The sequence below is a fragment of the Falco biarmicus genome, chromosome 3 (assembly GCF_023638135.1).
Source record: "Falco biarmicus isolate bFalBia1 chromosome 3, bFalBia1.pri, whole genome shotgun sequence".
Classification (NCBI taxonomy): Eukaryota; Metazoa; Chordata; class Aves; order Falconiformes; family Falconidae; genus Falco; species Falco biarmicus.
This window is the reverse complement of record NC_079290.1, coordinates 48,535,521-48,607,165: the sequence shown is the minus strand read 5'-3', so window position 1 is coordinate 48,607,165 and position 71,645 is coordinate 48,535,521. Positions and strand designations below refer to the sequence as shown.

At 39.3% G+C, this 71,645-nt stretch overlaps 1 protein-coding gene across 1 annotated transcript; it reads right to left on the bottom strand.

Annotated features, from left to right (window-relative positions):
- Positions 1-50,831: 50,831 nt before the first annotated feature.
- Positions 50,832-69,631, bottom strand: OPRK1 (opioid receptor kappa 1). Its single transcript, XM_056332045.1, has 3 exons — positions 69,307-69,631; positions 56,368-56,720; positions 50,832-51,971 (listed from the first exon to the last, which is right to left on the bottom strand). Exons 1-3 carry the CDS (start codon positions 69,564-69,566, stop codon positions 51,439-51,441), a joined length of 1,146 nt encoding a protein of 381 aa, XP_056188020.1. The 5' UTR covers positions 69,567-69,631; the 3' UTR covers positions 50,832-51,438.
- Between the last annotated feature and the right edge of the window lie 2,014 nt (positions 69,632-71,645).

Below are 71,645 nucleotides of genomic sequence, written 5' to 3'. Positions count from 1 at the left end.
CCCACTGTTGCCCTTGACTGTGGTTCCTGACAGCAGAAGGTAGAAGATATGAAGTAGAACCAGAAATGAGTCAGTTTAAGCTTCCCTCCACCTCACCCACAAATTACTAAAATTCTTGAAGTTCATTAAACTAAGAATATTCACACCAATTTATAAATCAAAAATTATCATTTCATAACACCATCTGAGAGTAAATTGTTGTCATTTTTTCTGTTGCTAAGAGCTACCTATCATAATTATCTAATGGACCAAGACCTTAAAGAAGCACACACAGTGAAGCTAACTACCATTAGCATCTGGAAACAGTAGTGATAAGGACATCAGAAATCTTAGGACATATGTTACATAGTGAGAGAATGATAATTGTTTGTATCATCATTTATGGCAATTTCACTTGGGAAAAAAAAGAGACTGAACTGCTCAAGCAGTTTAACTGCTCACTTCTAAGGCAAAGAAAAGCATGCATGCCTTAAGTGAGGAAATGCAGAGAAGTTGCACTGATTTAATTCATTCTGAGTTTTTTTTTATATTCCCCCCATTATCCAGAGGTAAACTAGCCTTCCTTATGAATATTCAACATACAGGTTTGTCTCTCTTCCTCCATGCCTGATGCTGATGCTCAGCTTCCTGATTATGGTGAACACCTACTCTCAAGCACTGTTCTGAAATCAAATCCACCAAAGGCACTAACCAACATCAGACTTGAAGGGCAACAGTCGGGAAGGAGATAAGTGGAAAGGGTCAACAGTTTGAAATTTTCTTCTCCTGGTCCCGTGGCCAGTTGGCAAGTAGGTACTGTGACTTGGTCATGCCTCAGATGTGGAGGATATAAATAGAAGACAAGAGGGAAAGGCCTTGACAAGAGGTCTTTAAGGAGAAAGCAGGTGAAGTGCAACTATACATGTCCAATGGCCATGTGCTCCAGGATCCTCCTCTCATCACAAAAGTAACACAGGTCTGAGGACCTCATGAAACACACTACAAATGCAGTTGCACTCAGTGCTCCATGAAGGATTTTTCAGGTTATGCACCCAGAGTACAATGCGATTAGCTCAAGGTACAAGATGGACCACCATGTTTCATCATCCTCCTGTGACATTAAGATATCCTGCCAAGACATTAAAAAAAATTGGTAATGGAGCTACCAGAGCATGAGTATGTGCTAGAGGTGCTATTTGAGGGTTGTCCAAAAGACTGTCACACAGCCTACAAGAATGGTGTACAGGAGTGGAGCTGAGCACAGAGAGGCTCCGAAAGGCTTAGGCAGATCTGCCAGGCTGGTGTGTGGGTTGGACAGGGCCTACCCCTTGCGGATAGGGAATATTGTGTGGTTTCAAGGTGGACTTCACTTCTGGAGCCGAATGGAATAAGGCGGCTGGCTCATCCCATGCACCGGGCAAGCCGTGTGGGGTCTACCTTTTCTGCCACCTGTAGGAGTCTGCAATTTTGTCAGTGCTCATCAGCATCGCCCCCACTTCACCAGTGGATCTCCACCTATCTGTGGTAAGACAGGGAAGTTTTGCAACAGGGTCTCTGCTAGGACATCCACTCAGTCTGGGGCCAGAAGAGTCGTGGTTTCTCCTAAGAACACTGAGGTCTTGGCAAAAGACTGGAATCTAAGGGGTGCCTCTGGGGAGACCCTTCAAATCAAAGGATGTGCCAGTCATGTCACAGCCCACAGAAGTGGCAAAAGAAGGTGCTTTCCAGGATGTTCCATGTGAGACTGCTAGCTCAAGCCAAAGGGACAATCTGTCAGTTCAGTAAAGTGAGCAGTAACACCCTCAACTGCCAACACAAGAGGAAAAGGAAGGACTTAGTAGTTGTGAAATAAAGTTGGCCAGGCAAAGGATGGTCCTGGCACACACCTCATCAACAGGCCCGCACAGGACCCAGCTTCACCAAGTACCCTGCAGCAACACAGAGAACCTGGAAGAACCAGGTAAGTAGGAATGCAAACCAAGCACCTCTACAGTACCCATGAGATTATCTATGATCCAACTTGTCAGACCTCTTTCTTGATCAAGGGACAAAAAGACAAGCAGCAGACAGTCCTTATACATCCAGTGGAAGAAGCTACAGATCAAAAAAAAAAAGTTGTTAGAGGTGCTCCAGTGCCAAAATTCATAGGTCTGATCTGAGAAAATTATGTTCGCAGCACATATACATTCTTCAGCAAGATGGTCTTTCCTGCAATCTCATAATCTCCTCTGAGGATCAATATTGTGCCAGTTTCTGGGGTTGGTGAAGTTTCTCTCCTTTAGTAAGAGAATGATCTCCTGCACGAAAAGGGAAGAACTAGTTCAAACAGCAGGGACCACACATCTCAAAAGTCACAGTAAAACCCCATAGTCCGCTTGCCACTGCCCAAGGAGTCTTTAGTAGTCATTTGGATCTGGCAGCAAGGTTCAAAGAAAAGTAGGAGCTCCATTTTCCCAGTTCTTCATACTGACCATTGCAAATCTATGCCACGAGACCTACCAAGCACTACAACAAATGGAATATGAAAAGATGGGGTGCATATCCTCTCCAGATCTCTAGAAGGACTTCAGTCTTTTTGTAAAGACAGGTGATACATTCCTTTGCCTCTCTGTTCTTCTGCAAGGCATTGACATGCATTCCACAGTCCACAGATATATATCCCAAAGAACATGGGCACAAACTGGACAAAGGCATCCCAAGCCTGATGCACTCCCAGCATCTGGAGTTCATGCTACTTCTGACATCTGCTGCATGAGTTGTCAGGGAAAAATCAGAGAGTTACCTGTGAGAGAGATGTCCCAACACCACATCTCACCACTGGACAGTCCTGCACAAAGTCACTCCAAAGAAGTCTGCTGTTTGTGTTCCCCACATCCCACCACCTTTGTTCTAAGGTAAAGGCATACCGCTCCTCTACACGGGGGAAACGGGACTTCAAGAGAATCACTACAGAGCCTAAACCCTTGACACTGACCCTGCTGAAAAGCCAGTAGTTCAGCCTCACTGCAGAGAAGGGACAGCCACTTGCCACAGACAAGAGGTTGGAGAATTTTCAATTGATTCCTTTCACCTCTCCCCCTCATGAAAGATGGTTTTAGAACTGCTAGATATTATCAGTGCACGCCCCTTGTATGACTTGCAGATATATATAAATTCATGTTTATACATGAATACATGTGTCATTCAAAGACAAGTTTATCCTCAGACACCCATTTGCACAACTCTTTTCTGAAGGAGCAAGGAAAAGATGCACACATTGTCAAATTGAAATGGTTTCTAGCAAAATGCTTGTCCCTACAGTTCTTCACACATTTCCAAAGGCAAGAAACCCTCCAGCCTCCAAGAAGGCTGCATTTGTTCTCTGGTTTCTTCCAGGAATTCCACACACATCTAAACCACACTGCTGTGGAGGTAGATAACATCACACTAGCTCAAAAAACAAACAAAAAAAAAATCACAAAACCCTGGTGTTTCCTCAGCATAAGTTCTTGCTCTGCACAAGCTACTCACAAGAGTCTTCATGCAACAATTTCGACCACTTGTGGCCTGCACAGAGCTCCCTTCTGTCCTGGATATGCTGCATACAGGTTGGCATATTGCATCACAACTCATACAAGCTCCAAGTTCTCCAGCTGTGAGACAAGCGAGCAAAAGAGAAAAGATTTACAATGACCAGCGATGCCCAAACTATTCAGCTGAAAAGGAAACATAGTCCACCTTTAGTGGTGTAGATGGCCCACTCCTGAGCTACGTGTTCACAATCACTGTGCAGAAAATGGAGCACAGTCCAGCTGTGTGTTAAATTTACCCTTACAAAAGTGTCAGACTGGCAGTGCCACGTCTTCAGGGTGTGTGTCCTGTCAGTTTCATTCCCCATCTGCTAAACACCAAGGAAAACCATGAGGTTCACCTCAGACTGCCTGCTGGGGCAAACAGCAAGGATTGATGTACATAATGTGTAATGCACATACTACGAACCTGATGTGAGAATGACTAGGAAATTCCTTTTGCCATCACAGGAGTTCATCAGTCCTGTAGCAAGAAGATGGACCTTCAGGGTTCATCCAGGTGAGAGTCTTCTTCACAGACTACAGCTCCAACCAAGCACCCTGATGTGAAGTGTTGGAAAAATTTAATACTTTAAAGCCCCACATCTGAAATTTTTCTCTAGCACTTCAAACTATTTTGCTCTAATCCCAAAGGAAATCTCATTTAGTGTGTTGAAATCACTAAATATTATCACAGGACCAATTTTTCAGGGTTTACAGACAGCTGGCATTTCTACTCACTGATCTGTTTCCAAGTATGAACTACTAATAGACATTGGGAAGAAAAAAAAAAAGGAAAGAAAAAACTCCAGCAAATTTAACAGGGAAAAATGTGCAATTATGAAACCTTTTTCATACAGGCAATTTTGCCAGTAACATGAGACAGCAGAAGTATTAGCTTATTATGTGATGAACTGCTGTATTCCTTTGGAAAACCATCTCTGACATAACAAAAAAATCCCAAAATAAACAAAACAAAAACAACAAAAAACACAAAACCAACCCTGTATATACTGAAAGTTCAAAATAAAGGTACTTAAGTGCTTCTGTAAGTCATCTGTAGGGAAAACTCAGACTCAAAAGCCTCGCTGAGAAGGTTTTCTCACCTAGCCAGCTTTAAAGAAACTTTTCCACAGCTTCAGCAGTTTTTGTAAGGTCTTGGCAATGAACAACAAATTTTGTGTGACTAAAATAGCGAAGTTATCCATTACTGTGTATTCAGTTTATGTCATATCATAAAAACTTGACAGGTTTCAACACAGCCCACAGTAGTCAACAAATGAGTCTTTTGCCTGCAAATTCTAAGCAAAGTATTCATCCTTCCATGAGATTTCCCATTTTAGTTGGGGGCTTGCCCAAAGGACTACAAAATTTGGCCTGTGAAGGAACATTTAGCCTATGAAGTGTTTTGTCTCTGCTCACAAGTTTAATTAATGACTAATGAATAATTTTGTTCTCTTATTTTTGTTCCAAAACCACATATAATTTCAAACCTCTTAACGAGAGCAATTACAAGCCGAGTCCCCAAAATTTCATTCTACCTCAGTATGTTTAAAATACCATGGAGCTCTGTGTTTACAGCAATTAAGGACAAGTATACCACCCTGAAAGAATTCTTTTCTCTGCAGTTAGTGGTCAGAGACATCAAAAGCCCAGTGCCTTTGAGATATCTTTGTCATGTCATAAGGTGGAGCTCAGTGACTACAATTAAATACCTGCAGTCATGCAGGTTACATGAGAACTTTGCACCTGAAACAGTGACTAGCTGGAGCAAGCCTCTCAGTCTGGGGATCAAAGGTTGCTCCTGCCAACCATTTTGGCTTTGTTTTTATATATAGAAATAGGACTTACACATACAGCTCAGGAATGCTTCAAAGCAGTTTACATTTTTATCCCAATTACTTCAAGTGGTTCTTTTTCAACCAGGACATTTGTCTGCCCACTCCTTGCAAGAGAAAGATTGCTCCTTTTGCACAAAGAAGTATGAACAAGTTAATGAAGTACAAGTAGGATCTGGTCTTGTTATTTTTGCTTGCATATTTCTACTTTCTATGTAGCAATAGGGAAGTACATTCCAAATAAAGCAGATGCCATGCAAAAGTCTATTTCACCATGAATGACTGTGAAGACAGTTTGGTAGTGAAACTGACATCTACCAGCTGATGCAGTCTAAGAAAAGAGTTTTCATCAATTTGTGTCTAATCCTCAAAACTCAAAGTAAAGCGAAAAATATCCTAAGTTAAATCATTCTTCATCTGGCCAAACACAAACTTAATGCAATGATTAGCTAGAGTCAGAGGTAAAATAAAGTTTGCTAGGAAGAAAGACTTTTCATGGTTGCAGTGCAGGAAAGGAAGATGACGAAAGGAAGAATGGATAGTTTGTTTCCCTACCACCTGCATATTTCTACCGGATTAGTCCATATGGCTTTAAACATGCAAACTAATCCTAGACCAAAAGGAAATAGTTCGTGAAAAGAAAATATGTTTTCTAACAAGCCAAGCAATAGCATCAGCTGTCATATAACCCAGTGAGCATAGGAATCATGTCCCACAAGCATACTTCTTGCAATGGAAGAGCCCCAAGGTTCTTCCAAAAGCAACAGGAGCCAAAAATAAAGTATATAGTGTACATGTATTTAACATTTAGTTCAAATCAAGGTTTCAATTTTGAAGCTAATCTCCCAGTTGTGCCCACTTACCATTTTTATCTTCAGTTTGCAGTCTCAGCATGTGTGAGTTGCAGTCCCTTCAGATGAAACTAGAATGAGGGTGAGCTCAGGAGTGCACCTAGAAGTGGTAATGTGTGTTCAGTGCAGTTTATCATTCTAGAGCTAGACTGTGTACAGTGCATACAGTGTAGGCACTGGTTCCTCAGTGCCGTTTCACTTTATTATTTGCTTACTGGTTGCCAGTGCAGATATTGTGTTACCAACATTGCATTTAAACTTCATTTCAGGCTCTGCTGCTCAGAACTGCAGCCCTAAAACTTCTTGTAGGATTCAGCAGCAGGTAATTTCAGGAACACTGTGGTCAAAATCTAATGTCTCTACCTATGCCTAGAAATGCCTCTGTGCTCAGGACACTGCCCTTGACAGAAGGAAGGTGCTCTTCATCAGCTACAACAACCATTTAGCCCAAACCACACCAGGCTGGACAAAGGAGAAGATACATCCAGTTTGGTGGTTTTGAAACTAATAAGTTGTTTACAACAAATTCATCACCTTCACAAAACAAGCAGGCAAATCTTTTCTTCGATTTTCTGTAGCATCCAGATAGAACTGGAGCTAAACCTCATGTCTGCCAATGTGCTAGCAGGATATTTGATAAATTATTAAGTAAAGCATATTAGAAAAACCAAAGTATTAACAACCTCTAAGATTAGACACAAGACCAGGAGAAAAAATCCTTTCTCCCATTTGCTCTGTCTTAAATTAAGGTGGACTCTTGAAAGGTATAGTCTAATGTAATCTAATCTTTATATTTGAAGCAATGTAGTTACATTGACACAAGCACCAACCTTAACACTTGCTTCTTATTAGGAGTAATAATATTCAGATTAATGTAAATAAATATTGATACAATCTAAATCAAAGTGGAACGCAATTTTACCCATATTTTGATTACATTATTGCTTTACAATGTCATGATATAAAATAGCTCTACTAGAGCAGAGGGAAATACACTGAAAGGCTCTGGAGATTAAACGCTATTGAAATCAGTCTAACTCCCTGCAGAATAAAATTATCATTGATCTACATAAGGATACCATAATCTCTCCACTCAAAATTCAGCTATACTTTATCTCCTAGACGGATATTTGACAGTCATTAAAGTAAGCACTCATAGTTTATAATGAGTAGTCCTGAACTCATAGTATTTACTGGGTCAATGCTGACAGATTGCTAGATTTCCATATATATAACAGCACATCAGTGCTTTTCTAATTTTATTTATTTTCTCACTTAACTTTTCTAATCCCACTTCAGTGCAAAAATGTCCCAGAAACTCATCTTTTGGTACGATCTTTCACATATTCTGGCCTGTTGCTAAAGCATCTGTTGAAAGTGTTGGCCCACGGCAAGACACACATGTTTCCCTTTCATCTCTGCCATAGCTTTATTCCAACACTTTGTATTTTGGCAGAAAAGATACTATTCCCATTTCTTGGCCAAGAATGTTTCTCCTTTTCCCATGCCTAGAAGCTTCTGCTACCTGTGAAATCACTGCTTTGAAGCAATAGCTGGCTATGTCATGCAACAGCAGGGACTTGGGGAAACAGCACTGGTGGCTGAAGGAAGGCGTGATGACAATTTTATCCTTCTGTGCTCTCTTGCCTCTGCCGCACACTGTTTCCATTGAACCTTCTCAGTACTCCCACATGCTTACCTGCTGAGCTTTTCAAGGTGCTCCTCATCTTTTCCACTGGGGGCATAACTTGTGGGTTTAGGCCAGGATACACCACACTGCTGTATTTACATTGAGAATTTGGAATGCACTGAGCTAAACTCACATCTTGGGTTAACCTCATTGATTTCTTTATTTGACCCAACCTATCAGGCACACACACACAGAGAGCTGGTTTTAGGGCTTCCCACTTCCTTCCCCAGCTGAAAGGATCTATTTCAAATGAGCTTTACAGTGTTACTGAGGATATTTAACCCCTCTAGTAACAGAGAGTTTTAATTTTCTCTCAACATTCCATATAATAATATAGCTGAGAAAAAAATAAATTCACCAGTAATGTATATCCACCATGACTAGAAATTATAGTGAATTCACACTGCCTTAATCAAACCATTTCAGCTCATAAAAAAGGAGCAAAAAATATCTAAACCCCAAATAGTTTATGAAAAGTTTAGGGTTTTTCTCCTTTAAGATAATCTAAATATTTGTAAATCTTAAAAAAAAATAATGGCAGTGTCTATCCAAACAGAAAATTTATTACAGTGTTTAGTTTCAGTTAGGATAGCACATTTAACCCACTTATTTTTCTCATTTTCAGTAACAAAATACCACAAAATTTCACATTTCTGTATAGTTCCAATCAGAAAATACTTGGCAAGTGAAATAAAGAAGTAAACATCACTGGGATCATCATATAAATCAACTTGTTAACAATTAAAATACATTTCCCTTTCTGTCCATTTTCTAAAGTCGTTATTAAGATTGATTAGAAACACTAACTCAACTGAAGTTATTACAGCCAGAATTCACAGCTCATTGTGGACTGAATTCACTGTTTCACAATATTAATCTTGATTAACACTGTTGGCTGTCCCCTGGTTTAACGAAATAGTTGGGGTTTGTGATGTTGCCTTTTCCATCTCATTTTTATTTTGTAGCTGATTTGCTCTCCCAAACTCATGTGTTTAGAAGACAAAAGTTTAACAATTGTTTTAACCTATTAAGCTGACAGTAGCTCTCTCTTTTAACAAAATCCCAACTCCCTCCTCAGAAGAAGATGCTAATTTTACCTGACTGCAATAGAAAGGGTGCTTGGGGGTAGCAGCAGCAAGGCATGGCTGCTCCTGTTAACCGGCAGAGGAAGCTAAAGGACATAATTTTAGCTGTCCCCATCTCCACCACCACCACCCCCCGTAAATCTATCCTTGCTTTCTGTTTGTCTTTTGAGGCTGGAAACTGCTGGAGTCTATTAGCAAAACTGCTGGATTCATCTTTTGCTATTACTGAATAAGGCATGACTGCAAAATTGAGCCCTTGGGTCATTTTTGTCTTTCAAACTGCAGCCAGTTTGCTGCACAGCCAGGCAGCCCTGTACTGGGGTGGGCTTTCTGTTCTCTGACTTCTGCCATCATTATTATTCCCCTGCATAAATAAAGCCTGAATGTGTTGCTGCCCCATCTTCTCATTGTCTGTTGCTTGTTCAGAGAGCATAAGAGAAGGGAAAGGCTTGGGTCTTTTGGAAAGGGTCATGCATTCAGCAAAAAATAACAGTTTCTAATTGGAAGCAACTGATTCATCCATCTCTGCTGATGTTTCAAAGTCTGTCATCATAAATAGATGCACATAACAGTAATATAAATTGCATTAAAATTCCTTACTCCTTCCACCTTGGCGACACAAGCTGCAAACATCCTTTACAGTGTACTGTTACCTGGGTAATATTACCAGGGGGAAAAGCAAGACTAGCACACGAGATGCCATACCGACAGGTAGGATGGTAAGCCTCCCGACCCCACAGCCAGCAGCATAGTCACTACCAGTAGCTGAGACCCTCCACAAGCACAGAAACCCAAGGCAGGTGCTTGGTGATAGACTTCAGCTCAGTTACTGCATCAGCCAGTGTGCTGATCCCAGTCATGTATCATTGTGTCAGCTACTTATTTTGGGGTACTAGTTTAAGATTGGTTTAAGAGATATGTTTGTAAAGCCTAGCATCTGGATGTTTTCTTCTGTCAGCATTCCTTTTTTTCTCTCAGAAAAGACTCTTTCACGTAACTGTGGAAATTGCGCATTTTATGATTAGTCATAAGAAAAATGTGATTCTTGTTAAGTTTCTCTTAACACCTATCTGACATGATCCAGTTTAGTGTCCTGTCCTTTCTGTAAGCCCTATTTCTCCCCAGTTTTAAAATATTTCCTCAACAGGGCTTAAAGAGGAAAAGAGAGCACAATTTTTAGAAATCCCAGTCATTTAGGACTGCAATGTTTTGCACAGTGATAGCAGTCACTTGAAGTTAATGGAAGCAGTATTTCCACAGCTGGGATAATTTGTCATAGCCCCTAAAAGTCCCTTTTTACAATCTCTTCTTAAATACTTATTTTAATAATAACTGGTCCTTTTCTGGAGGACTAGGCTGTTTTCACAACAGGAAAAGAAAATCCACCATTTAGTTACCAAGATGGAAAAAAAATATGTTTTAAAAAAGAAAACACAATGAGCATCCCTCTCCAACAGAATTTCTATGAGAATTAGGTCCATAATAATCCCCATAGATCCAGGTGTAAGTTACTCCAACTCTGTATTACTGATGCTAGCCAATATCACCTATTTGAACTTCCAACAAACTGCAGCTGCTTTGCTGTGGCACTTTTAACCTTGAGTATTCCTTGTCACTTTCTGTGCACTGCCTTTTTTATTTTCCCTTCATTTTCTGACCAAAAAAATGCCATAACTATCTTTGTATTTGCTACTTAAACTTTTTCACCCCCTTTTTCTTTTTTAACAGTGTGTCTTTACACAGGTAGGACAAAACTTTTTACACTATCATGACCTAGTCATTCTTTTGCCTTAAAATAAGTATTCTGAGCAGAAAAGCTTATTTGTTTACTCTGTACTTACCTTGTGGGGAATACTTTGCTACAGACAGCCTGAAATTGATTGGGTATCAATGCTCCCAGCAGGCAATATATATCTCCTCAAACAGTCACCACCTGCCTGAAAACAATTACTGCCTCCAAAGGTGTTAAAAAGCTAATAGCTGTTTAACATATGCTGATAAAGTTTTTTATTTACTAATTGGTTTGAAACATTGCAGTCTTTTATTGTTCTTCCTGCCCACAAGGTGTTACTTCAGTCTTAACCTAAGGGGCCAGAACAGCTTGCTCTTCAGTGAACTCATTGAATATTAAAAGATGTGTATTAAAAAGATTTAATCTCTTTAATCATTACTTGCTTTTATTTTAAAAGGTTATAGAGAATGAAGCTTTGGTAAAATATGTGCATTATACTAAGGGTAAGGGGAAAGAGTAATGGCTTAAGGAAGGTAGTGTTATTAGGCAATAGCAGGAAAGGGAAAATAAGTAGGAGGAGGGAGGAAACTTTCAGAAAAATTAATTTTGAAAGTTGAACTAATATGGTCAACAAGGCTCCAAAGGTGATTCAAAGTATCTCAATCCAGAGCTCAAACCTACCCCTTCATTATGAACAACCTAGACTCCTAAGTGTCTAATTTAGAAGACTACATAGAAACTAAGGAAAATATTTATTTAAAAGTGTTTATTTTAAAACTGTGACAACTAACCTTTTTTTGCAGTTATGTTAAATATTGAACATTATAGCCAAATGTGTTTCAGATATGCTTCTATCGGTACAGCAAAATTACACTAAAGATGTGTGTGGTCTGATAATGTAGTTTTAAACAATTATTTCTCAACTCCTGGTAAGTGATATGATCATAAACAATTCCCCACAAAAAAACTACCTTCTCTCTGATAAGCAATGGCTTTCCAGACTTCAACAAATTATGGTTTCAAATTGCTTTATTTGAAATGAATAGCATATTGCACTGTATCATCTCAGCATGCTGAAAGCAAGCTTAATAAACTGTGATCCTGAAATTGCTGAATGGATTTTTATATCAGCAATATTACATAAAACTGCCACCTATATCACCTGTATTAGCTTCAGGCTATCTCGGCTGTCCTTCCAATAAAAATGTAGCAGAGAACATCTTAAGCTTTTAAATTCCAAATCAGAGTAATATATGCCTAAAAACAATTGTCCATTGCAAATGGGCATAGAGGTTCTCTCTGCATTTGAATAAAATGTAAAAGGATTTGCTTGTTAACAGATCTTGTGATATGCTTCACTCCCTACCCAGCAGTTTTTATTCACTTGTGGAAAGTTTTCATTGCAGCAAATGTCTTTCTGGATTAAGGATCTGGGATTACTACATGGGAAGGGATTAGTTAATGGCAATCTTTAATTACCCATAGCAGTAGCAACACTTCTTTTCCTGAAACACAGAAAGAAGTAGTTAGAAGACAAAGAATGCTCAAACACCCATAGGACTTGGACTTCCTGAAGGGAAGAAAGGAAGACTATGCTAAGGAGGAGATGTTCCTCTTGGAAGAGTAGGCCAAGTAAACCATCCACCTGATAAGAAAGAAACAAGTGGAAGTCAAAAAGGCTTGAGAAACAGATAGGAGAAGGAGAGCAAGGAAGTCAAACTCCTGAATGGATAACATGTAAGCAGGGTTTAAAACACAATAGGAGTTGAAGTTTTTTCTAAAAGAAGTGAGAAGTAGGACGGAAGGAGAATTAATGGAAGTGGATCTAAAGCATATAGTTCCTCTGCCTTTAGTAATGCCATTTGATCCTTGCAAGAACTCTTGAACTTCAGCAAAACATTTTGTTCTACAGCTGTAGAAGATGAACCTTTGACAGAACGTGCTGACCCCTCCCAGGCACAAGAAACTATTATATTTTGAGACGGAAACCATTTCAGTTTCATGTCACTTAATGCTATCCCAGTATTAGCAAATAAGGTGTTGCATTCACAAAAGAGCTGTTCTTAAATAACTTAATATTAAAGATGTTTCTACAAATGAGGTTTTTTCATTTGAAGTTACTTAGCTGTGCACAACACTTTTTACACTGGAATGCAAGAAAATTAAGCATTTCTATTTAATTAAAGAATACAAAGGAGGAAGAAACCCAAAACATTTTCAACTGATATAAAAATTGTTAGATTTTTCAAATAATTTTCCACTAATAACTTTATGACCCATTGAGTAGCCCCTTCACTATCAGTAGAATTCCTTTAATAATTTCCCATGCAAAGAATTAAGGATTCTCTTCTAAGTCTTTTCCTTCTGTGATTCACTTTGAAATATGTTTTCCTATTTCAGTAAAAGGGTATCTCAACATGTTGTGTTGTTTCAGTTGGTTTGAGGGTTTTTTGTTTCATTTTAGCAGCATTTAATTTTTTATTTGTACAAAATAACAATACATTCCTCTTATGCTCACCAAGATTACTTTTTTTTTTTTTCTGGCAATGCTACTTATGAGCTTTAGTTTTGATTTGTTGGGGTTTTTTCCCACAGCTTTTAGGGCAACCATCTCCTCTCTGTGCTTCTGTTTTGTTTCTCTTTTCTTCTCTGTAGTGTCTCTTCACCTTACGAGAACTTTACATTTTAGAAAAGCAGCATTTAAAATTCATTTAATTCATTTCTTTTTCTTGTCTCAAGAACCTTTTCTAAATCTCTGATCTCTTTTGAAAAGTACATAAATAATAAGGGGAAAATAAAATATTTCATTTTGCCAAAAGCCAAGGCAAATTTACTGGTTTGATTTTGGTACATTTGCAATACCTCAGATTCTAAAAACATTGGGTCTTTCCTATTTTGTGGATGAGATGAGCTTGTAAATGGAGATTTAATTAGAGAAAACAAAATCATGTTACCAGTATAGAAAACAATAACAGACTCTTCAAACTTTACTAATGTCACTAACTTAAAGGACAGCAAGAAAAATGACAAGACAGGCCATATCCATAGGTATCATTTTATTCATTACACATGTAAGCAATTTGTTCCCATTAAGTCCAGGTCTACTCAGTGACTTTTCTAGTTCAGCTACCTTTCAATCAGACTGCAACAACTTCTTCTGTGGTGTATGATCATCACACAAAAAAACCCAAAAACCGACCAAACCTAAAGCTGGCACAGTGTTTGTCCTCAAAGAGAATAATAACTTTTGTGGCTACCTCATACCTGGCTTTTGCAGGATTGTTCAGTCCTCTTATTCATACTTAGCATCACCATAGCTTTAACTTTGAAATGGGCTTGAATCTACAAATTGAGGTCTTTTAGCTCTTAGATTGCATAAACTTCAGGATAATTATAATACACAGAAAACATGTTTCTGAGAGCGCCTCTTTAAATCATTGGAAACAGAAGGTACGCAATGTTAAGACTTCTCACTGCAGAACTTCTTTGCCAGAAGAAAAACATAGAACATCTGTGGAAGATTCTTTTCTCATTTGAAGCATTTGGTAGAATACCATACTAACTCCCTCTCTTGAAATTGCTAAGGTAATTTGCTGTGCAAAATTTGTCCTTCCAATTCAATGGTATATAGTTTTTCATTACAGAAATTGACGGCACATGACCATTTTTATTAAATGTAATTTCTAAAAATCATTCAATTCCTTCCTAACTCTGGATATTTCAGGATTATTTTTTTATTCTTGCTATTGAATAAATAATAAACAGAAGGAAGTAGCTTCTTATCCTCCATGTCCTCTTGATGCAGATAAGTTTGCAGCAGGCAGGATTTCTTTTTGGCCATATTTTTCTGCTGCATGGTAAGATTCTTTTTCCAGTCTCATTCCAGAAACAAGGTCCAAGAGCTTGACACTTTTGAATCAGCTTTAAAAAGACTTGTCTGTGCTTCTGATTTAGATATGGGTTCACTTCCGACATAGTATATATAATATATATAATAACATAATAATAATAAAACATAGCAAATTTAGGGCTTTAGCCTAAACTATTTATTTATCTCACAGCAAAAGTTGTTTGGTTCCTTCGGAGTGTAAGAACCTCCTTCAGATATCTCACTCCAAAAACAGGGAGGTTATAGAAACAAATTCTATCAACTGCTTTTTTTGTTATATTCAATATGACTTATGAAATGAGGGATTTAAAATTTGTTTTCTTAAAGTGATTTCACCAAGATGGCATCAAATGAAAAGGTCATAATTGATTTTTCTTACCAGGCCTGGTTTCTTAAAATGACAAAATCCTGCAACTTCCAACCTACTGGACTGCATTTGGAGGCAAGCCTAAGCCTGAAAACTTGAGACAATCACGACTTTTATGAAACACATCAGAAATTAGTTTTTTCATTCCTCATCTGTGGCACCCTACATGTCAGGACCCAGCTTATCAGAGGTTTTAAGATGCACTGATATAAAATTAGCCCCCATCTTTATTGCTTTGTAAGAGACTTAATTTATTTACTTCAGACTACAGTATTACATGGCTTTTTGTGCCTCCAGTAACTCAGTCACTTGAAGCAAGTACACAAAATCTGTTTCTCACATAGTGTGCTAAATCCTGTTTGTCATGCTTGGTATATATATTTAATTGTAGCCGACAGTGTGTGGGTAGGCCTGAACCGCTCCGAGTAGGAGGACAGAAATGGCACTGACAAAACCTGTGAGATCGATACTGAGCTGCAAAGCTGCCTTGGGGCTTCCACTGCACTTCATCCTCTTCTTCTCTTTACAGCAATCTCGTGGAACTGTTGTGACCCTGATCATCTATCTGCTCCTCACACCTACCCCAAGAGAGATGGAAGGCCAGATGTGATTGCTTTCAGCATATCAAGAACACTCTAACATGAACAGTCTTTCATTCATGATGGTATTAAACTGTGAAGCAGACAAAAATAAAAATATGTCCATCAAGCAAGTTTTGTCTCTGAAAATTTAAGTGGCATATTTTAATACACAGAGATTTAACAAACCTGTTAATGCCTTTACTGCCCAAAGGAGCTGGGACATGCTTCTAGGGTACTGCCATGTTCATTCCCATCACCACATGCAGAACATGCCTATGTTGGTGCCCACATAATCCCATGTTCTTAGAGGAGCTACAGCCTCTGCAGCTCGCTCATCAACTTGTTTTGAGGAAAGGACAGACCTTGGAGCCGAACAGACTGCATAATAGAAGCCATAAAATGCAAGGGTATATGAAAATTTATGACAAACTGGAATGGGTATTCTTCAGTGTGTTTCTTGGACAATTCCTCTACCTCAAAGCATTTCTGTTAGGGATAGTCTAATCTTTAGGGAAGAATGTGTTAAGTACCAATCACAACACTGTATACCAACTGAAACCATCATTAAAATTATTTTAAATGAATTATGTGCAACAGAGTATTAATCTGTTTCAACATCCAATTATCAAAATAAATTTTTTCTAAATCCTCTTTACCATGGACTTCTCTACTGAGTTGTTGAAAAATTATAGTCTAATTTCTTAACAGCTTTGAAAAAGTTCTTGCTAATCTTGTTCTGTCTTTACTCTATGTAAATTGTTAAGTAGTTACAAATAACCCATTTCAACTGGAGTCCTCTATATAAAATTATAGTTGCTAAAGAATAATCATAGCAGAAATGCAACTGCTTTTTGAGTGAGGCCAGAGCCTGGAAACTTGCAAGGTGGTAATTTGTTATAAAATACATCAGAAATTGAATGTTATTGTTATTGAACTTTGACATTCTGCATTTCTATACCAAGTATGCCAGGATCCATTTATCTGATCCTACCAATTCTTAGCAGAGATGACCTTTCACAAAAACATAGTAATAAATCTAGAAATATATTTTTATATATATATATATACACACACACACGTATAGATCAGAGCTTGTGTAAGTCTATTATATCTGAATATACCACTTTAGAAAATGTCTTTCTCAGAAAAAGTAATTGCTCCAGCTGAAATGTGGCAGAAGATACTCAGAAGTCAGGGCACCTGTCTACTAAGGCAAGAAATCAGATTTCACATTTTGTTTCATTTCCTTTGCTTCTGCCATCATACTCTACAACTGCTGAGGGGCAGGTGCTGACTCCCAAGCCTGGTTCTCATGAAGGCAATGGCATCTCCAGCTAGTAACTCAGAGAACCTTCATCAACATTCAGAATTTTCAAATTTAAATGAAACACCACAAGACATATATCCCTCTGAGGGACAGCGCTTTGGCTGGGAGAATTCAATCCCACAGTGCCATCTACCAAGGACAGAAGTCAGATTTCATATTTTCCTTCCTTTCATTTCCAGCATCACATTCTGTAAAGCATTGGCTTCCCAAAAGTACTTATTTGAGGTCTAATCTGTTACCGTGAGGGAAATAATTTGTCTCATTTTACAAGCTAATCACAGAAATATACTGTATTTTCCTTACATGTATTTAAAATGTGGGATTTTTTTCTTTCTTTCTTTTCCTATTCACATCCCATCTTGCCAATACTCAAAATCCTATCAGGAATTCAACAGGCTAATATTTTTAGTTATTAACTGTAATTTTGTCTGTTCATTAATGTACAAGGAACTATTTTCTTCCTGCCTGGAACCTTTTTCATTACTATCACATCTATTCTTATATGAAGACATTTTCCAAACAAAAGATAAGATGCTAAGTTCAGAATGCAGCTGAAATAATTTCTGCCAGATCTGAAGTCACTCTTTTGTGTCTGTTTTAGGAGAGGAACATTACTCCTTTCATTACTGTCATGTGTTGCTCATTTCAGCCCTCCATTATTCCTAGACTGTAGACTCTTTTCTTACTGCCTTCACCCCTTCATTAGTTGCCAATCACCCTATTTTACGTGGAGCCCAGACGGTCTTAAATGCTGTAAATAACACAACCAGGCACTGAGCATGTAGCTGAAACCTCTTCCTTTGTAACAAAACCTCTGAATCTGAAGAAACCTGCATTTAATGGTCACCTAATTCTGCAAAGCACCTTCCATATTTACAAACGCTTCCTGTGCTAAGCTTTGCACTTGCTGTTGAAAGACTTTTGGTAACTTTGCAAAACTCAGTGGTGTGCCATGATTCATTTCTTACAAGAGAGACCAGTATGTGTCAGGAAAACGGATTAAATAATTGTCTATGTCCATGTACCTCTGAATGACATTTCTTCCTAATGGTTTTTAAACCTGGTAATCAAATATCAATCAAGTATGACAGAAGGACTGGCTTCTCAAAAGTATGAAGTTCCCACAAATTTCATGAGGTAAGGCAGCTGGTAAAGAAAAATCACCAAGATAAAATCTGTATCTTGAATTTATTAGTGTTTATATCGCTTTACCAGGATTTGCATAGTAGATGAGCTCTAAGGTTCGCAGAAAAATTCCAATAATTAATGTAGGTATCGTGTAGACACTAAAGGATGAACCAGCATGATCCTCCAAGCTTCTGACTCATAAGCACCTGTATTTTAACCAGGTAAGTCACTTAAGTATGTAAGCTCTGCTTGTGTACATAACCAGAAGGTTTCCAATTTTCACTGCTCAGCAGCTACTTCATGACTGTAATTGCACCATCTACTGTAAAGGGTCCAGTTTACCAAACAAGCTCAGAAGTTCCTCTAGAAACCAGGTTGTGACTGTTGTCTTCAAAGAGAGCAGAAATACTCATTTTCACACAGAACAGCACTCTTCCCACAATTTTTCTTCAATAGCCTTCTGATCAGAGACCTCAGATGCAGATGGACTTTTTTCCATCCCAAGAAATCTAAAACTATTGGCTTCTAAAGATTCAATCAGAAAGGGCCAGTAAGAATAAAAGGAAAAACAACATGACTATTATTACTGATTAGGCAGCTCTCTTGGGAAAATGCAAACCCCATTTTCCTTCCATCCATATATTGAAGTCTGTTTCTGGCCTTGTATAGCATAATACGATTAATATTAGCTAACATGCAGTCCTTGGAGTAAAAACATACCCAAAGCATCCCCAGTGTATATCTTATTCATGCTTATTGCATGAACTTGAGAGCTGAGAGCTGTTTCAGACCCATAAGGCAAAGACAAAACCTGAAACAGGGAATCCTACATTCCTGGTAGAAGCAGGGTGAAACACTTCAATCCTTTCCTAAAAGTGAATTGACGTGGACGTTCGACTTGAAAGTCCTTACTGAAGAAAGATACCACTCCATGGATTCCAGGTTTAGATATTTGCACTCTATATAGGAAGGACTTCAAACTCATTCCAAACACCAAAGGGATTTCTTGTGGCTGGTCTTCCCTACTCTACTTTCCATACACCATCTAATGTATAAGTACCCTCTGCAGGATCTGAGATTTCACTGTGCAAGTACCTAAGAATAATGGGTGCAAGGATCAGCTTTGCAATACCCAAGCCCCTTTTTAGAAGCCCAGGAGATAACATATGAAAAAACCCCTAAAAAATAACCTCAGTTAGGTTATAAATCAGATGTGGTAGGTCAGACTTCTGTGCTGCCTTCTCCCAAAAATAAAGGGATCATGCAGTAACTCTATTCAAAGGATCTCCTCCTAAAAAGATCTGGTAAATATGCCTTTCTCAAAGTTAGTTTTATGGGTTGGGCCATAATTTAGGCTGGGTGAGATGGACTGTCATGCAAAGGTGTTGAATGACTTAAATCCAGAATGCAGCTCAATGAAGAAGCTCTAGAGAGAATTGACCAGATAGTTATAGTGTTACCATTGTAACATTAGAAGATGTCACAGAGAGCAAAATATGGATATAAATGCACACAGAAATAAGATTATATACATCTTCAGGACCAGTGTCTTCATCCACCAACAGTTGCCTTCATATGTTTTCAGTTTTGTAACTTTGGTTTTTAATCATATCTCGATTCAGCCTGGCCCTGAACCCATCTGAGAAAAAAATTACGGTCAATTGTTTAAGACCCTCAGCTTCTGTTCCAGCCTTGAAGAAAGAACAGCAAGCTTTTAACACTGTTGAGAGCACAGTGCGCTAAGCACTAGACTTAAAGCAGAGAGCTTGTTTTTCTCATTTTTTCTCCAGAATTTTCTTCATAATGGGCTTGCATAACACTGACAATACAGTAGTCCATTTCCATGTTTTCAGGGAAAGTGAGCAAAACCTGGAATGCCCCTAAGCCCAGATGACAGGTGGCAGCAGCCTCTCCAGCACGGCACTCTGCCCCAGAGCCAGTTCTGTGGGGCCATTGCCAGCTGGCTTTTCATAGCTGAATGTAACTCCTGAAAATCCCCAAGTCTGAGTTGCCCCATTCAAAACCCACAAAAGCAAATAATGATTCTCACACAGCTTTAAGCACTTTGCTTTTCCAAAAGGCTAGAAATACAGAAATGTTTTTGCATTTGGACTTTCAAGATGTTTCCCCTAGAAAGAAAGCAGTGAAGAGATTCCTATTTCTTATTGCAGATCTACAGCTTTCAACAAATTCTGTATAATCTATAATCTTCTGACAACTTTAAAAACTAAGCTAGAAGAAATCACACCACACCACAAACAGCTAACAGTAACACATACACACAGTAGCTGCAGGTATTTAATGAAGTGTTATAGTCTTAACAATACTAAAAAAAAAATCAATTGAAGACAATAAAAAGACATGAATCTATATATTGAGTCCCAATAGTTTCCAATTACCCATATCAAGGTTTTGGCCATGTTCCTACCTATTCACCTTGCTCCTGTCTTTGGCAAGCCTTTTTGTAATTTTCATACATTGCTTTTTTATGCCTTTGCTCCATTTTGTATGCATGGCGTGCTTACACTCATCCACAAGCCCTTCCACAAGCCTGGCTTTTTCTCCACTGGTGAAGTCACTCTGCAGGAGTTTCTCCTGTGATGTAAAGCGAAGAGTTGCTTGTTGTTCCAGTTCAGGAGGGTCTTGGGTGCCTTATGCCCTGCTCATTTTTAGAAAGTCAGTAGAATATTTCTTGTTTCACCATCTTGTCCTTCCACCTCACCATTGTACTCTGATTCACAGCTATTTTTAACTGGAGGCAGGATCAAGCCTACTTCTGTATTTGATGCCAGTGCATACTGGAAAAATGTGTATACATGTCTATAAATGCAGATAATCAGGATTGCCCAACCAGCTGCTATGTTTACATTTTTATACCAGAGGTGTCCTTGGAAAATCAACATGTACTTGGAAAAGGGGATCAACATGGAGTCTGATCTAAAACCCACTAAACCTATGGGAAGACTCCTATTGATTTTAAAGAGTTTTGAAATAAATCCTTTCATATGTTGTTCAGTCGGTTTTTAAAGCATTTCCTGAGGAAATTACCATTTTACTATTACAGAAACTTAAAATCTTACCATAAAAAGTAAATTACAATGCATAAATCATTTTTAAAAACTTCAGAAACTTCACTCAGCAGGAGGAAGGCTAGGAAAGATGAAAAAGAACAAATATCTGCTTGTGAATTTATGTTTCTTTGAAGGCTGGTGATAAAAATTAAACTGAAGCAAGTAAATTATGGCAAAGTAAGGTAGATATTGAATTAATTTGAATTAAATTGAATTAATGTAAGGATGCTGCTAACAATCAGTAAAAGTAATTTTTCACAAAAAGGAATCCACACCCCGAAACCCTACCATAGTCATAACACAATATGGAGAGACATGAGAAATCAACAAACCAACTGAACATCACCAAGATCTTTGAGAATTTCATAGCCAAGAGACATGACAGATGGCTGAATAGCAGACTTGCAGACACCCTGGTTCTTATGTGAAACAGAGCTTTTTCCGATTTCTCTCAAATTGTAGTTGCTTAATTTGCTGATTTAGTTTACCTCCTACATTTGGGAAATTCATAGCAAAGAAGGAAGGAAAGCTTGCCAATTCCAGAGAAGTCAGATATTTTAAAACAACAAGACCCAGAATCTCAAAGAGGTTTTATTTCAGCTCTGCAGATGGAGAAACTGAGAAACAGATGGATTGAGAGGGCCTTTTGTGCACAGAGAAACTCCCCTTGAATTCAGTCAATGGTGAACACAGATTCGGTAAAAGCAGGATTGCACAGCAGAGCGAACTACTGGAGTTAGAAACAGGATCTAGCAGGTCCCTCAAACTCATGCTTCAGATTCCAGGTCAAAACAAATCCCTTTTCTCAAAATAAGAATCTGATAGCTTATCAGAACCCACTCTGCTAACAATTGCATGAGGTTTTATAACCCGGAAGAATGCCCACCAAGCAGTTGCTTCTTAAAACTAATAATTTTCTGATTTGCCTTTGCCACAGAAATGTGAGATGGACGCAGCTTTTGAAAAAGGTCTAATGAATTGCACTTTACTTTGGGTGACTTCAGAGATTTAGATGTGAAAAAACGGTAGATTTTTATGTTTTGAGAGGGAGGAATACTTGATGGTGCTGGCATCTTTAGAAAGATTTCCACAGGCCTGGCACAGCCCTCCTCTGCTGCTCAAACCTGTCTTGTTTCCTGTGATTGTGCTCTTTTCACCAACAGTGTCTAGAATAAAACAATCTATACACCTAGATCTAACAGGCTTAATTGAAGGCACATAACTGTGTTATCTTAGGATCCCTATATAGCCAACGCTGTGGGATGTGCCCAGGGCTAAACAGAGGGTATCTAGACCTCAATATGGGTCTTAAGGATAAGACCTGTAAAAAACCACTTCCGATATGACTACCCTGCATTTCAGTTCCTGAAAGGACTGTACTTTTCTAAGCAAGTATCGCTGCTGTCACACCTCTGCTTCACCTCACAGAGACATCACAGAGCTCTCAGGCTTGCAAAGATGCGTCTGGCAACCAGCCTGGCAGATGGCTCCCGAAGCAAATCTCCCCTGTGCTCCAGCTGCTAACTGGCACAGGGACTACAGCTAAGTGCCCCAGGGTGAAAGCAAAGGAAAATGCCCCTGAAAGGCATATGCTGTGAACATTGGGTTCTCAGCACCACCTGTTCCACCCTATAAATCCAGTGGTACTGAGCCACACTGTTTGCTAATGCAGACATAGCTATCTCTAGAACCAGATGTGGGAGAATGTCTTGTCTCATATTAAAAGAAACCCCGTGATCCTGAAAGATCTATCAAAAATCATTGAAAGTTACTGTCATCCATGCTATTTAGATCCTTTAAACTATTTCCACTCAGCTTTTATTTACATTTGAAATTATCTAAATAAAATATTTCAGTCTTGGGTTTGGTTGAGGATGTTTTCTGTGGGAGGGTTTGGGGTTTCTTTCTATATGTTAGAAATAGCAAATGAGACAGCTCATTTATTTTCAACTGTATAAAAGACAGATTGCTTTCAGAAACACATGCTTGAGATGGTGATTTATCCCACTATTCTCAAATGCTGGTTGTAGGATAGGATAGATTACTCCCTGAAGATCTACTCTACCGGTTACTGAAGGGGCTGAGAAGTTCAATTTGGATTACAAAAATAATATTTAAATACATGCAGCTAGAAAAGGTGAACCAAGACCTATATTTCATAGCACAAAGCCCTTTTATTCCCAACTGGATTTCATTTTTAAAAACCTGAAATTATATATGATTCCATAATTCATAAGAAAATTTCATAGCTCAAAAAGGAAGAAGTGTCAATGAGAAAAATCCTTTTCCATAAACAGTTTTAGATCTAAACTAACTGGCATTTTGCAACAAACTCCCTAGCTTTAATATATAAGCATATATTAAATATATATTAAGAAAATATAAATATTTTAAGTGGTTTATAGCCATGCAAGACCAAGCATTAATAAAAATGTAAACTACCTGAGAAATGAATAGGTCTACTGCAGCAGATGACTTTTAGCCCTTCTAGGCTCTAGCTTAACATTATAGGCAAAAGTATATGGCATAAGCTTTTTGCGCACCCAACAGATCACGTTTTCCCCTATGAAAAACTTACCTTGCTGAGTTAGCATATTAACAATTAAAAAATTGTTATTTTTTAAAATAACCATACTAAATAAGCTTAAAAGTGAATGACACAAACAACATAACATTTTGTTAGCTCAGTATTCAGTGCTGAAGGGATATCTCTGAGCCTCTCTTTTCCCAGTTTACATGATGGGAAATATGACAGAGAGTTTTCATAAGGTCCGGTTGGTTCCTCCAACCGCTTCCTTCCCCTGGAAGTGGTGAGTGCAAGCTCATCAACGACCTTCCTGCCCAGGTCAGCTGGGTGGTCAGCCCGGTGTCTCTTTGCCCAGGGCAGGCAGAGGGAGCTGAGTGCCGAGCTGTAAAGAGAGAGATGCTGAAATGAACTGAAAATAGCAAAGGCTTCTGAGGACTAAAATGGGATTTCTGGGGATCATGCAGGAAATAAGACTGATAATATTTAAGAAAAGCTCACTTGCGAGCACTGAAGTTTATCAGTATTTTGGAAATATTAACAAAAGTGAACTCATGAATGAATGACAATTTTGACACACTTGTTCCAGTAAGAACCAGTTCTCTTCACATCAATATGGATGTAAATAGAAACAACTCGGCTGGAAGTTAATGGCACCACACTGATCTTAACCAGGGTCATGTTTATGCAGAGGGTATTTTGGAGTTATGAGGCCTGTGTAAGGACTTGGAGTTGGCATAGTAAAGGGGGCAAAATAAGGTGCAGTTCTGAGTGCATGTTACTCTGCCTAGTTCAAGGTAAAGTAAGTGTTTACTGGAATTAAGCATGAAGGTAACTCTGAAAAAAAAGAAATTCATAGACATCTAGAAGACTTAGAGACTCTAGAAACAGATGCATGCTGATTGTCCTACAAGTCATTGTATCCAGAAAGGAGGTCAAGGACTATGGAGAATGCTTTTGTAGACTTCATAATAACATAATACATTGGCAATAAAGTTTGTAATTCACTTTGCTGTCAATGCTAATTTTATTCGTACTGGGGAAAATTACGAAAGCTAAAGAACTCCTGTTTGAAAATATCACAGTAGGTACCAGAGATAACAAAACATTCCCAAAGTGTAAGAGCATATATGGATATGCATTATATTGTAGTAATTTCTGCAGAAAATATTGCTGAATTTCCACAGCCAACTTTAAAAGAGAGCTGGACTACATATTACTACTGAGGAAATTTAATATGAATCAGATAAATTAGCTACAAATTTAAATACATTAATTAAAATTAAATCTCTGAGTGGACACTTTCATTCAAAATTAAAGTGACATCTCTGGTATGACATAATTCATTTTCAAAGTGAATTAAGTAAAACCAAATTAAGGCTCTCAGTTACAAGAAAAAATCCCTGTAGATGTTCACCATAAACTAAGCAGTCAAATGTAAATGTTACTTTCTTGGTTTCATCATCTACTTTATTTCTGGGCTTACATTGTGGTTTAACCCCAGCTAGCAACTGTTATCAACTCTGTTTTCAGCATAAATCCAAAATATAGTCCCATCTTAGCTACTACGAAAAAAAAATGACTCTATCCCAGCTAAAACCAGCACATCTGAATTAACCCAGAAAGAATTTTAACAATGTATAAAAAATCTCAAGTCAGATACACTATTCTTTATGCAAGGCAAATTCCCATAAACTTAATAAACCATAATAAAAATCATAAGGGATATTTGACTTGTGGTCTTCCTTTTCCACAGGATAAGTAAATTAACAACTACTCCTCTAATTAAAAATAAAAGCAAGATTATTAAACCAATAAAGTAATCCAGTCATTCAGAAACACAACTTTCAGGTTTATGAAAACAGCAGTCCTGGCAAATATATTTGTATATCAGTGGTTAAAATTAGGTGGGACACAGCCGTTTTTTATTATGAGATGTTCCACCCTAGTCCTTCATCCAGACTTGGCCTGTGGAACTACATTTGGAGAAAAATGACTCTTTGACTTCAGTATCAGCTACGTATTTTTTTCTTGCAATTCCTGGGAAAAACAAAACAAAACAAAACAACAGATTTACTTCTTTCCCTAAAGAGCTTTGCCTTCCTTTTATTTACTTTTTTTTTTTTTTTTTTTTTTTTTTTGCTAAGAGGACTTTAATAGGCCCATGTAATAGACAAAGCTATCCAATTGACCTCCTTAAGATTGATTTTTATTTCTCTTACATTACTGTACAACTAAAATGGCTATTTACAGCACTTTATATGAGATGAGAATCAGACTGACTTGTAAGTAAAGTAGCAAACCTTGTTGTTGTATGTCAAAAGGTTTGAACAAACCACACGCATATTCACAAATGAGTCACTCAAATAGGAGTTGAGAGGAAATTTTGAAAACTAGCATGTAAATAAATTTAACATCAGTGAAATTTACTTCATGTGTCAAAAACAGGTAGTGAACAGAGCAGAGGGCATCACCTCCAAACCTTCTAAGTTCATCATTTCTTCTACTCTTGCACTGCTTAATTAATTTCCTGTCTGAAATAATCACAATAAATAGTACATCATATTTTTTAAAGCAGAATTCATTAGGTCATTTTGTCATGGAATTCAATACAACTCTAACGTATATCCATTTTTAACAGCTAAGGATACTCCCAGCTTTTCAGTAAAATCAGTATGAAGCTAACCAGTTCAAAAACTGTAATGTTGCATAATGCCTTAAAAAACAGTTTTCTGCATGGAAACCATTGAATAAAAACCTGGAAAGGGTTTTAATTGACCTTCTCTGTGAGGCAGGAGCAAGCAGGTCACTGCTCATCAAAAGTCCATTCCTAAATAGGTCCAGTGGTGGGGGCTCCATGTCCTCCCCAGACACCCCCATGGCAGCTTATAAACTCCCTTTACAGTTACAAAGTTCACATACAATTTTTCATTTTCTCTTCGAAGTACACTCACAGATAATGACTCCTACATTTCTCAGTGTTTCTTCTCTAATGCGAACAAACCAAACTCACTCAACAACTTTATTTTGTGGAACCTGTGCCTATGACTATTCCCTGGACTTCCTCCAGCTGGCTCACGTCTTTCTTTGTCCATGATTGGACACAGTCCTCAGGCAGAAATGTTGCTTGTTCTTTGGAGCAAGAAGAGTTGCGCTGAATACTGTCAGATTATACTCTCTTTTGCACATCACCAGCAAAAGCTATGCCAGTTTCTACAAAACCATCACATCACTCAGTGAAATACAAGTGACTGATTACAACCCTAAAACTTTATTCAGAGTAGCTGCTTAGGCAGTTATTTTCCAGTCTACATTTAGTTGATATGTACTTACATGTAGGAAATATTCACATACATATTTGTTTCATTTTGATACAGGAGCTTGGAAAAAAAATCTGTTTAACTATGCCTTTTTTATTTTCTTATGTAAAGTCTGTTCATATTTGAATACTGTATGAGTAAAATTACAACTGTACAGAAAATTTCACTTTTTTTCTGCAGTCAAAGCATGAACTTATTTATATCCACACTGTCACACAAAAAAATGTTTTTTCTATTACAACAGAAAGGATAGATATGCAATTGTTAAACTGAAAAATCTACTAATATTTCCTCCCAGCACAATTTACAGTATTCAGATATATTTGATTTTGGTAGAAAAAAATCTAATTTTTGTGGAAACCAAATTTCCCAGGTTGCATTGTACTCTATTATGTGTGAAGAGGTGCTTCAGCAATTCAGTCACAGTAACATCAATATCATGACTGCTAGTCTGAGAGGGATCAATAAATCATTAGCACTTCTGTTAAAGGCCTTTTAATCATGTCCCTTACTTGACAGGCATGCAGCAGCATGTATTGGCCCTAGAAGTCAATCACAGAATCATAGAATGGTTTGGGTTGGAAGGGACCTTAGAGATCATGTAGTTCCAACACCCTGTCACAGGCAGGGACACCTTCTACTAGACCAGGTTGCTCAAAGCCCCATCCAGCCTGGCCTTGAACACTTCCAGGGATGGGGCATCCACAGCTGCTCTGGGAAACCTGGCCCAGTGCCTCACCACCCTCACAGTAAAGAATTTCTTCCTAATATCTAATCTGAGTCTACCGTCTTTCAGTTTAAAACCATTCCCCCTTGTCCTGTCACTACAGGCCCTTATAAAAGTCCCTCTCCAGCTTCCTTGCAGGCCCCCTTTAGGCACTGGAAGGCTCCTATAAGGTGTCCCCAGAGCCTTCTCTTCTCCAAGCTGAACAGCCCCAACTCTCTCAGCCTGTCTTCATAGGGAAGGTGCTCCAGCCCTCTGATCATCTTCCTGGCCCTCCTCTGGGCTTGTTCCAACAGCTCCATGTCCTTCTTATGCCAGGGGCCCCAAAGCGAATGCAGAGTACTCGTGGTGGGGTCTCCCAAGAGCAAAGTAGACGGGAGGAACGACCTCCTTCAACATGCTGGTCATGCTTCTTTTGATGCAGCCAGGGTACAGTTGTTTTTCTGGGCTACAAGTGCACATTGCCTGGTCATGTTGAGCTTCTAATCCACCAACACCCTCAAGCCCTCCTCCTCTGCACTGCTCTCAATCCATTCTCCACCCAGCCTATATTGATGCTGGGGATTGAAAGACCTTGCACTTGGGGTTCTTGAATTTCATGGGATTTGCATGGGCCCACTTCTCAAGCCTGTCATGGTCCCTCTGGATGTCATCCCTTCCCTCCAGAGTGTCAACTGCACCACTCAGCTTTGTACTGCCAGAAAACTTGCTGATGGTGCACTCAATTGCACTGTCCATGTCACCAACAAAGATGATAAACAGCACCAGTCGAGGAACACCACTTGTCAATGGTCTCCACTTAGCAGGATGTTGGCCACAACTCTTTGAGTGCAACCATCCAGCCAATATCTTATCCAACGAGTGGTCCATCCATCAAATCCATGTCTCTCCAGTTTAAAGACAAGGATGTTGTGTGGGATAGTGTCAAATGCTTTTCACAAGCTCAGGTAGATGTTATGAGTCACTCTTGCCTCATCCACTAGTGCTGTAACCCTGTCATAGCAGGCCACCAAATTTCTTAGGCATGACTCGCCCTTAATGAAGCCATGTTGGCTGTCAATGTTCTCTTTATTTTCCATATGCCTTAGCACAGTTTCCAGGAGGATCTGCTCCAAGTTCTTGCCAGGCACGCAGTTGAGACTGATTGGCCTGTAGTTTCCTGGGTTTTTGTTATTTCCTTTTTAAAAAAGGGATTATGTTTCCCCTTTTCTAGTTGGTGCGATCTTCACCAGACTACCACAACTTTTCAAGTATGATGGATAGTGGCTTAGCCATTTTATCCACCAGTTCTCTCAATACCCACAGATGCATCTCATCAGGTAAACTACAGTATTTGAAACATCAGAATTATCGGGTACTTGGATCTAACTTATACTTGAGAGGAAAACTTCCTTGCCTTGCCATGCCCTCCTCTTGAGAGATCTTCATTACAAAAAACACACAAACTTATTGCTAAACCACTTGGCTGGGAAATGTATACTCAGCTCTTTTTTCCCCTCATGTTAATTTTTTTTCTAAGAAGTTATTTTTACTTAGACCTTGATAAAGGCATGTTTTCTCACCCATGTTTTCTTGGTATTAATAAAGCGAAACACATAATTTAAAATGAAATGTTTAATTTCCTCAGTGTCGGCTGTTCTTACACATATAATAATTGAAAATTGCCTAGGCAACCCGTAACTACTCAAGACATGAGTTCTCCAGTGATACTGGCTCTGACAGCTTGCACTTAATCGCTTTCTCCTTTAGCATGAGAGCAGATAACCTTGCATCTGTACAGCACATCATCCTCTTTAGAAATGGCAGCTCTGTCCCTCACCTTCAGCCTGTGTGCACAAGCTGGCCAAGGCTAATGCTACCCTTATGAGCTCAGTCTCCTTAGATTGCTCTTGCAGGCAAAAAGGAGGGAGAAATACATTCCTCCCACAGATGGATGGGAGTGGCTCTGCCTCTGTTGCTGCTTGAGAACTGAGCCAGTAAGCCCAGACAGACTAAAGTTAGCCATTGTGAATACATCCTGGTCTCTACTCAAGCAAATTACGATGAACGTTCGAACCCATCATGCATGCCTCTTACTCTAGTGGCTTGTTGAAAATGGGAGAATGATATTAAAGCTTTCCTTGACAGATTAAGCCCTTTCCAAAAGTCCATTCTCAGACAGCCACTAATAAGAAAACCAACTGGGAAGTTTGTTTGTATAACCTTGAATTACAGGTATTTTTCTTAAAACTGATAGCACAGTCAGTTCTGTGCCACTCCATGCTCACTGCTGCAGTATTTTCCGTATTGAAGTGTTTAGTTTACAAGTTCCTCTGATTTTTAGCCCTATACATAACCAGCAACAAGAAGGCCAACTTGATTTTTTTCCATCTCATCTTTAATAACATTTTAAATTCTACCCTAGAAGTATATCCACACAATAGTCACAAGAGTGACAAAAGCAAATCACTGCCCACGCAGGCTGAGTCAAGTCAAGTCCAGGACCACAACTGTGTGGTCAGGTGAGTGCAGATTTGAGCACTGGCTAACTCACCACACCCCAATGGATACCAGTGTTAACCGCAAAGCATCTGGGTCTTGAGTGTGGCAATGACTTGCACAGCCTCTTACTTTGTGTTTGCACAGGTATAAGTGTTTGCAGGAGGAATATATATTACATTTGTGTATTTAGGATTTTATTCCTGAATGAAAAGTAGTATCCAAATCATTTACTTTTAGAGTTCCATGGTGCTCAATAGCAAAAGTAAGAATGAAAACTTACTTTTTTAACAAAAGCAAAAAGACAAGCCTGGAATGCATGGTAAGTAGAAAAACAACCCCAAAAAAGCACTGTGGCTGTAGTCTACTCTCAAAGTAAACCCCAGCTGTAAGTGGTTACATTTGTGTTTTTAATTTCCATTATTAAATTGCCATTCATTACGCACAGTCAAGATAAATCCCACATAAATTGAAATTAAAAAAATACAGTACTGAATTGCAGCAATCTAAGATGAATTACCCTACAGAATAGAGATTAAAATTCAGTTCCTCTTAGGAGATACTAAATTCAATTAGATTCCATATTTTATTGGAAAAAAATCAGCAAACTTTCTCAAATCCTGGACAAAATGTTTAGAGCCTGAATTAGGTTGACAATATTCTTGTAAGTCTGAGCGTTGTTCTTTCACACCAGGACTTTTAAATAACAGACTAATAATTCATAGAAATTCAAGGGACATTTTGATCCCACAAACAGTATCACAAGCACAGTGGTAAGCTCTAATGCCCCAAAATAAAAAATCCTTGGAGATACGCCTATGACTTTGTCTTCTGTGATAGTCTTTTATGTTAACCATATTGCTCTTTCATATTCCACTACCTTTGCCTATTTGGAGGCCTCATTTTGGATTTGGTGACATCTTACATTTGTACTTGCGAAGAACAGGAATTTTTTAACTAAAAAGCATGACAAGGTTAAGAGAGACATTTCCTTTCCTATTCCCTCCATCAGACCAGCATTCCAAGAACTTTGATGGTGCAGTTCATGGAAGAAACAGTGCCCAAGATGGAGTAGGGAATAGACAGGAAAGGTTATAGTAAACAGCAGCAAGTTTAGAAAAAAAAAAAATTCTACACCAAATTAGAAATAAATGTTTGAGTAAGGTATGTTTGTCAGGAGATACAAATTACCATAATGGAAAAAGATGAAAAACTTTCTGGCACAGGAGCTGAATAAAGGAATGAGTCAATGTCATTACAGTCACGATACATATATATTTATATAATTCAGGGTAGTATACCATTTGGAAGACAGAAGACTGAAAAAAATTACCAGGATAACTTTTTTTCTAGTATTCAGCATAAGTTGTTGATGAATGTAAAATCTGGGTTGCAGAACCGAAAAAATAAATAATTATTCTATAGTTAAATATCAGCTTCTGGAAGTAACTTTTGACATGCCTCTAGCTCTGATATATCACAGAAACCCATAACAGGCAGCACAAAAATAGGCAAGTGGGTTTAAATTTTTTTTTAATTAATTTTATTAGCATGTCACATATTACTTTAACTTCAGTTTCATGACTGGGGTCTCCTGATGGTATAGGCTGATACAGAAAAAGAAATCTAGTATCCTCTGTTCTGCTACTGAACCACAAGTTGAAGGTGTTTCTTAGCAGCTGTTGTCTTTGGTCTGTTCAACTGACAAGCTGTCCTGAGAGTTTGCCAATCTCTGTTTGACAATACTTTGGTTCCCCAGTTGGGTATAGTATTTACAACTAAGTAATCAATAAAAAAGAAAGCAGAGTAGTTTCCGCATGGGGTACAGTAGAGTAGCTTCTGTATGGGATATTTGGAAACTACTCATTATAAGTGTAAAGACAGCATTGTGCTTCAAAAGAGTGCATTTCCTATCTTTGAGAAGCATTAATCCCTATATTCTTATGTCAAAGTTCAGTAGTGTACAGAGCCTACAGAGATTTATTTTTTAATGAAAAGAAGGTGTTTAGCTGCAAGTATAGGTGTTTCTACAAGTCTAAACCATATGATTTTCATCAGCTTACCTGTATCTTTATCTCCACGCTTGCATCCGCCCATCTTGATGGTGAGGTAGGGAGTATAAAGGTAGGGAGTATAAAACATGTTTTGAAACCCTCAGTGAAGGAAGATTGCTGTAAAAAAACTGTGAACAATTTCTAGTGCTACCTTCTGACTCTTATCTCAAAATTCTCATATACCGTATGCAGGGTAAGACAAGTGTGAGAGATGATATAAAGCTAAAGAGTGAAGATTCATAGCATGCCTACAGAAGACTTCAGGGTTACCCAAAATATATCTAAAGCCACCTCAGTGCTTGGAAAGGTCAAAGGTTACACATATGGCCCATCTAAACTGTTGCATGTACCTACAACATATAGCAGAAACTCTTCCAAAGAAGCTAAAAAAGTGGATAAAATTATGCAGTTTTGAAGCTCTGTAAAAAAAGAACTAAATAACACATCAGCTTTTGGGAGAAAAAACACCAGAAGGAGCCCTCAAGGAGACGTGTGTCTTACTGCATTTTAAACAAATATCAAGGTAGTTAACTTGCATGATAAATACACTGTCTTTGATTTCAGTAATTTCTTAAAAGGAATAAAAAGTTATTTTTTTATCTCAAACAATTACTGAAATTGAATAGGTTGCTATGTTATTTTCAAGCACAATTTCTGTCCCAGCATGAACTATAGAAGATAATTTCTGTTGTATTTTAAATGCTTTTGAACCACAACTTGTCCTACACAGGGAATTCATGCTCCATGGGTTTTCTGGGCAGAATTAAGGTTATGCAAACACACCATTCACCAATTTTTATCCCATCATATGCTACCTATATTCCCACACTCACTTCCAGTGTTAACTAGGTTACTTAAAAAATCAGATTTTACATCATCAGATCTATTTCCTAGGAACCCACCCCATCACTGTAGTACCTAAGTCATGCGAGATTATCATATGTAGAAACAGGCTTTTTCACAGTTCAGTCTCTATGTGTCTCTCATATATTAGGTCTTGGTTTGTGCTCCCAACCAGCTCTGTCTGCAGCCACATACCCCAGGCAGAGGGCTCCTGGTCCAACCTGCTCATCACAGTCAGACCTATAGCAAGACAGTTTCTTTAGGCAACAAGAGGTGGTACCATCACAGCTGTGAAACTACCTATAGACCATCTTTGTAAAGGTCTCTGAAAATGTAGATACACCTCCAGTGTTACTTTTAAAACATACCGGCACCCAACTCCTTCAGGGAGTCAGCTGCTTTAGCATTTCCAAATTAACCTTGTTTGAAACTGCCTTGCAAATTTTACTGACCTGATTTCTTTGATCATCCAACAAGTATCTGTGACAGTAAGATTAAGCTCCAGTTTTCCAAATGCTTGTTCAGGATACCTGCAGGATCACCTTTCCACTCCTGGATCTTCTAATTGAAGAGCTAAACTAAAAGCTTTGTAAGGGACAAAGCATTACCACTTTTTTTTTTTTGTTGGGGGTTTTTTTTGACAAGTGCCACAAATATACAAATAGCTTCTGTTAAAAGGAAATCTGGGATTCACAGCCAGTTTCCAACAATGCAAGTTTCCCATGGATATTATTTAGCTTCACTTGTTGAAAGCAAATTAACAATATGACACTGAATAGAGCTAGCATCTGAACATTCACTTATGCCCAGCACCCTGTACTCTGGCATATGATACACAAAAACATGAATTCTTATATTATCAGATCTCAGCTCAATCAAAGCATTGCCTACCTGAACCCTTACCAACAAAGCAGAGAGTTAGGAAATAAAAAGCTGTAAAAAGAAGATAACTCTCTTTTCAACTGGAAGCAGCTGCCCAGGCTGAGAATTCAATTTGTAGCAACAACACTGAGACCACTTGAAAATGTTCAGGGAGAGAGAGAAAAATCCTCAAATGCAGACCTGACAAGCCTCCCACGCTTGGTGAGACACTCATGCAGCTGGCTCCCGTCTGGCGCCTCTCCTCGAGCACAGCCGTGTCCCACTTCTTTGCAATGCAGTGTCATGGCCTCTCTCCTGCTCTGTGCTAGACATGGTTGTGGGTATCTGGGTCTAACACAGTAGGTCTGGCACTGCCTGGGCAGGGCCTGCTTTCCAGGAAGCCCAGCTAAAAGGCTGTGTCCTGCCTTCACAGACCCTTGTGGTAATGTATCTTGTCTGAAGGCACCCATGCAGGTGATCTCTCCCATGGCATGAGCCATTCCCAGGTCTCACATCTCTCCAGAGGAGAGGTCTGCACAACTGGCAGGTTACTGCCAGCAGTTTTCATTTAGTCCAGGGATGAATCCACTACCCAGGACATGGGAGATCCACATTCCCTGAATGCTCCTTTTCAACCATACTAAACTCTGTCTCCTGCATCCCTAGTAAGCACACAGCACCTGAACAGCCCTCATGGAGACTGTTGTTTGTTTTCAGCAAAAATAACACCTTTCCCTAAGAAACCTCCCCTAGAAAAGTTTTATCAGAGAAAATACATTTTAAAAGAATTTCAGTTTTGACAAAACAATACTTCCTAGTGACAAGTACAGCTCTCACAGTTGCATCCCAGTGCATCAATGTATGCAAATTACTGGGGTGTGGTGAGCTTTGTTCGCTGTTTACAAAATGAAACCATAGGCAGGAACTCTTTCTGTCAGCTGTCATAATTACCAATAAGCTAGTGTTCACTGAAGAAAGTTTCTGGCAAGTTGTCAACCTGAAAATTGAAAATCAGAAAGAGAACATTTATCAGACTTGAAAAACAAGTGTAGCATTTAAGCATGCTTAATGCAAGGCTTGGTTTCACTGCCTACAGCTGATCTGTGTGGAGTGGAAACAAACAGAAACAGGTATCTGTTGAGAAAAGAAGGAAAGGAAGAGATTAGCTGACAAAGGGAAAAGCGTTATGGGAGTTTGCAGGAAGATCTAAAGCATTCAGTTTATCTTGTTTACTAAGATGGAAATTTCTGCATATAGCTCAAAGTAGAAACCATTCCTTATCTGCCCATTTTTGCATATCTGCTGAGGGAATTCACCTTACACAATTGCCATACAAGTGTTCCTATCCCCACTGAGGACAATGAATAATGCTGGACTGGAAAAGACTTAGCCAAAAAGCCACAAAGGTTTGTAGGATTTATCATGTCAAATTGAACTGTTGCTCTAGCAAGATCATTGTACTTCTACCACAGAGGCAGTGACAAATGACTTGGCAGAAGGAAAAATGCAACACACCTGAACCCAGATTTAATGGAACAACCTTTAACCTCCTAACTTCTCACTGACTTTTAACATCACTGAAATTTTGAAGCATGATATTGCATACTATTTTTCTAGCATAGATAACTACAGCAAGAATATGTTACTGAGGAAAACAGCTATAAAGAGCCTTCACATGGAGTGTATGTGACATGTTAGGAATGTATGAAAGGCTTACAAATAACAATCCAGATGAAAGAATTCTAAGACCACTTCAGGGCTACACAGGAATAATAAAAACTCTCTTTTTATTCCTGGCAGGGCCATAACAAGGAACAGGACAAGACATGCCTGCCCTGAGATGAGGGAGAAGGGGTGCCAGATGAGTACAGAAGGGCGAGGTCAGGAAATGGAGACAGTGTCCCATTTCAGATACATGCAAGATGAGGTATTTGGAGATTATATATTGAAATATATATCAGCAAGATATTTTTTTAAAAGGTGGTATGATTACTCTAACAGCTTTTATGAGCTGCTTACCACACTTCAGAAGTACATTTCTGATGTAACCCATTTTCCACAATAAAAAGGACAGACCTCATCTTGCATCTAGTCTTGCAAAGACCCAGTTTTGGGACTAACCTGAATCATTTCCCTTTAATAAGAAATCTAAAGCTATGTATGTAGTCTGGGAGACATTATCAAAGGTATTATCTTATTTTTGGGACAAAGTTTGCTATTCAAATACTGAATAAAGAGTTTTTCACAACTATATGCATGAGAATAAGTAGATACTACTGTGACATTGTTGTTTCCAGTAGACACATGGCCTGCTAGCAAGTGTCTCATTTGATGAATCTCCCACTCTGTCACCAAGGGTAAAAAGGTCCAGAAGAAGATAGGGAAAGGTTTATAGACAGTCAGAGGTAGGGATGAATGCCAGCTTAAAAAAAATTTAAAGTGATCGGAGGCTACCAGGTAGTTAAATATGTTTCAAGAGTAGGAAAAAATGTTTATGAACATATGAATAAAGAAGGGATTTCAAAACTAAAATTTGTGATAATGCTTACTGTAATTAGAAGCAGAAAAATTTTTAAAACTACAAGTTAAAATCACAAGACAAGGAAGTAGACTTAACAGTGCCATCTTTTATATTACAAAAATGTCTTGCTCAACTTTAATTAAATCACCACCTTTTAAGAGTTTGAACTGATTCATTTTATTTATATATACTAACACCATGGAACCAAGTGTCTCTACCATGTATCACATTTTGATTTTAGTATTAAAAGCGAAAATGCTCTGCTTGCAACAACCATAGACTCAAGTCTCCAGAAAAAGATGGTATCACAGAATGGTTGAGGTTAGAAGGGTCCTCTGTAGGTCATCTGGTCAAACCGCTCTGCTCAAGCACAACCACCCAGAGCAGGTTGCCCAGGACTGTGTCCAGATGGCTGTTGAATAAGGGTGAAGACTCCACAACCTCTACAGGCAACTCTTGCCAGTGCTCATAGTAAAAATGTGTTTGCTGATGTGCAGAGGGAACCTCCTGTGTTTTATATTGTGCCCATTGCCTCTGGTCTTGGCACTGGGCACCACAGAAAAGGGCCTTGCTCCATCCTCTTTGCACCCTCCCTTCAGGTATTTATATACCCTGATAAGATCCCTCTGACCCTTCTCACCTTTAGGCTAAGCAGTCCCTGCTCTCCCAGCCTTCCCTCATAGGAAAGGTGTTCCAGCCCCTTAATCACCTTTGTGGCACTTCATTGGACTCTCCAGTTTGTACATGTCTCTCTTATAATGCAATGTAGAAACTAATACAGAATACAAATAAAGCTTAGTGTTTTCTTATTTACCTTACCTTGCTCTTTCCAAGAGCCACAAATTTTAAAATTAAAGCTAGTTACCTAAGTTTTACCAGTGAGATAACTAACACGCCTGTGCCCATAGGCCACAGCGACATTCCACAAGCAGAAAGCTGTTCAGGATGCCAGTTTAGCTCCTTGAATAACTTAGCTCCCGAGCTGTTCCTTCCCTGGAATGTTCCATCCACCCACTACCCCTCAGAGGCTGGGGATCAGAATGCTAGGCCACCAGCAATATGCTATTTTTCCCCAGAAAAGAAGAAAAAATTACTCTGCTTTCCTATCCTCTTTTTTTCCCTCCATCCATCATAACACTTTTCTGAAAGGAATTCCATTGTCAGATCAGCTGTATTAATAAACAAGGCAGCTTTCCCCATCTACCAACTCCTTCATGCTAAGAAGCAAATTTCCATTTCTTTCCTCCAATTACTAAAGCTGTGACTCATATTATACCTCAGAGAGTTCCTGTAAGGGTGAAGCACCCAGGATGTGTGAAATGTTCATATTAAACCAAGCCACAAGACAGTTTACAAATTCATAAAAAGCCATTAATGTCATAGTAATCCACAAGCACTTATCTCACTGACAGATTTTGATGCCTGTTGGTGTTTGCAGGGGGAAGAAAGCTCATTCCACAATGCTCATCTTGTGAAGACCCCTTTCACTTCAAAAATATGACTCTCTAGACCCTGCCTGAGTTTCTTCCAAGCCTTTAAGAGTAATAAACGTAGGTGGTGGAGCTAGAATAGAGCACACTTTGTGTTTTATTCTGAAAATAAATGTTTAGCAAAGAGTGGATAGACAGCAACAGACCAGATATGTGAACAAAGTGGCCTGCCCTAATCTTTCCTATAGCATCTTCTAGCATGGCACATGCTCCCCACCATGCAGTGCCATAGCTGGCAAACAGCCAAGTGCTCTGCAGTGGGTTGACCCTGGCTGGACACCAGGTGCCCACCAAAGCCACTCTGTCACCACCCTCCCCAGCTGCACAGGGGAGTGAAAATATAACAAAAAGCTTGTGACGGTGATCACTCAACAATTACCATCACAGGAAAAACAGGCATGACTTGGGGAAATTAGTTCAATAACCATTCAAATCAGAAAAATAACCAACTTCCTCCCACCCACCTGTTCTTCCTGGGCTTAACTTAATTACCAATTTCTCTGCCTCCTCTTCCTCCTCCCGACTGGCACAGGGGACCAGGGAATGAGGGTTACAGTCAGTTCATCACATTTTTCTGCTGCTTCTTCCTCCCCACACTCGGGCCCTGCTCCAGCGTGGGGTCCCTGCCACGGACAGGGTCCTCCATGGACTTCTCCAACGCGAGCCCTTCCCAGGGCAGCAGCCCTCCCCAGCCTGCCCCAGCCGGGTTCCCCCCCGGGCGCAGCCCCTCAGGCACAGCGGCTCCAGCGCGGGTCCCCGCGGGGGCACAGGCCCGGCCAGCAAACCTGCTCCCGCCTGGGCTCCTCTGCACGGGGCCACAGGCCCTGCCAGGAGCTGCTCCAGCGCCGGCTGCCCGCGGGGCACAGCCTCCTCGGGGCATCGCCCTGCCCCGGCCTGGGGTCCCCGTGGGCTGCAGGTGGGGATCTGCTCCACCACGGCCCTCCACGGGCTGAGGGGCACAGCCTGCCTCGCCAGGGGCTTCACCGCGGGCTGCCGGGGAACCTCTGCTCTGGGGCCTGGAGCACCTCCTGCCTCCCTCTGCGCTGGCCTGGGGGGCTGCAGGGCTGTTGCTCTCACAGTCTCACTCCTCTCCTGCTACAACTGCTGATGTGCAGGGCTTTCCCCCCTGGCTAAATACGCTGTCCCAGAGGCGCTACCACCGTTGCTAATGGGTTTAGCCTGGGCCAGCGGTGGGTCCTTCTTGGAGCTGGCTGGTGTTTGTTTTGGCAGACACAGGGGAAGCTTCTAGCAGTTCTCACAGAAGCCACCACAGTAGCACCCACCCACCCACACACAACCAAAAAAACCCCTCCAAAAACCCAAAAAACTGGTCATACAAACCAAATACATGTCCCCATCAATATCAGTGCCGTCTGGCTCTGGAAGGAGCTAAAATCGCTTAAAAGGCAGCACTTTTTAACCCCTCATTGCAGAAATGACAGAAATTAGAAAATAAATCTGTGAAAAAGATGTTTTCTTTCAATACATTATTGCAAAACTATTGCCACATATCACTTGTTTTGGGAGGAAACCAGATAAAAGGTGAAAAGAGTAAGACAATTTCCAGAAGTGTCTTCTGTTTGCTAAAAAAGCAGAAGATTTTGAAATAAAGAGTAGTGTAACAATAGTTTGTGAGGAATGTTTTTCAGTTTAGCTGGCTGAATTGCTCACAGTACATGTTGAGACAGCATAATCTTTTCTGTGCACGTTTACATGTAATTTGTATTTTGCCATTAGATGCCACAAACCCTTTTAGACTGCAATAAGATAGAATGAAATGAAATGAAAATAGTAAAGTAAGAATTCCAGGGATATGTAATGTCCAACTACTTGTGACTAGAGCCAATACTGACAGGCTGGATAAGATGAAAAAGTGAACTCTATTACTTCACTATAGTTCTTTAGCAAACAAACAAAAAAATCTTAATTCTAGTATTAATTAATTAATTAAAAAAGCTTAACAGCAGCTTTATAGCATCTGAACAATGTGGTGGTGAAGGACAAGCTAAGGTGGATTAATGTATTACAACTATAGCAATAGCCTGCCTAAAAACTTGATGATTGTTAGGATGCAAATGGCATTACTCTATCTCCTTACCTGAGAATGGCAGCATCTCATACCCAAGGTACTCTGACCTATATCTGCTTCTTAACCAGCAATATCCAGCACTGAAACTCATCCTCATTGGTATGGAGCATAGGAATCAAAGCTTTTTGAGTAGGAAGATGTACAAACCAAGGCTTTCAGCTGCATTTCTTGTTATGGGTAGAAGGCCAGAAGATGACACTTCAGCAACACCTCTGTAGGTGCTTCAGCCTTTGAACTGCCTTAACAAGATACAGTTATTTTGTAAAACAGGAGGTCCTCAAAGTACCATCTTAGGGACTAAATATTTTCTGGAAACAGCTTTTGCTGGTCAGACAGGAGAAACTGAATAAAAGTCCTGCTTCAGAATTGCAGGTGCTGCCAGCAATTCCTCTCCGTGAGCCTTTTTCATGCCTTTTTATCTAACCAGGGTGCTGTCCAGTCCTGTCTCCAGCCTGGTTCCCCGTACTTGGTCAAACCAATACCTTTCCCTTGTCATGAGCCACTGTTGGCCCTCTGGGGACACCTCCGGTGACTATCAGACTGGCTGGAAATCCTATCGCTTGTTTTTTTGCAAAACCATAGCATTTTCTTCAAAGGGGCGGGCTAGTTATAAGCCTGGTCATTCACCTACCTGAAATTCTCTGACTTTACATTTAAACAAAAAGATCTTTTCACTGCTCTCAATAATCAAATAGCTTGCTACATTTCTTCAGCAGGAAAGAAATTTCTATTCATTGTATGCATTTTGTAAAGTACCTTGGGATCCCTCCAAATGAAAAGGGCTATAAAAAGATAGAGTTTTATTATTTCAATTTATTTGTAAGCTCTGTGCTGTTTGATGAGACCAAAATGCTTCCTACAGAACAGCATGATGCTTGTCCTGATATAATCCAATTTTTTTTAAGCCATATAAACAAGAAATATCCCTTTATAAAACCTTTCTACCTTTTCCAATACTGGTTAAGAAATGAACAAAGATGTAATACACGTGTTGTACAGTGGTTGTATGAGGGCATCTAATCTAACATGTTGCACATGTGACACCAGTTAATAGTACTTTAATAGGTAGGATTTGCAATTTGTGTGCTCCTGGCCAGAACTCATACAAAGAGTTAAGCTTGTAAGTTCATACAAAGAGCTCTATATTAGTCATCTGATCTTAATGGTGTTTGAGTTGCAGATGTGATGTTATCATTAGGTCTATGTGATTTAGCTGTGTTTTATTTTCTGTTTAAAATTCATTTACCAGAGTGAAATCAGAAATGTGGTTTCTGTGACACAGAGAACAATTATTTTCAGTACAAAGCCTGTGAAGAGAAAGGTCTGCTTCTCTTTAAAGAACAGGTAGAATTTAACAGAATTTTGTACACCAGCAGCATACTTTCTATGTCTTGCCCAGCTGCCATTAATCACTACAGAAACCTATAGGCGTATACGTGTTCCTGAAGTTTTCCACATGTCCAAATTTTTGTTTTGTGTATGCTGAGCCTGCGCTCAACTCAAGCAACCCCTTGCCTAGGTCGTGCTTTTGCCTGACAGCTGTGACTTGGAAAGCTCTCCCACATGTCTCTTGGGCTTCAATAAAGTGCAGTTGCAGCTGCCACCATTTGGCTTGCAAGCAGGTGAAAATAACACTGCAATAACAGCATTAACTTGGGGACATCACTCTACACAATGTTCAAATGCAGCTCTGAAACCTACTATGTGAGGTTCAAACTTGTATCACTTGCTCAGCTGAAAGCACCCTGTAAATGCACATGGGAACTTTTCTGCGTTGCAGAAGGTTTGTTGAAAATGAAAGTTGCAGAGAGTTTTATATGGTGGGAAAAAAAAAGGTTTCCACCATATAAAAACAAATAAATCCCATTGGCCTTAACTGAATGTTCTGGGATGAGAAGGGCTTCTGTTCTCCCCCTGATCCCAGAGACACTAGATGCATTTTTTTCATTAAATGAATAAAATGTCTCAAATGTCTCATTTTGTCAAGAAAAATATTTCAATTACTTTCATAACATTTTATACGATCCATTTATTATTACTATTATTATTGCTCCCTTTTATTGCTTCCATACTGATGAATCAATTTGTATGTACCTCTGGGTAATGGCATAATCAGCAGCAAAACATTTTTAAACTGCACAAACATAAACGCAATTAAGATCTATAACATCATATGCTGGTAATATCTCCAGGGTGCACTAGAGTGGCTAAATTTCCCTTGGACCTGTCAGATAAGAAACTCTATACCCAGAAACAGCTGCCAGGGAACACTATACTCATATACTTACATATGGGGCAGAACTGTCACAGTTCACATAAGGCTAAAGCACTTTATTTTTAGTATAATTCATATAGCTGGAGGTAATCACTGAGTTTTAGAGATACATAGGAGTTACTAAAATGAATTAAAAAAATGGATATACAGATAACAGTTTTATGCCTACATATAAAATTTCTAAGTCCTTTTTTCAGCCAAGAAGAGAGGAGTTGGAGCAGGACTGGCAAGAAAAGGGGGGCATGATACACCAGGTAAGCCTAATACCTGTGCAAGAGTTGTGCTACCTGTGGCAACACCAGCAGCACCTCCTTCCTCAGCTGGTACCATAGGCCATTGCTGAGCATCGTATCATTCATGTTTTTCCCCACCCTGCCCTGGACACTTCTTGCACTGTGACACAAAGCAGAGATAAGAAACGTCACCAGACTGAGGAAAAAAGTGCTCTGAAAGCATGAAATACCAGCTTACCTACTACAAAGGGCAGTACATGAATGCTGGTTTTGAGCTGAATAAAGACATTTTTGAAAAAGGGCAATTTTGGCCATACAAAATTATTCTTCTAGAAGAAAGGGAAGACAGAGGAGAGGTGTGTATCCCTAAAATGTGTCCTGCCGTTTCCTTGGCTAATTAACAGTGGTTTTGCCGGGTACATTACAACTTCACAGACACGTATTTTCACAGAACAACCAATTGTCCAGCAGATGCAGAATTTCACATTTTTAGAAATAGAAAGTAAATACAGTCAACAGGTTTCTTGCCCATACTAAGCAATAACTAAAGAGCATCTTTATGATTCTTCCTAGTCTTGCCTTTCTGAAACCCTTCTTGTACATCAAAATATTTTAAGAATAGTCACGGCTTTTTTGAAGACAGCTAAGTATTTTCTTTGACAGGAGACAGTCTGGGACAAAATGCAGTCAGCAGTAGTAAGTTGTCACAGCACTCTCCAAACTAGCTGGCTGCAACAAGGTCTTTTACGATCTCATACCAACATACTCTTCATGCCAGTCCCTCTGCTACCTTCTTGTCCCTTTAGCTGGTGCTAAATCTTAGCTTTCTAATTATCAGTTGCCTCACAGTCCTGATCTACCCCAAGGACATGCTCAAAGCCATCAAACTTCCATTTAGGAAGCATAGGGGGCAAGGGCCCCAGAATTTCCAGTTAGGCCTGGAAACATGATAAATCATACAGGAAAAAATATCTTGATCTTTTACCTCCTTGATGTATTCATATCTAACTACAGGCTTTCTGAGAAAGTTTCAGTCTTAGCATTTTACTTGCAATCACAACTAAAAAGCTTCACCTCTTGAGATACCTTCATCACATATGGTGTCAAGTAATGCTGAGCAACGCACCTTGCTGTTTGCACGTGATACAAACACAGCAGGAGGGAGGAAACTGTTTATTTTCCCAGTTACATTATAATCAATCACGTGACTAATTTGTGATAAATATTTATATTGATTTGGAAGATGGGGACAAATTGTGTGCTTTTTGGAAACAGGATTATTTTGTCAATTATCCCTATGTCACAGCACTGTTGCAGATACCAAAGCAGAAAACATGGGGTTTACCTCTTATTTTTCACAATTAGGTCATTTCACACATAATAGAGCACTGGCTTTATGATAACAAGGTTTTTAAAAGTTATGTATAGATCAAAATGTAGCACAGAATATAAACACTGAAAGAAAATATTAGTTGTTAAAATTAGCTGGTTGGTCAAAAATTGCAGTGTTTCTTTATTCTTCAGAATCTACTTTATGAAAATGTTCATCTTTTCTTTCTTTGCTTCCCCAAAATAACACTTCTCTACTCTCCAGCAGATACAGAATGCCTTGGCACATACACCAAAGTACATCATCAGCTATTCCTTTCCTGAGCAGCAGCTCTTATTTTAGATTCCATTTTAACATTGTCATTTCTCAGTCCTAAGGAAAAGCTGCTTCTTACAACTAGTTTCCCTTCCCATCAGACACTAGTTCAGCCTAAAATTCCTGGGTATCCTTCCCTCTACCAAAATGCCCTGCTGTGTTGAGCAGAGGCTTGGAACAAAGCTGGACGTCATGTGTCCTAAATACCTGCAATTTGTGTTATGCTCCTGGCAAGGTTAGGGTTGGTTTTAATGCCTGAAGTGGTGGTTGCAAGCTTTTCATCCTCCTAACTCAGATTCAGCTACATAAATAATTCTTTTGGACTATCACTGAGCCACAAACTTTAATTTCATGTGCTAGCGATACATGCTCTATGTATAAAAGTACTTTCATGTATGAGTTTTCAACTTGTTTTCAATTTCAAAAGCTGTTTCTTTATTCTTCTGCTATGGTGACAGGTCATCTTTACCCCATTTCAGTGTCCATTTTCATCTGTGTGTGGTGTGGCACACCCAGCTCCCTTCCTTAGTAACCTGAACTTACCTAATGGAACTCCACACTGAAAAATTCACATAGTGCAAAATCACATCCTGCACCTGTATTGAGTCGACTGACCTGTGCCACTCCTGCAGTAAGCTCTGTGTTTTGGGCAGCATTGTACAGCCACTGCTGCCCTGGTTTTATACCTAGACAGGCAGGGTACTATCTGCTCAGGGAGGTCTTCTCCTCCCCACATTCCCCCGTTTTCTTCTGCTGATGGCTGCAATCACACACGTGGCCATCAGGTCCTTTTCCTGAGTGGTAGAGGTAATGCAAAGAGTATATTTAACAAGCAAATTCCTTGTTCTGTGAGAAAATCTGAAACTTTCCATTTGGTTCTGAATCAAGACAAGAAATCAAACTTCCAGGATTTTTCAAGAAACAAAACAAGCCAGAATGATTCAGACAGTTGAAAACATCTCCTTCCAGTCTATCACTCTGGCAATTAATAGGTGTACTTGCTATATTGTACTACACACCTGCAAAGTACACTTAAGAATTAAGCCCTTTGATATTATCCAGGCAAAATTAATTTCTGTATTTGACAGATTAGGTAAGTTATCACAAACTCAACCAGTTTTGCAGAAACCACATTTTTCTGAACAAAATACTCCCATCGAAAAAAAAACCCACCCAGATTTACAAGAATTGTGTTTGACTAAGAATTCATAAGCAATTTAAAAAAAAATCCCAGCACAATCACCCTGACTGTCTTCTTTGCAAGGACTATATTCATTTACCAGCACCAAGAGGAACACTGGCTCAGATCAGTGAGACTTTTCCCTTTGTCATTCACAGGATAAAATTTTCCTTTTAAATTCTTTTCCAAATTTATCGGTATGTTGAGATATTGCTCGATCACTAAGCTTGGATTTTCTCAGCATCTGAGCATCATTTCTCTGTCATCTCCTGATCCCACCATTTCATACATTTCAAACAGATTTTTACTTGTGCTGTGCCAAATTACTGCACAGCTTTCACCTTAGAGCTCTGTCTTTTCAGCAGCCATAGAAGTATTTAAAGCTGGAGCAAAATGCTAGCAATTAAAAATTACCACATTTCTGTGAGGAGCTGAGACAGGAGAAACAAGGGTATTCTCACTGATGGTCATTTCTGTGTCCATTGAGCCTTTTATTAGTGTGCATGACGAGTAACCAAACCTTATCAGAGAGCAATCAGCCTTCAAAGCAATACTTTGAAATCCATCGTCTAGAATAATTTGTTCTTTCTTGACAATGTCCCACATGTACCTTTTGGGGAGGGAGAGGAGAAAAAAAGAAAAGAAAAAAATATGCATTCTTTCACAAAAAGAATATAGAAAGGAGAGATTAACTGTATCTTTTTTTTTTTTTTTTTTTTGAGCAGTCATCATCTTTCTGTGAGGTAAATCAGCCTTTCTCCACGTTCTTCTTTTCCTTCTACTGTCGTAATCTCTCTAATCTCTCAAAAATGTTACAGCTATTCCTATCGTACAGTTGCTTAAGAGCAAGCCAGTCTCTATCAACAGATCAGCTAGAAGTTTTCTAGCTGATTACAACAGCTGCAAGCAGAAAAAGAAAGGGCATTTCAACATTTTAACGTGAAGTCTGACTATCAAACATGTTTTAACAAGCAAGTGTACTCTTTCAGTAATGATCTGTTTACACTGACCATACCTTGACAGAACTAAGGAGGTCTGCATTTTTAACGAAGGTTCTGTTTACTCAGAGATCACTGCTTGTAATGGACTTGCTCTTTGAACATGTAAAGCAGTTTCGGACATGGGGCAACGCCTCAGGGGCTGCCTCTTCATCTGCGGTAAAATAGCATCACTTCTTTGACATGCATTTTTTAAGGCTAAGATTCTTTTAAAAACACTAATGATCCCTGTCTTTCCTTGAATATATTACCAGAGCCTGGCTTTAAAATAAAGAGCTATATGGATGTGTGGGAGAGATCTTCAATGGCACAACACCCAAGGCCTACTAAAAACTGTATATATCGTTGCATGTGTACCATTAAATGTAGCTTCTTTGCCCTTTGGGACATAAATTCTTTTTGAATGTCACAGTTGAAAAGTTGAAAGTGATACTCCAGTCTGAAAAAATATTAGGCAAAATATGGAATCAAAAACATCTTTTTGAAAAAAAATTCTTTTCCATCTTTAGACTTCCTATTGAAAACTCATTATTACTGATTATAAGGCATATATATGATGTTTGTGTGAAATCGTTTTTCCCCTATGACCCTTAAAAGTCATATATTTTCCCTGAAGCACCTTAAGTATCACATACTTGTCTTAGTTCTGTGACCGTGTGTAACACAGATCACAAGTTTTTCTTGTAGTTAGCTGGAAACTATACAAAATCTGACTGCTCACACAGTATGTGAAACTTGCTCTTTCGGTCCCAGCTGGTATCAGCACAGAAAAACATGGAAAGGAAAGGTATTTTGTATCGGTCTAAAGATTCCTTCTGTGTCCAGTTTTTCAATGTAAGACAGTATGAGTAGCAGCTTAAGTTAGCTGCTTTGCCAGATGCTAAATCAAAAATATTTGTCCAATCCAAAACAAGACAGCACCTCTCAGCACTAATTTCCCCAAACTAGGTGAAGCTACCTGAAAACTTAGCTCTTCCTATTCACAAACCCTAGCAGAACATATCTTTTACATTTGAGTTAAGATGCATAATCTTCCTTTAATATTTTATTTATCAATGTAGCTAGAAAGCATAATGCTGAGTATTTGTTTTCTCTCCAATTTAATGCATTCTGAATGTACTAGCACTGAGGCACTGAACAGTTTTCCACATGCACCAAAAGAAAAGTTGTTTCTCATGCACACAACCTACCTCACATTCTCAGAACCACAGGTGAGATGTTCTGCTTTTGCATTACACCAATTGTATTTTCTTTCTGTTTCTAGGCTGTCTCTGTCATGGCAATTAGTTATGTAAATTGTCTCTCTTTCAATGCTTATTTGTTTTCATTACATTAGGAAGAAACCATGACTGCCAATAAATAAAAAATAAATTTTAAAAAATCTAGTATAATGTTGTCTTGGACAATAAGAAACAATGCACTGCAGAACTTAGCTGAAGGCAAAAGGAACACCTTGTGGCCACCTTGGTTTTTAGAGGGCAATGTCAAACCTAGGCAATAGTTTTCTTGTTTGAAGAAAGACACTTTCACCGTGTAGATTACATTTAGCAATAAAGAAAGCACAGGACATTGACACACATGGATATCACTGGGTTTTTTCCCCAATTAAAAAAAAAAAATAATAATCATTATTATTCCTTGTGATGCAATTCTAATACACAAACATGTACATTGAGTTAAGTCCCTAGGAACAGAGAGATTTGAATAAGGTTTTCTACTTATTTTTTTACACCTAATTGTTCTCTTGCAATCCACATTAAAAAGTACACCAGATTAGCTACAGGGGTCATCCAGTGGCAGCTGTAGAATATTTAAATGTTAAGGATAATTAAATTTATCGTGGAGAGACAGCTGAGACTGAAAGAGCCCTCCACTCTCTAGTTAATCTGGTACCTCTACACTGCAAAAATCTGAGATTTCAGAGAAGGTACTTGATCTGCAGACTTCATTAACTCCGTGGTAGCGCTTTTCTGCTCTGCTCTCCAAAGCAGAGAAAAAAGCACTGAACCAGAACACCTGGCATGTTTCCCATGCAAAAGATTTCTAAATGAAAAGAAAGAGGGAACACAGAAGGTGACACCTTAATATCCACGCTAGTTGATTGGAAATTAACCCCACAAGCAGGTTAAATGACCATGGGCCATACTTTTGCAATACTGAATTTTTGGAACCTCCCAAAAGGAAGAGAGGTGAGGCTGGCTGCAGAAAGTATGGCTGGTTCCCAGGCTTTGTGCACATACTTGCCCCATGTTGCCTTCCTCCAGGACGCATGGGACAGCCCAGCCTGTCCTGCTGCCCCATCCTCTACCCAGCACTACGATGGCTGGACCAGGCAGCTCTTACCCCTTCCTTCACCCCTCACTGCCTCCTGGAGACAGGCAGCTACACAAGAGGAAAGACAAGTCATTTGTCTGGAGTTACACAGAAAGTAACTTCTTCTGTGCTTCACAAGGCTTAAATACAGGTTGTCAAAGTCAGCATGCATGTTCCTGTGAGAATAATTGGTTGGCCTGTTAGTCATTCCAGTCTGGGAACTGCTGAACGAACAGTGGGAATTTAACCGTCTGGAAGAAGATTCTGTGAGCAAATATATAATATTATTTTTTAATATACTTTCTCAGCCAACTTTCCTCTGCTGTTCAACGAAACGTGGTAAGCTGCCTAATTTGACAAGAAAACCTCTAAGACTCCTTTCTACTGCATCCAGACTAATTTGGCTGTTAATGTTCCATGAACTAAATAAATCTTTAGAACACATTCTTATATCACTTTTCAACACTAATATTTCCATACCACAGAAAAATTGCTAGGAACTCATATTTTCCTCCAACTATGATAGGGAAGATGGTCCTCTTACTAAAATCATAACGACAAAAAATAAAAATTATTGTAGAGCTCCTTTTTACAAATTAAGAACACTGATTTTTCATTACAATATGGATCACTGCACGTAATGTATAGAGTAATAACTGTATTGAAACACAGGTACACATATATGCAAATGGTAAATCTTGAACAAGAGCATGGGTTATTTGGAATGAAAAAAAATTCATTAGGGCCTAGCTCTTTCACAGTTTATTGGTTCCTAACTTGATAAATACCTTAGATTGTCATTTTTTACCTTAAACGTTCTGTTTCTGTGACTGTTTAAAAGTCATAACTTTATTTAGAGAGGTGTATGCATGTAAAAAAAATAGAAAAAGGGAGAAAGCAAGAAGTTAGACTCACTCAATCAGTTGTGTGAGCATTATTCATCTCCACAGGTAAATCAAGCATCCTGAGACCAGCTATTCACTCATCATGTAGAAACAATGACAAAGTGCTAGATTTGTCTGGAAAGGATTATCTTTAATATTTTCATTAAGAAAGATATTTGTATTAGATCAGCTAGTTCTCAAGTACCAAACTCCATGGCCTGAATCTCACAGCTCTGCTCCACATGGCAGTGCCACTGAAAGGCTGTGACCACCTCTGACTGTTCAGGATTGGTTTGGTACTGCAAGATGAATGTAGGAGCACTGCATTTATCGACCTGATATCAAAAATATTTGACATAAATGAGTGTGCTAACAATAAAGGATGTGGCAGTTATGCAGAGGGCTGAATCTACAGCATTTTCACAGGAACTGGTACTGCCAGCTGCAGGGGCAAATCCCATGATATATACTGGCATGCATAAATGATTTCGGGTCCAGTATGACCAAACCAGACTGTGTTTCTGAGAAAATATGCCATGCAATGAAGGCACACACCTTGTTCATCATTTTGCATAAAGACAAAGTTACCAGGAAGATGTCCAATGAGCAGATCTGTTCCCAGTGAAGATAATTAGAGCATTCCTCTAAACTTCAGCAACAGCAGAAGCAGGGATAGTAATATATACCAATTAGGAAGACAAAAGACTACAGATTGAAGTTTAGTCTCAGTTTTGCCGTAAACTTACCTTCAGCAAGACAGCAATTTGTGTAGCTGTGCCTTGCCATCTCTGGAATATAGAGAAATTTACTGAATTCATAGGACCATATCAAAGAAAATGTATCATCATCAATAAAACACAAACTTTTCCATTCAAGTGCCATTAAAGAATCCAGTATATTTATTCATTTCCTTTGTATCAATCCAGCTAATCCATGTGCTAATTCACCAGTTTCTAACTCATCAAATATTTTTTTAAGTCTGCTGACAAATTGCCCAGGAAAACGAGTACAGCGTTATTTTTAAGTGTGCCCATTTGTCCCCTTTAATGAAAATGGGATGAGATTCTTTTCCCCCATATAATGAATGTGGCATGGCTTTTCATCAGTTTTGTAACACATGAAGTATTTAAAGTTTTCTAGCCTCTGGTTCAAAATACATTCTGAAAATGCATATTATATTATTCACGATCAATATGTACACAATCATCTTGGAAAATCACACATAGAAAACATTACACACAGGTGATTAAACACGTGCTAAAAATATACTAACGATCCTCCTTAAATTCCAGTATTTTTAAATGCCAAAATATTTTACCATACACAGACACTAAATCACTTTGGTGTGTAGGCAGATAGATCATGCTTAAATTGGATTTCCACAGTGCAGACAAATGTTACAGATATACTAGTTGAGGACAATATTGATTATAGCTCTGGCATTGTTCTGCAACACCCTTCACTGTAAAAGAGTATGACAGATCAAGTTATCAAACTACATAGTTCAGAAGCAATCACTATCGGGACAGAAGTCTGTGGCATAACTCAGTGTTATGACCAAATGTTGCTTAATATAACCTTATGTATTGTAAAGAGAAAAGCCAGAACTTTCGTTATCTGGAATCAGCTGGTACAGCATTATCTCCTGTCTTCCTCAAAAGTGTGTGCTGGTACCAGCTCAAGCACAACAAGCATGGTGCCAAAACCTGACCAGGTCCTTTTCATTTGAGTTTATTTTCAGGATGTTCTTGTTTGTTGATAATAAACTTGCTTTAGTTTGAACTACTTGGGTTTCTAAAATATTCCAGAAACATCTGTCTAGGTCAGTCCAGTTCAAACTGCAGTGGTAATCTGCGTCAGTCCTAGGTCGTTGGACTCTTCTCTTTCTTGAGGACAGTAAGATGACATTTCCACGACTAGTCATACAGGTTTGTTTGTCCCATCTGCTTCCCTCGTATAAGCTGGGTCTTGAACAGTGTTTCTGACTCTGCTAGTGCTCTGCCTGTCTAGCCTCATCTTAAAGGGGAAGCAGAAGTCCTTGAAACATCTCTTGAAGTTTTCATCCAAAAAAGCGTAAAGGATTGGATTGAGGCTGCTGTTGGTGTAACCCAAAGCAATACAGAAGTAATAGCTGGATATAGCAGCAGTACTGTGGGACACATCCCCTAATGCTTCAACCAGCACAAAAATATGAATAGGAGTCCAACAGATAATAAAAACTGCCACAACCACAAGAACCAACCTGGTGATGCGGCGCAGGTTTCGATCTTTTTCTCGAGAACCAGAGAGAAGGCGTACGCTTTTAAGGCGTAGGATCATCAGAGTATAGCAAATAATTATAATGAGAACTGGAATAACAAATGCAAAGACAAAGACACAGATTTTCATGAAGATGTCCCACCATACGTAATCTCTGTCTGGAAACTGCAAGGAACATTCAGTGCTAGCAGTGTCTAGGAATGAAAGAACCAAGAAGAAAATTGCTTTATTATTAGATATTCTAAATAATGTAATTATCATAGCATAAGCTAGAAAAAAGTGATTATCACGTAATGTGATATTAATAAACAGAATTATCTTTAAATCACTCCAAGGAAACCTTTCAATTACCTTTGCACTGGCTTTATGCAGCTGTGTCTAGAAATTTCTTAGAGAGATGGATCTTTTTAAAATGTATGATATTGTGTAAAATTTGTTTCCCATGGGAAGATCTAAAAATGCAGAGCACAAAACTAAAAAATTTGTAAAGGTGCTTCCATTTGAATCTCGCTGAGATTTAAAGACAGAATGAGTACGATGTTCAATGGATAGAAATCTCATAATTATTATCAAACTACAGATGTTTTTGTCTGTGAGTGGAGACAGATTTTTGGAATTGTGAATGATGGGAGCTAAATGAGCTTTTGATCATAGGAAGATTTTGCCAATACATGATAATTGTGTAATAATCTTTTCCCACGTGCCTTCTTCAGTGCAAATGGAGTGCTTGCATTCAGAAAAACTTATTTCCTGGCAACAGTTTCTTTTCAGTTAAATAGAAGCAAATAAAATATGTGTGTGTGCAGAGTAAAATGGAGGCTGCTCTTTTTGTAGATTATGCCACTGAAAATTCAGCCTGCACAGAGACTGCAGGACCTGGGCCACTAACACCAGCCTACGCCCTTCCTCATTGCCCATGCCAGGATTCAGAGTCACTGGCTGTCATTTGATTTTACATCCCAGAAATATTCCATCTGACAGGAGGCAGCAAATAATGAAATATTTGAGGTTTCATTTTCTGACCTCAGTGGAGCCTTCCAGCATATAAAACGTATGAAAAACCAAGAAACAAGATAAATGGCAAGGCAAGAGAAGGGATAAATTTACAATTTATCAGCATTTAAATTCTACTGAAGACAAGTCAAGGTAACACAGGGATTTTTCACTCTGAATTTTAGCTCAGATTTTATCCTCTTGAGCACTGCATTATTCTTCAGATTTTCTTCTTTTTCCCTCCTGAATATGTTATTCCTCTACAAATTATTATGTATTGGCTCTTATTGAATCAGATCTAAGGGTAGAATGTTTCAATATACTCTTGCACTTCACGTTTTCATATCTGTCTCCAGCAGCACTAGTCAGAAAAATTCCACCAAGCCATATTACCCTGATATCAAAATGCTTCAAAAATCAAGGTGACATTGCAGAGAATTTGTTTTGAAAAACAATTGGGGAGGAAGATATCATTATGGTATCATACAAACATTTTCACAGTTAGATTATCAGAAAGCTGTTACTGAATGATATTGAATACTAAAACATTCAAATAAAAAAGTTGAAGACAAAGCTAAATATTTTGAGGTTTTATTTTAAATAATATAACAACTAACGGATGATTCTGAAAACTGAAAAGTGAAAAGACATACCTTTTAAACCTGGAGGAGGATGCTAAGCTGAAAGCACAAGTATGACATAACAGGGTGTTTCACTCAATCAGCTTATCTAAATCCTTTGTTTTTCATAATTGTACTTTTCCTTAATTTTATTCTAGAAATGTCAACAATTGTCTTCAAAATAGTTTTCATGGTGATTATTGCAGGTATGATATTTAGATCAGTAAAGATGCATCTAGATGTGCAGTTCTAGATAAAAATGAGGTGTGATCAGGGATGACAGCTCCAGACCACATCCAGCTACTCACTGAAACCCCTTCCTAGAGGAAACTGCCTTTTCAGATCTACTGACATAATTTCATATATTTATCAAAATAATCAGGTCATGCTTGCTACATTTTAATAGAATTTGTAGTTGGCAATGGTATTCTAGAATTCAAAATTATCAAATACAAATTTAATGATGTCTTACATCTCATTAAAGTTTACTGGAAACTAAGAACAGAACTAAGCAGAAGTACGTTGTCACAAACTAAGTACTTAATATTTCATACTGACCTTTTCCACTCTGAAAGCCAAATATTCCAAATACATTGATATATTTAAGGAAAAATACTGCATTCTAGATGGTATTTCAGTGTAAATATATCTTTAAATGTGTATGACAAGGTACCATTTAACGTTAATCTTAATCTTGACATAGTAAATACATTCCTGTTAGATACATTAATTGTGTTACCTTCAGGCATCCATACTCCTCTGCACTCAAAAGGAGCCTTCATACTATTGCTGGCAATACTAATAGTACCTCCAATTTTCAAATTTCTTTTAAGTGAACAATTCTTCAGCATTAAGGCCAGAGGGGGAATATTTACACAGATGTAAAGTTTATTCTGCAGGGAAAATGTACCCAGAAGGACATCACTGGCAGCCGTCCTGTACTGTGAGAACAAAAGGGACTAACTGAGCATGGGGTGGGAACTTTAAATATAATCACTTTCCATTTGATGTTCAGTTGTTGTTTAAATCTAAATCCAACAGAGGCCCTGTAGCATATAAACAACAACATTTTTGATGAACATAAGATAAAGTTTTGGACGTGAGCTCCAGCTGTCAGGCAAAGGGAGGATCCTTGCTTTTCCCCTTCAGCATTTATCAGCACAATTTATGAACACAGCAGACAAGATAATTGGTGCTAAATGCTCAAGAGAGACCTTAAAGCAGACAAGCAGCCCTGAACAGTAGGGCCCGACAAGCATTTGTCAATAATTTCCAGCCTCTTTGGCCCAGCTGAGCTGTGTATTACTAGTCTCTGTTTCAGAGGAAAAAACCCAACAGGCTTCCTGCCACGTGGCATGGGAAAGGCATTTAAACATTGCTGGCCTCAGAGCAGCCCCTTGATGTGTGATGCTCATAGTGAATATATAGATAGAAACTATAATATAGAAATATTGTGCTAGTTAAGCATGCTCCAACAAAACACCAGACCAAGCCAACGTCCCATGGCCTTCAAGATCTCATACACAGCGAGACAATCATTCTTCCCAAATGAAGATGCCTGAAAGTTAATGTTTCCTGAGCTAGACATTGTTTTATAGACCCTGTCAAAACTGTACTGGGGAGAAGAGTTACAGCACTGCAGACCACGACACTTGATTCCCCAAAGGGCTGAAAGAAGAGTTTCTAGAGGCTTCTTCTGTCATCTACTCACCAGAAGACCAACAACAAGAACAAAATCTATACATCTTCAGTCAAATCAGTCAGCCCTTGAGCAGCTGTTACTGAAATGTTTTGTTTGCATTGATCTATGCCAAATAGTTTAAAGCACAGCATTTATTGTCTCTGCCAGACAAAACAGTGTCCTTATGTAAAATTTGCTGTTTCTCTTCAGAGGAGTTAAACCTTTCTGATAGAAAAGGTTATTAATTCAGGAAATTATTATCATTTTGTAAAAAATTATTTACTTCTCAAACAAAAGACTACCACCACATAAATATGCTTGTCTTGTATTTTATTGAGCCATCCATTAACAAGATGGCCCCAACCCAAGGACATCATTAGAGGATTCAAACCTTTTGAAGACACTGAGGTGCTCCTGCATTGCAGTCATGCCTGTGGGTATGAAGTATATGTGTGTTAGAATGCTTCTCCCCTTTCTTTCTCAAGGAGGATTTCAAAGTAAGATTAACCCCATAGTAGGGCAGTTTTGGTAACGAGTCACCAGTTACAGGGGCTCAATCCACAGTCCTTCATGGATTATGAATTTCAAGCAGAGCCCACAGGGGTCTGCATACAGATCTCAAAGATTTCCATGTTCTTGTAGTTGCTTCCCTGCCATGATCTGCATTCCCAGTTCCTCTGCTGATCCTTATTCTCAGCTTTCCCAAGCCTCCATATACATCCCCGTCCCCTTTTAAACAAGAATTTGAAATACTGACATGTATCATTTAGCTTGATTTTCTTTCTCCAGACTTTTCCTTTCTTCACCATGCCTTCAAGTTCTCTGAAATGGCTGTTGATAATAAGCTCCTCAGTCTCAGTGCTAACGATAGCTTTAATATTTATACTGAAGACAGGCAATCTAGTTTCTGCTCTTGGAAATTCATCAGAACAACTCTCACAACACCTACAAAAAGCACCTTAAGCCCACATTTCAAGTTTCATCCTAAACTGATCTTTGATCAATCCACTGTGATCAAATTCCTGATTATTTTCCCCTGCTGTCTGCCAGTAGTTTTTGATGGTCTCATTCTAGCACAGACAATGCTTCAAAGTGCATTTTGTTCTTTTAGTCGGCCAGGGCATCTAAGCTTAAATGATTTGTGTCATACTGTAATGTTCCACAATGTATTTCAAAATGTCAGAAATTTAGACATAATTTTTGAACAAGGAATCGATCAGGTTTAATCAATATTAGAACCTACATCTTATGTCATTTGAGAAGCAGAAAGATTGAATTTTGAAAGCTCACACTCACCTTCCCTGACTTTGGTACCTCCAAGAACTATTGCAGATATACCAACAGATGAGGACAATAGCCAGATACAGATGTTGATTATCTTCGCCTTGAGAGGTGTACGGAAGTCCAGAGCCTTCACAGGGTGACACACGGCAATGTATCGATCAACACTCATCATGGTCAGTGTGAATATGCTGGTAAACATGTTATAATAGTCAATTGAAATAACTATTTTACAGAGCACATCACCAAAGGGCCAAGAGTTCATCAGGTACTCAGTGCTTTGGAAAGGCATAGTCGTGGTAACTAGTGCATCTGCCATAGCCAGATTGAAAATGTAGATGTTGGTTGCTGTCTTCATCTTTGTGTATCTGGAGAACAAAAACAGTAAGGCTGTATTATTTCAAAATATGATTATGCACATTCAGATATGTAACAGTTTATTAGACAGTCTTTGCCATAGTTGGGGTTTTTCTGTCATTCCTAATTTATGATGGCAGTGCATACAAAAGTGAGACCCTTGGGATAATTATAAACACATTTCAGTCTCTCAGCACCCGCATTAGCAGTTAGAACTATTCACCTCAAGCAAAACCAGGTATATAAATACATTTGAGCTAATTAGCCAAATGCTGGTTTCCCTTTCAATTTCTCAGATCTTTCTCCAAGAAAATGTCATTGTTACATTTGCAAGTGATCAGAATGTTTTGTGTTTCCTTTTCTTATAGCTAACTGTCAATGATCGCGAGCTTTCTGGGTTTGTTTTGTGGAAGGAAGAGTTATGCCATTCTCCAGTAAGAACCCATGTTAACTGTGACATCTGCTGGGCCACGTTGCCTCTTATATGGTAGTTTCTCTTCCTTGAATTCACTACAGTGATGCCAGCTTATGCAAGTTTTAGTCATTTTCCTTCTTTTTTGCTTCATTTCCAATTTCTCCTCCTTTCTTCTCATCAGCTTTTGCCAGTCCTTTCTTTCATGACTGCTAATGTAAAAGATTATTCTTTAAGTTGGATACCACGGGGGGGAAAACCCAATCAAAGCAATATTTTTTCTGCATCCTTTAATTTCATTGAAATGGAGCACTTGCTCTGTCCAGCAGGAAGAACCTCAGCCTACACAGAAGAATAGGATCTGGGTTTTTGCTTAGCTCTGCTCCGGTGACAGCTGGGGGGGGACAGCCCGTGCTCCAGGGTGTAAAAGACTGCTTCCAGTTCTGTTATGGACACAAAGGATGAAGGAGAGCCTGTTAACACAGAGGTATACCTAACACTCCTTTCTGAAATTATTTCCCCCAGTTAGTTACTTTTGCTCGTTGTTGCTAATTTATTATCAGATTCAATGACAGGTTTTATTTCTCAAAACTGTTTCAGCCCCATATTTTGAATGTGTGCCTAAACTAAAATGTGCACGTGTAACACACACAGAAATACATCTAGCTAGATTTTGCTGTATGTCATTAATAATTTGGAGCAGCAATATCATATTCAATCAATTCAGCTAATGAACATGTAGGGCAATGTGTCTATTTGCCTTTTAAACTTTGATGTATAAATTAAAAAATAACTTTAAAAAGATGATGAGTAGTGTTGACAAAATGTGCCCAATATGTAAATTAGCTATTAATTAAAATATGGGCAGAAATGTCATTTTATGACCAACATGAAATGTTAAAAATAGCATTTTTTCTAAAACACTCTAATAACTACTTACTGACAAAATGACACCAAGCAGTGGTTCGCAGCACAGAAAGGAGAAGTGGAAGGGAAAAGAAAGTAAAGCCTTCCCACCAGGATACCATGCCCAGGCTCACATCCTGAACAAAGCCACAGCCAGTGAAGCATTAGAAATCTCTGAGCAAAGAGAGCCAAAAGGAATCAGCAAGAAAAGCTCTACACCGATGGTATGACCCCCATGGTCCAGACTCCCTCTGTCCCAGTCTGAGCTTCTCCAAGACCAAAGGCAGAGCAAGGAGGCACCTGCCAGTCAGAGCTGGGGTCCTGCCCCCTCCCAGATCAATCTCCTCAACAGGCCCTCCAGCAGAGGAGGCAGCCTGCCTGATCACGTTATAGCCCAAAAAGCACTGCTCAAACACAAATACAAGAGTATATAGCTAGGAGAAACAAATATAAGACATATTAACAGACTAGTAACTTTCCTTCTAGTAAGAAAACCCCAACCTGCTCTAAGTGCATCTCAGCTGTAAGACTAAATAAAAATTCACTAAACAGATTGCAAATCTGTGCTAAAATAGACTCATTCCTATCAAATGTCTGAAAAGGAGTAGTGGAAAGGGGATTTTACTTTTATGGACATCACTGATGATATTTGGAATTGTTGTCTTGCTCACATTGCAAAAAAGACTATGAAAAGTTGGAATGGATGCATAAAAATTGCCACAAAATAAGTAAAAGGACTGGAGAAAATTCTTACTGTAAGTAGCTTAAAGAGCTCAACACATTTAGTTGATCTGAAAGAACACCAAGAGGTGACTTGATTACAGTGTCTAAAGACCTCCACAGGGAGAAACAAGCAGGTACTGAAGAGCTCTTTCAGACTAAAAAAAAAAAAAAGTATAACGATGACAAATACATAAAAGTCAAAGCCAGACAAACTCAGCTTAGGAACAATGACAGATTTTTCCTAACAGCTAAAATGACTATTATTGGGAACGAATTACATAAGAAAGGATTAATTTTTCCGCCTTTTGATATCATCAAATCAATGTCTGCTGCCTTGCAAAGTGTGTGCTTCAGTCCAATGCAATTTATTACACTTGATACAAGAATAATTAAATGAATGAAGTGCCCTGTGATAAGCAGAGATGAAGTAACTAACAGATCTTATGAACTACTTCTGTAGATATTTAAAAACTTCCCCCAGGGTTTGGATAGTGAAAGTTTGTTTTTACATATGGAAGAATTAGTTTGACCCATTTTGCTTGAAGAAAATCAGAAAATTAGTGAAAAATAACTAAAAGGATTTTATTAGCCTTGAAAACTCAAATATTTGAAAGTCTTTATATGCAGCATTTCCTGTTCCTTGCAACTTTAATTCAATTCTTTCTTGTGTGTGACGCTGTGACCATATATACCATATTTTTCCACCACCCCTTTCTTTCCTCCCCCAGTCTTCCAGTGGTAGAATAGGAAAGACCCTTTGCAAAACAGAACTAGTTTTTCAGGTAGCTTCAATATTCAAAATTTTGAAGCTGCAACATAAAGCATGTTCTCTGTATACGTGATGCTTATGTTAGATATGTAAAGTGAGCAATTTTGATTTTTTGGCCTATGGAACCAATGCAAATCTAAGAAAAATAATTTTGCTCACTACTGTTGATCCAACATGAAGGATGTCTTGTCATTCACAGGTAGTAAGAAATACAGAGTCATTCCAGCATCAGCATTTGGACAACTTCCAATGTAAACAAATCAAAGCCTTATATGGAAGTGAAAATATAAAGGGGAGAAGAAAACCTACAGTGTGCCATTCCCACCATAAATCTTTCTTTGTGAAAGATTTGGCTTATTTCAGGGGCACATATGCACATAACTATCCCAGCCTTGACAACTTTAGCTGACGTGCATCTAATGCTTTGCTGTAGCTCACCAGCCTGGCAATCCCATGACTAGCTGGCCTTGCCCAAATCCACCCCAGTTCACTGACCACAGATGCCTCCTTGTGCCACTCATTCTGAGCCAGAATAGGCACCTGACCTCTCTTTTGCCAGACTTTGAACAAGAAAGTGGGAGACCAATAAAAACTGCTCCAATAAATGCTTTGTTACATTTAGGCAATCAGTTCTCCCAGGCACTGCAAAGGGATCATGCGTACCTAACTCAGGGGTGAAGGGTGTGCTGGTTAACCTCAGCAATGTTATATACAAGCACATTTTACTGATGCAACCTTAAAAGTCATTGATCTCATATTAGTAATGTAAAGAGCTTGATTTCTTTCACGTGGAAGCGTTGGCCTCCATCTAAATGAGATGGTAGCCTTTAAAGCTGTTAGGCAATATAGATTAAACCATTATTCGTTTAGAAGTTCATAAAATTCAGAAATGCCTTTGAGAATCTGGACTCAATCATCCAAACTCCTTTCAATGTATTTAACTGAACACCTAAAAATTATTAAATGCCTACATGCCTCTGAAGATATGTGCTTGCAGGCTTAATCAAAAGTCCAGTTAAAGTAACGGATTGACTGCTGTGGTTGTCAGATACTTTGAAGTGGACCCTGACAGAGTCTTGACTCAAACATGAGACAAGGGGTTTAAGCGCTTTTCTACAATTTGTTCAATTGCACCAAAATATATATTATATTATGTGGTTTGGGGTTTTCCCACCATGCCCTCCATTCACCCAAATCTGCCCTTGAACAAGGTCAAAACAGTGCTCAAGTAAGGGAATCATCTTCCTTTGTGAAATTAAAATTATTGATCAAATACCTGAATTTCATTTAAGGAAAAAATCCTGCTATCTCCTTTAGTTAGACTAGCAGAACAGATAGGGGAAGCCTGGACATAGCTATCGCATAGATGGCACACTGGTAATTAATTACAAACATTTTCTTACTGTCTTTGAGATACAACTTTCAAAGACCATTAAAATATTTATAAACCATTGTTGCATAAACTGCTCATGGCAAATCCCATGTGTAGAAATTGGTTTGTTAAATACTGGGATTTCATAACAAAGTGACAACTTGTTACGACAACAAGGTGACAGCTATGTAGTATTAGAAATGGAAGGTCCTTGTCTCAAATCAGGTGCTAGAATCTAATTTCAAGAGGCAGAAAAACCTCTGGTGACTTAAGCTGGTTGGTGGATCTTGAGACTGCTTGTCAAGCTATAAGCAGGCCTCGAGCCTCTGTAGACTTTAGATAATTGGAAGATATATGGAAACTGCAGAAAAATAGTCAAGATGAAAAATAAAACTTTGGTTTGGGTGTATTTTTTTTTATGAATACATGATGAGAGTTTGTAAGGAGCATATTTTAAATAACGTCAAAAGTTAAATTCTCAAAACTATCACAATTTAGGCTAAGTCCACTTCCCAAAAGTGGAAAGTTCTTTGAGATTGACTTTAGACTGACCCTTAGAAAATTTTCCCCATTTCTCAGTTGATTCATCATTACTGTACTTTTCCTTCTGGAGCAGAACTTAATTTGAACAGTTTTTTAAGACAGTAAATAGGAAGAAATCATACCTCCAGCCTAAGCTTATCAACAAAATTGTGGTAATAGAAGGAAGCATATTACTAAAGAGTTGGTATGATTTCAGAAAAAAATTGAAATGCATTACTAAATCTGCTAGTAGAGCCCCTTAAAGTTATTATCTCAAGCAGAGGAGAGGAGCATGATTCTGATGTGCACTGTAACATTAGTAAAGCTAATAAAAGCTGAGAAGGAGGCTTTGGTCAAATTTTTTTCATGTAATTGTAATAGACTGAAATGTTCCCTGCAGTATGAAATGAGGGATGAGGAAGGGAGCGAGACTAACAGACACACTACAACAACATTCTCCAGTAGCAGAGTGAAAGTACAAAAGCATGAAATGCGAGATATAACAAACAAATATTTGCGGTAGTTACCTGAGTCAGAGAATGAAAATGAAAGCTAAAGCACATCTAAAACCAAATTACAGTAACACCTATCAGCAGGATGCAGGTTCTGTTCCACTAGGTTCCTCTGAATGAAGTATATAGAGATTAAGCAGCTGAAAAGTTTAGTCAGGAAAGCTCTAAATCTCAATGCTATTTTCAGGGCACACTCAATATCATCCTGCATCAGAACAAGTGGAAAAAATGAAAATAAATAAAAATAAAAATAAAATAAAAATAAATAAACAATACAACCCAGGAGGATCTATTCCAAACACATACCAGGTAAAAATGGTGGCTCATCTACCTTCTGGATCTTCGTAATTCAGTGTAGAAGGCTTATTGCCAGTATGAAACTAAGATTGGAGGTCATTTAAAGAATATAAAAATCAATATGCTGTGGTTCCATGTTCATGTTGGGTTATATGTCATTATCACCTTTCAAATGACAGCCAGAATTTAGCAGTACATAGGACCTTAGAAAACACTTTAAATATAAACAAACATTGTTACTGCACATATTTGAAGATCACCTGTCTTTAAAATTGTTAGGAGCCTACAAAAAATTGCACATGCTGCCTACAAAATAGTATCCTAAAGTGGAATTTTCTTTATTAAAGAGCACCTGTAGGTACCTATTTTCAAACAGCTTAAAGAAGAAAGGCATGATCTTGTCTTTTATTCTCCCCTCAGGAAGGATAATCTACCTGAATGCTAGAAGGTATCATTAAAAACCTTACAATTTACCACTACTATTACTCCTCTGAACTAGCCATAAACTGAGATTGAACAAGATCTTGCAGATTTAGATCAGAAGCGGAAGCTTTCCTTCTTGAGCTAAAGAACCAGTTTCCAAACTGAAGAAAAGAGATTCAAGTCTACATATAACCTGGTCAAAATGAAAAATCCACACTACTTACAAAAATGAACTTTTTCCTCCTTCTATGATAAGGACTTTTAATATTTTTATGTGAGCTTAAGAGCCTTTTTTTGAAGAAAAAATCTTAATGTCAGAAACAGCAATACTGCAAAATTTTTGCTTGCATGATTTTGGTAGGAGAGCTCAGAGAATTGTCAAGGTGCTGTGATTAATTGTGGCTTAAACTAAAATAGTGAGAATGAAGAATTTTATGAAATAAGTATTTTATCTAAAACCAGTCTGCCTAATATTATTATTATTATTAGAGAGCCTAGACAATTAGCTTAGACTAGGTACCTGATTGTTTGCCTCTGTTATTAAAATGAATCTAGACCTTGTCAAGCAGCTGACTGCCTCTTGAGAAACTGTACACTGCTGCAGATGTGTTCCAGTGACCAGTCATGCTGTGGGGAGCTCCCAGGCTGTTACACTGCTCATCCTAATCCTTCTTACTTGCTACAGGTGCATTGCCCTGGTGAGTGCTGAGTCTCTGTCTCTGGTAACATACACTTTTCCCATTGTTCTTATCTCCTGGAAGGACTGGTTTTTTTCATGAAGGGCATGAGCTCTCTTAGCAAAGTGTTTCCTGTGTGTTTGTGGGAGAGGGAAGCGAGTAGGACAGAGGCTGCCTGGCAAAGAGAATAAATCTTATTGCTCAAAGGGACAACACCCTTTCAGCAAATTCAGAATCCCCTTGCAGGAAAAACGAAATGAAGGGTCCCCACTCTTAGCTCACTCTGTCCCCTTTACCAGCAGGGCTCAGCCAGCCTGTCCTCCCCAGCACCATCTCCCCACTGCACTTCCTCCCCACACTTCGTCCAGGAGCGTGAGCTTCCCCACCGCTCTCCCGGCTGAGGACAGGCCAGGTAAGCTTTCTCAAGCTTTCTGCCTTGCCAGTAGCCAAACTCAAAAGTTCTTGTAAGTCTTCACTTTCTGCCATTTCAAAAGGGATCCCTGTAATTCGTCTTGCTTCCCTACACTGATTCCAGTTACGCCTTTCTCTGAAATAAATGACAACCTGGCTGCTAGCCCGGCGGAAGTGTCTGGATGGATACCAAATTACTTTTCAGAAGCCAAACAGATTACTCACTATAAGCTATAGCCTCTCTCTAATATTGCCTCTAGTAAATATTCCTTCCAACCTTTCCCTCTGCTCTCTCTGCTTTTTCAGTATTAGCTCTTCTTATCACAGCATCATACCAGGAACTCATGTTGAGTTTCTTGTCAGCTTATAAACCCCAGGTCTCACTTAGTCATTGTCTAGTAGGATATTAAAAGTTTTAGAAACATCATATAAATGTGCTATGCTTGTCAAACTACCAATACTCTTTCATAAACCTGTCGTCTTCCATTTTCCCTGTTACCCTGGTCTTTGTGCCATCTGTAAAAGCTGTTGGTAATGATCAGTCTTCAAAGCTGTGATGAAAATTATGCCTAGTTTGGCCAAACCCTGCAGAACCTATCAAAATTACCTCCATTCAGAGAGGTAAGGGCAGATGCTCTTTGAGGTCCTGTGATAAATTACTATCAATCCTTTTGACACCTCTGTACTGATAATAGTAAGATAGCAAATTTTTGATTGGGTAAAAAAAGGTAAAAAGCCATAAACTTCACTAAAGTATAGTACAGCTTGGCCTTTATTTTTAGAAGCCAAACCTTTGCTTTCATAGAAGAATGAAATCATACCAACTGCAAGTAATAGGGAACAGGTAGTCAGTTAGGCTGAATCTTCTGGACCTTCATTTTTTTATTTCAGAGCAATATTCTTTCCAAATATATTTTAATAAAATTAGAACAATAATTTAAAGCAAATTAACAAGTAATCTTTTGATATTATCAAAATCTGTTCTTGATTTAAACCAATATATTGAATCAATTTATTTTTTGCAGAATTTTCTTCTATAATTTCATTCTTGTTTGGAAATAATGATGGAGAAGATTTAAAAACAGACTGGAACTGAGTCGATTTTATATGACATTTCTTAATAGACTCTTCCTGTTACATAAGTTGCCACTCAGTTCGATGAATATAAGAACAAACATGTACTACCAGTTACATTTTTTCTTCAACATTAGACTAAGCAGAGGAATACAAGCTTTCTCTTTTCCCCTAGGAATCAATCTACATATCTGTGACACAGCCTCTTGTTAAAGCTGAATTTGAATGTAGGAAATTATTCTGTTCACTGGAAACTTGAAAGAGAATTTTAAAATAAATGCAGGTTTGACTATTTAGGATCCTGATGATAGCAGCTGCTCTCAGCAAATGACTTCAGGAACAATGAGAGTAAGGCAGATATATAGAGAAAGTGAATCTGGAGTGGATAAGAGACAGCATCTACCAGAGGTTTTACCATAGTATATTTATGGTTTTGATAAAGGCAAATCCCTATTTAAAGTTGTAACTTTAGTCAGGTGACTTTTCTTACCCTCCAGCTATCACAAGAAAGTACCATTTTCTTTAAAGCCAGCCCTAAATTTTAGAGGAATAAGGTCAGGAGGGAGAAGGAAGAGAGGAAGAAGACTTTTTGCTTCCAAGGACAAGTAATTTTATTTATCAGCTTCAGCCAGCCAGTTCACCTCCAGAAACGTTTACTTCAGAGCTAAACCCAATCTCAAAGGAAAAAGGATTGGGGTTGAGATAGATTTTGATCATGCCAAGACACACATATCTCTATAACTTTATTCAGGTGAGGTCAGATAACTTCACCTGGTTTCTTTACATTCATTTCATGCCTCCTCTCCTCTTCCACAAGAGAAGGACTGTGCTTCTCACACACAGTATCTGCAGTTCCCACCAGTGCAAGAGGCAGTGTGATGACCTCTTTCTCTCCTACTCCCTCCGCAGGAAAAGCGGCAGTCACAGGAGACCATCACATCCCGCATTCCATGGCTCAGCGTGAGTGAGGCACTGCCAGCCACCCGGCCGGCTGCTGACCTGACAGCAGACCCCCTGGGGCTGGTGCACATGCCTCACAGCTGATTCAAACATGAGGAGAGGTCCCACAAACCATCCACACCACAATGGGCGTGCAGAGTGCAGGTTGCACTGAGTACTCAACACAGAGCTCTTTCTGCACGTTAAAAATAACCACCCTCATTGTGCCCGAGGAGCCTGGGGGGCTTACAATAGTCCTGGTCTTGCTCTGATAGGATTTTTAATGATAGGGCTTTGGCCTTTAAATCTAACGGTCGCTGTGCATTCAAAGACAGTGAATACCAGCATCTCCATTTTGCATGTGAGGAAACCAAGCCACAAGGCCATTAAATGACCTTGCCAGAACAGGAAAAAGTGTTGATGCCTGGTAGCAAAACAAACAGAAGAGTCCAGGTCTCCTGAGACGTGGTTCAACAGGCATGATGCCACCACCGTACTAAAGTACCATTCCCGCTCAGCCTTTAACACAAATCTCTGTTTACAGGAGCTGTATCAAACTCAGCTATTTTTCTTTCAGGACCTTGTAAATGTGATTGAAGTTCCATTCTCCTGAGGGTTTTTTTTCCCTCTGAGGGAACTCTGAGAGGGTTTTCCCTCTCAGCAGAAACACATCCCACCACACCTGAAGGAGATCTCGGACACCCAGCACTCTACACACAAGCTGCTGAGATGCTGACTCGCTGGGCTCCATGAGCTTCTTTAGCAGCCCTTGGGCAGAAGTAGAAAAAACACTCTTGTGGGGGTATTAAAGGAAGGAACTGGGCAAAGCCTGCCTATGCCACAGCTTATGGCTGAATTTGAGCCTGTTTCTGAGGCATCTCAAGACTAGTTGGAGTCTCCTGAATCTACTGCAGCATTGGCACTTCAACAGTTTCACTGAAAATTTCAGAACATAAGGGATCTTGTTTGTGTCACCCAAAAGGTGACTCAGTGTCAGCCCTGAAGTGGTCAGGCAGTTGGACAAGATAATCATTGTAGGCCCCTTTCAACCAAACCATTCTAACAATATTAGATGTTGTTTAAAAGAGCAAAGGGAGTAGCAGCTGTGCCTGCCTTGCCTGCCAGTCCAGAGCAAGTTAGGAGGAGGAGAGCAGATCTGGAATTCAGAGAGATGAGGAACAGCAGTGAGGGGCCTCGCACAAACTCTGTGCTCAGCTGGAGAGTAAAGAAGAGCCACAGTCTGTCCCCATCCTCCATTAAACTTGTGACAGCTGGAGGAGAGGCAACATGGGGTGGTCAGGGGACAAAATCCCCTCCTCCCTTGCCACCTTATTTCACAAACTTCCCACAGACCTTCACTTTCCACACGAAAGGACATCACTGTTGGCTACATTTTTCAATGGGTCATGAAAATCCATCTTGAGACACAATCATACAGAGTGGATGTTAGGGAAAGAGACAAGGGGATGATAAGTTAGGACAAAAATAAAGAAAATGCACCTCTTGCACAAACCCTTGGAATATTTCAAATTCATAAGAAACGTTTGAAACTGTACGTGTGTGTATACATGCAATTCAGCTAATGATTCTAGCAGTGGTTAAAGCACTTGCCACAGATAAAACCCAGGACATGAGGATACTGGAAAAAAAAAAGAAAAAAAAGAAAAAAAAGAAAAAAAAGAAAAAATAAAAAAACTAACAGGTGTTTTGTCATACTAATTTATGTTTTTGGTCATGTAATCAAAGATGGACCAAGAGGAAACTGAAGCAAAAGGCTAATGTAGGAACTAGTAGGAATGAGCCATAGCTAGCTAGGCCATCACAAAAATAATTTTAGGAGGGTAACAGGAGAGAAAAAAGGAAATACGTATGCACCAGTATAATCAATATGTGCTAACTTTTAGGGCTCTGGCTAAGTTTGAATTTATTTCCACTGACCAGGCCAGTTAAATGACTATCATTGTTAGTGACTGATGGCCTAGAAAATCTCTGCTTTTGCAGCTCTATGTGTGTCAGGTATGGAGACTCTCTTCTTGCAAGAGGGATACAAAAAGAAATGAAATCTCTACTCTGAATGAAGGGCAAAAGGGCATGCAGGGGTATAAAAATCATAACATCACAAAGCTGCAGCCAACTAGCTTCCCCAAATTGACCACAGGCATCTTTATTTGTTGCATTGACTATCATAGGGGATTTTTATTTCCATTTTTCAAGAGTATTCACCTGGTTATAACTCATTTTTTGTAAAGTACCTCATCATTCGAGTTAACTTCCTCCTATATCAAGTCTGACAGTTATTTCACCATCCCACAATTGCTTGACACTTAACATGCGTGCTTTACTAACAAGATCCCTTCCAATACCTCCATTTTTCTTTCTGTGTACAATCTGATTTCATTTGAGCAACGAACACGCCACAATTACTCTTTTTTAGCATTTTTTTGCTGGATGCAAATGGACTATGAAGAAAGACTCCAAAAGGTTTCATGATTGTGGGTAGGTCTCTTCTCCCAGATAACAAGCAACAGGAGAAGACAAAACAGCCTCAAGTTATTCCAGGGAAGGTTTAGATTGGATATTAGGAAAAATTTCTTCACTGAAAAGGTGGTCAAGCATTGGAACAGCTGCCCAGGGAGGTGGGGGAATTACCGTCCCTGGAGGTGTTTAAAAAACCCATAGATGTGGTGCTTGGAGGCATGGTTTAGTGATGGACTTGGCAGTTCTGGGTTAATGGTTCGGCTTGCTCTCAAAGGTCTTTTCCAACCTAAACGATTCTATGATTTCTGTTCCCTTGGTTGCTTATTATCTGATGAGCATGTACTGATCTGTACTGTACAAACATTTGTATCAAATGCAAATGAAAAGGACAAAAAGAGAGAAATCATAATGCAAGCTAAAATATACACCAATACAAAAGTGTAATTGCAAGTGTAAGTATTGGTGCATTTCACTAAGTGGTTTAGTATGAAAAAGTAATGAACATAGCTTTCTCCTCTTTCCTGAGAAACAATAAGACAGATATTTCAGCATCTGCTTTTGCTTTCTTCAGTCCAACATCAACAACTGGAGTTAAACACCACTAGACAGAGACAAAACATCCCATGCTTTACATTAAGCATTTCCACCTATCTTTATCGTCTCCTTTTCCCCCCACCTCCTTAAACAAGCAGCTAGGTGGCAAGGCAGCAATGTATCAGTGTCCACGGCTCGCCTCACAGGGGAAAAGTGCTGCCTTGCAGGAATGTCTTCCTTCCACTTGCGTTTTCCCTGGGATGAGAGCGGCCTCTCATCCCTAGAGGGCACCCGATGAACGCGGCTGGGGCACAGAGCACCTTCGCGCAGGCTGCAGAATTTACATTTTGAACCGGCTTCTCCCTCCTGCCTCGACCTGCACATTCAGGCAAACCTCTGTGACTGAAAAGGTTTGGGTCGTTCCAGTTGCCTTCTCTCAGTTCCTCATGTATACACACCCAGAGAGCTTCCCATAAACTACGCCCTCCCCCATCCTCCCAAATTTAGGGATGGCTATTTGCACCTCTTTCAGCTCAAAAACCCCTTACCTTATGATGACAAACATGACCAGAGAATTTCCCACCAAACCAACAACGAAGACCACCGAGTAGACAGCAGTGATGATGATGGGGATGGCAGGGGAGATGCTGGTGTGGTTGTGCTGGGTGCCACCGAAGGCCCCGGTGGCATTGCTGTCGTAGTCCACCCAGCCCAGGAGCCAGCTGCCGCTGGTGCTGGGGGCACGACAGGGCACCGGGGAGCAGGTGGATTCTGTCTCCTCCCGGAAAATCTGTACCGGGGCATCCATAGGGACTCAGCTCCCACGGGCAGGAGGAACACCAGGAGGAGTGCAGACAGTAGGAGGCCAGTAGGCTGGAAAGAGAGAGGGAAAGAAACAAAAGTGCTATCACAGTCGCCGGACATTAAGACCTCTGAAACTTGTGTGTGTTAAGGGGAGCTCTGCTGTGATGGGAACTGTAATTTGCCAAGCAGAGATTTAAGCAAACTGCATTCATATTAAATAATTACAAGGTTTACATCGCACTATGTAGTGGGAAAGTGCTGTCCCTTCCAGGTGCACAAGGAAAGTTTCCCTCTGCTTTCAGAGATTGCACAGAGAAACAAATCAGATGGGAAACAGCTCAGATCCACCCCCACACTTTAACCCTGTCTCTCCCATCCTCCATATTTTAAGTCAGACTGTATCCTATTGACAGGGGCTCCTTAATGCCTAAGCTCTGCTATAAAGGAGGGATAGAGAAACCCACCACCCATATCTGCCCTGACATTCTGTCCTGAGTTATTTTTTTTCCTGATCCCATACCTGCTTTCAAAGAAGAGACACATTAATGACACAAATTACCTCTTTCAGTCCAGGAAAAGGAGCAGAGTCCTCAAACAGATGTTCTAAGCAGGAAAAGGAAAAAATAATGCAGCTCTGCTTGGCTTCTGGAAGTGCCACCGACCTTCTAGGACTTTTGAACCTGAGGCACCTACACCTTCAGAGGGGAGTGCTGGCAGCGGAGTCGATTCCCAGGCATGAGCTGAAACGTGGTAGCAGCAGTTGCTGCTGTTCCAGCTCCCACCACTTTTCCCTCTCAGGCTCCCTCTGCCTCCCTCTCACTGTCAGGGCTCCAGCAGCACTCTGCACTGATGCACACGTTCTCCTCTGTCCTTGCAGCTCAGAAGCTCACATGACTTCTGTCTAAACACTGAGAGGCAGATAAATTAAAAGCGAGAAATAAGTTCTGCAAAGAATGAATGCTTGTTTAAATACACTTTTCTGAGTTGCTTTTCCTCATTCCCCCTGCAATCCCAGGCCTCAGGTAATGATCCTCTCTACCTTATTGAATCCCACAGGCTTTTATGGACTAGTAGATGCTGAGTAAAACAGGAACTTTCAGTTTAGGTGCCTTGCCTGATCATCAGATCTTTCATGCCTCAGCTCCGTAACTGTGCGTTCAAAACACTTCTCCTGGGTGGCTGTGCCCCTGTTCTTTTACACCTGCAACCTGGAGGAAAGTCAGAAGCTGGCTATAAAAGCAGAGAGAGGCACCCCAATTACTGTCCTTAATTTATTCAAACTGTCCCACACCATGTGAGAAGCCAAGGATTCCCTGTAGCACTGTCAGAGCTCTGCTCCCCTCAAGTTCCAGCTGCAGTCAGGGATGGAGAGATGGTATGCGCAGAAACCATGTCCCTCAGAGCTTATCCCTAATATACTCCATCAAGCAGGAGCTGGTAAAACACCAACCTGTGTTCAGGATATCCCTTTATTTACATATAGACCTTGAAATTCCCAGCAGGAATCCCTTTAAATGGCAAATTGGGAGAGGTGAGGTAAGACCCCGAGTTGTTTCCACTCCCTTGGAAGAGATGGGGAACAGCCAGGCTGGCTGCATCACAAAGTGTGCAGCAGGAAAGCAGGCTTCAGCAGGGAACAGCAGGCTGCCGTGCCTCTCTGGGCATTGGGTGAGGCTTAGATGGCTAGGAAAGGGGTTGTGGGTTTCCTTCATCCTTTTCCCATGTTGAAACTTTGCCTCGTGATGCTCTTGTTGAGAGTGATGGGGCTGCAATTTCTATTTCTAAAACAATTTTACCATCTAGATGAGAAATTATGTCAGATGTAAAGTCAAAAGTCATGTAGGAGATTTAAAAGGTACAGAATCCCCTCTGTTAGAAGTGTAGAGTTGTGCAGATGTGGTGATGGCTTTGACTGCAATCACTGCTTTCTCCAGAACATCAGCATCTGCTCACTATCATCTGTATAGGGCTGACTAAAAGTTTCACCCTTAATTAAGATGGATAAAAATGCAAAATAGCAAACACGTGATAAAAACACCCCCGAGCCAAATGCATTTGAAGGATGGAGCACAGACCTGGGACA

Bases quoted from the DNA above. Each gene is read 5' to 3' on its own strand.
- OPRK1 (XM_056332045.1), bottom strand. From the start codon at position 69,566: ATGGATGCCCCGGTACAGATTTTCCGGGAGGAGACAGAATCCACCTGC. The intron at 56,721-69,306 runs GTAAGGGGTTTT...TTTGTTCTCCAG, and splicing joins GTCATGTTTGTCATCATAAG to ATACACAAAGATGAAGACAG. The intron at 51,972-56,367 runs GTGAGTGTGAGC...TTTCATTCCTAG, and splicing joins AGGTACCAAAGTCAGGGAAG to ACACTGCTAGCACTGAATGT.